At 36.4% G+C, this 71,358-nt stretch overlaps 4 protein-coding genes and 7 pseudogenes across 8 annotated transcripts; 8 read left to right on the forward strand and 3 right to left on the reverse strand.

The window, feature by feature from the left end:
- The first annotated feature begins 1,664 nt into the window (after positions 1-1,664).
- LOC137709395 (protein DETOXIFICATION 41-like) lies at positions 1,665-4,729 on the forward strand. 2 transcript variants are annotated; one of them, XM_068448487.2, is made up of 8 exons: positions 1,665-2,034; positions 2,281-2,825; positions 3,203-3,289; positions 3,413-3,469; positions 3,572-3,810; positions 3,909-4,027; positions 4,118-4,204; positions 4,303-4,729. In XM_068448487.2, exons 1-8 carry the CDS (start codon positions 1,720-1,722, stop codon positions 4,369-4,371), a joined length of 1,518 nt encoding a protein of 505 aa, XP_068304588.1. In that variant the 5' UTR covers positions 1,665-1,719; the 3' UTR covers positions 4,372-4,729. The 2 variants fall into 2 exon arrangements, with proteins under 2 accessions (XP_068304588.1, XP_088544898.1); XM_088688772.1 differs by lacking the exon at positions 3,413-3,469 and having other exon boundaries at positions 4,303-4,610.
- Positions 4,730-10,466: 5,737 nt separating this feature from the next.
- LOC137709102 (wall-associated receptor kinase-like 8 pseudogene) lies at positions 10,467-12,980 on the forward strand (annotated as a pseudogene).
- A 3,984-nt stretch (positions 12,981-16,964) lies between these two features.
- LOC137709101 (protein DETOXIFICATION 41-like) lies at positions 16,965-20,266 on the forward strand (annotated as a pseudogene). The gene is made up of 8 exons (XR_015958543.1): positions 16,965-17,345; positions 17,691-18,235; positions 18,481-18,542; positions 19,154-19,175; positions 19,340-19,633; positions 19,727-19,845; positions 19,936-20,022; positions 20,107-20,266. The product of XR_015958543.1 is annotated as a protein DETOXIFICATION 41-like (transcript).
- A 416-nt stretch (positions 20,267-20,682) lies between these two features.
- Positions 20,683-21,448, reverse strand: LOC137709100 (pentatricopeptide repeat-containing protein At3g09650, chloroplastic-like; annotated as a pseudogene).
- A 2,351-nt stretch (positions 21,449-23,799) lies between these two features.
- LOC137709099 (wall-associated receptor kinase-like 1) lies at positions 23,800-28,718 on the forward strand (annotated as a pseudogene).
- A 1,282-nt stretch (positions 28,719-30,000) lies between these two features.
- LOC137709098 (wall-associated receptor kinase-like 8 pseudogene) lies at positions 30,001-32,540 on the forward strand (annotated as a pseudogene). The gene is made up of 3 exons (XR_015958128.1): positions 30,001-30,854; positions 31,046-31,189; positions 31,333-32,540. The product of XR_015958128.1 is annotated as a wall-associated receptor kinase-like 8 pseudogene (transcript).
- A 5,392-nt stretch (positions 32,541-37,932) lies between these two features.
- On the forward strand, positions 37,933-40,229 carry LOC137709097 (wall-associated receptor kinase-like 1 pseudogene; annotated as a pseudogene).
- Positions 40,230-48,631: 8,402 nt separating this feature from the next.
- On the forward strand, positions 48,632-52,185 carry LOC137708525 (protein DETOXIFICATION 41). Its single transcript, XM_068447620.2, has 7 exons — positions 48,632-49,067; positions 49,389-49,933; positions 50,182-50,268; positions 50,438-50,733; positions 50,827-50,945; positions 51,036-51,122; positions 51,208-52,185. Exons 1-7 carry the CDS (start codon positions 48,756-48,758, stop codon positions 51,277-51,279), a joined length of 1,518 nt encoding a protein of 505 aa, XP_068303721.2. The 5' UTR covers positions 48,632-48,755; the 3' UTR covers positions 51,280-52,185.
- On the reverse strand, positions 51,516-54,844 carry LOC137709096 (pentatricopeptide repeat-containing protein At3g59040-like; annotated as a pseudogene).
- Positions 54,845-57,013: 2,169 nt separating this feature from the next.
- Positions 57,014-61,569, forward strand: LOC137707707 (protein NPG1). 2 transcript variants are annotated; one of them, XM_068446611.2, is made up of 6 exons: positions 57,014-57,368; positions 58,219-58,471; positions 58,622-58,874; positions 58,978-60,188; positions 60,520-60,667; positions 60,940-61,569. In XM_068446611.2, exons 2-6 carry the CDS (start codon positions 58,319-58,321, stop codon positions 61,257-61,259), a joined length of 2,085 nt encoding a protein of 694 aa, XP_068302712.1. In that variant the 5' UTR covers positions 57,014-57,368; positions 58,219-58,318; the 3' UTR covers positions 61,260-61,569. The 2 variants fall into 2 exon arrangements, with proteins under 2 accessions (XP_068302712.1, XP_088545303.1); XM_088689177.1 differs by having other exon boundaries at positions 57,121-57,368; positions 58,211-58,471.
- Positions 61,570-62,015: 446 nt separating this feature from the next.
- LOC137707708 (polyamine oxidase 2) lies at positions 62,016-65,608 on the reverse strand. The gene is made up of 10 exons (XM_068446612.2): positions 65,083-65,608; positions 64,810-64,937; positions 64,632-64,720; positions 64,399-64,512; positions 63,934-64,021; positions 63,682-63,767; positions 63,477-63,579; positions 63,216-63,313; positions 62,691-63,120; positions 62,016-62,586 (listed from the first exon to the last, which is right to left on the reverse strand). Exons 1-10 carry the CDS (start codon positions 65,120-65,122, stop codon positions 62,281-62,283), a joined length of 1,482 nt encoding a protein of 493 aa, XP_068302713.1. The 5' UTR covers positions 65,123-65,608; the 3' UTR covers positions 62,016-62,280.
- Between the last annotated feature and the right edge of the window lie 5,750 nt (positions 65,609-71,358).

A 71,358-nucleotide genomic window follows, 5' to 3' on the forward strand; every position in this document is an offset into this window, starting at 1 on the left:
CCAAAATAGTTGGATCTAAAGCTTTGACTATTCTGAACACTTCTCTAGAAGGCCACAAACCCATCTAAGATCATCTTGGGCTCCAAAAACTCAGTTTAAGCCTATAAATGTCATTTTTCAACAACGCGCACTGCTTCTTTATTTGATCGCCAGAAAATAACCAATTGGTAGAAAAATCCCAAATTTTGACACGAAGATAGCAACAGACACACGAACATCCTCCAATTTGAATCACTCCAAAATTCGTCCATTTGGTCATGTTTTGCTGCAGAGGAAGTCAAATGTCTTATGTTGAAAATATAAAATAAAATATCAAAATTCTACCAAAATAATTAATAAACTAATACTAAGAATAAGGTAAAATATATAATATAATATTGACTCATCATTAGGCCAAAGAAAATGAGAGCCAAGTTAGGCCAAACAATGGACCACAATTTGAAGCACCAAAGACAAATAATTAGCAATATAATTCTTCAAAACAGTAGCCGTCCTTTTTTTTCTTTTTTCTTTTTGGTAAACCAATAGCCGTCCTTTGAAGAACTATACAGAATATAATATTACATCAGAAACCGATCACAATTTTTAATTAATACACCAAAATTTTACCTAAAAGTAATTAAGCTAACTTATATTTTTTTTCGATTTTTTAACCAAAATAATCTTTGAAATTGGCATAATTTCTCATTTGGTACTTAAGTTTTTTTTTTTTTTTTTTTTTTTTTTTTTTGAACAATCGATATTATCTACATCAAGGAGTGGGGGTGTAGGCTAAGCCTTACACTGAGTTAGCATAATAATGTGGTTTAAATTCACCTTTGGTGAGAATCGAACCTAAGACTTCACACTTACAAGTGAAGAGGAATAATACTAGATTAAAGATTTGAAATCAATAAAAGTAATCTTGAATTTGCCCACCATCAATTATTTTGGTCATTCTATAAAAAAATCCACTAAAATAAAGATAAATAACAAAAGTATCCTAAATTTTTGTCAAGTCACTCTTGGATGTTATTTTATTGAGGTTATTTTTATTATTTTGATTCTTATTTAACAGAATCTTTTACACAAGAACTAAAATAATTGAAGATTGAAAAATTCAATAACTACTTCTATCGATTTCAAATTTTAGGTATTAAAATAAAGAGTTGTGTCAATATTAAAAATCATTTTGATTAAAAGTTTTTTTATTTTTTATTTTAATTTTTTTTATATTCAGCTGACCTATAGATACCCACGTGTTTTTTCAAACCAACCACAACAGAAGCAGATTCGTTAAACCTGTTGGAATGCATTCGCTCAGAAAAGACACTGAACTGGCCGCCACTAAGGTACAACTGAATAGATATTGAAAAGTACAACTTGCAGAGTTTCATATGAATAGACTGGCGTGATTTATGCATTGTGAATAGATTGGTGTGATTTAATATTTTAGTAGATTGAGTGCTGAATTTCTATTTATGTATTTCAAGAATGAAATTCTCTTTTTCTTGAATTATTGTATTCTTTCTTTTAATAATATTTTTTCTTTTCTTTTTTTGAAATAGACTGGCTGTAAATTATCTAACTTCCGTGAATGGTAGTTAAACCTAACAGTTTCAAGTATTTTTATTCACTTTGTTTGGTCAGGCATCATAGTACAAATATGTCCGCCCTAGCCTCTTCCGAGTGACACACACTTTTGAAATCCTCAAGTAGTGGTGGCACGGAAAACCAACCATGAGAACGGTGGAGGAGAATCAGCAGCCGCTGTTAGTTGGACTTGACACGCATTCTAGGCTTACTGACTCGTCATCCCGCGCAATTGAAGAGTTTCTAGAGCACCCGCCAGTGGCACTCCGATGGTGGCCTAGGCTGGTTGCTTGGGAGTCAAGACTCCTATGGATTTTATCTGGTTCATCCATCATTGTTTCCGTATTCAACTACATGCTCAGCTTTGTCACCCTTATTTTTTGTGGGCATTTGAGTGCGTTGGAGCTTGCCGGAGCCTCTATCGCTAGTGTGGGAATTCAGGGTCTTGCTTATGGGATTATGGTTTGTACCCCAACTAATGTGCCTATAATAAAAAATGTGAACCATTACTTACGCTCCAAAATAGTTATCATGCATTCCTTTTCGTTTTTTCACCTAAGGGTTCATGATAACTATTCTGAATTGTCACTCCTCCCTAAATTATTCATGTACGCAATGTCATCTTTATGTTTTCTTCCATTTTTCTATTTTGTTGGTTGACCTAATACTTTTTTGTTCTTGTTTCTTATTCTCGGTTCGGATTCAAAGTTGGGGATGGCAAGTGCTGTGCAAACTGTGTGTGGGCAAGCATATGGAGCCAAACAATTGCCAGCAATGGGAATCATATGCCAAAGAGCAATAATCTTGCACTTGGGAGCAGCAATCCTCCTCTCATTTGTGTATTGGTGGTCAGGTCCTATCCTCGTAGCGATCGGCCAATCAGAAGAAATAGCCGAGCAAGGCCAAATCTTTGCAAGAGGAATTATTCCTCAGCTTTTTGCATTTGCCATAAACTGCCCCCAGCAGAGGTTCCTTCAAGCTCAAAACATAGTCAACCCCTTGGCTTACATGTCTGTTGGAGTTTTCATCCTTCATATTCTTCTCAATTGGGTGGTGGTTTTTGTTGTGGATTATGGCCTAATTGGGGCTGCTCTTACACTGAGCTTCTCTTGGTGGCTTCTTGTCATTATATACGGGCTTTACATTCTTCTGAGTCCCAAGTGCAAAGAGACTTGGACTGGCTTCTCTTGGAAAGCCTTCAAAGGAATGTGGCCTTATTTTAAGTTGACTGTTGCCTCTGCTACCATGCTCTGGTAGGTGAAAAATAGTTCAAAATTGCAAAAGCGACCACTTTGGCTTTCTTAGACCACGTTAGTCAAGATCCTTACTTACGTCGAAGCTTATGTGTCAATTACCCGGCAAATAAGGCGGTTTGCTAATGTGGTTTTAAAAAATGTAGTGTCTATATCATTACTCGTGTGTAAATTTTGACCAAAGCTATTTAGACACACAAAGTTAACTACTTTGCTAACACACTCTCTAACATAGGTTGATCCTTGATATAACAGTACGGCCTACCTCTACTAGAGAGTGTCTAAAATAGCATTACCAAAAAATTAAACCCTTAGTCCCCCATCTTTTCTAAGACTATCACATGCTAATATCTTTTTCCTTTTGTGAATGAATGTAGTTTGGAGATATGGTACAACCAAGGGCTAACACTAATATCAGGGCTCCTCCCCAATCCTACAATCTCCCTAGACTCCATTTCTATTTGGTAAGTATGGATTTGTTAATGCATTTAATCTTTTCATTACCAGTTTACTCCATGAGTTATTTAACCATGATTGCTATTATTATATCCAACTTTTACATGTCCTTATGTGATGAACAATTCCAGCATGAACTACTGGAACTTCAGTCTGCAATTTATGTTAGGCCTAAGCGCAGCGGCCAGGTTTGTGACAAAAAAAAATGCTTATAAGAAATCAAATTATTCCTTTACATGCTCTATTATTGGAAGTGATCTAATCATAATAAGATGACTTGGCTTATGCAGTGTCCGAGTCAGTAATGAATTAGGGGCTGGTAATCCAAAGGTGGCAAAATTTTCAGTGTTTGTAGTGAACGGAACGAGCATCCTGATTAGTATAATCTTCAGTGCGATTATATTAATATTCCGAGTTGGACTTAGCAAGCTATTTACAAGTGATGCTGATGTTGTTGAGGCGGTGTTGGATTTAACTCCATTGCTGGTTGTTTCCGTTTTCTTGAATGGGATTCAACCCATACTTTCAGGTATTGATATACGATAGAAGCTGCAGTGCAGACGGGCAAACCAGGTTTTCATACAAATGTTTACAACCATTTCTAATTTCAAATGCGTGGAATTTCAGGTGTGGCAATTGGTAGTGGATGGCAAGATGTCGTGGCTTACGTCAATCTCGTTTGTTACTATATAATTGGTTTTCCAGTTGGATGTCTTCTTGGCTTCAAAGCAAGTATGGGAGTCGCGGTAAGTTCACTCGCTCCCACTCTCATTCCGTACAGTTGTTTCTTTGTGAGGAATACTGATAGAAAGTGATGCGTTTTGGCCTTTTTTCAGGGGATTTGGTGGGGGATGCTTATCGGAGTTTTTTTACAAACAGTAGTTCTAATTGTTCTCACCGCTAGAACAAATTGGGATGCCGAGGTGAAATAACTTTGATGAAAGTAACTCGTGAACTTATATAGTAGGCATGAACCGCGTTTGGCCACGTTACCAATGGATTTTATCATGGTTTTCTGTAGGTTCTAAAGGCTGCTGATCGCTTGGACAAGTCTGCAAATGAAGGAAACTCAGACTTGGTCTCCGCATAAGCCCAAGGCCATGAAAGTGTTCAAACTTCATTTAAGCAGGTTTTCGTTTAGTGAATTGGAATGCAATTCTAAAGGGAAAAAGTTGTAGTGAAACAGTAACCATGTCAATTACTGTCTAGCCTTTCGACACTGTGATTTGTGAAGGCAACAGCTAGAGATGGGAAGTGGGATGTTGCTTGTGCATCAACAGGATTTTGTATGCAATGGTGTACCGGTCTTCATTTGATGTCCAACCACAATTTTTCTACTTAAAATACTTTGTTGTATATGTTCTTACAGTTGTAATTTGTTACCTCATCTGTAATGTTTTTTTAGCTTTTCTTGGTTATATACATAAAAATAAATCCTTAATTTTGAATTTGTTTCCTCGAGTTTGATTTGATTTTAAAACTACAATTTTATCCAGACTCACCTAAATGATGAAGGTCTTTCAAGTATCCTCAACCTACATGACAAGGTCGTTTACGAGATTTTCAAAATTTATGAAAGTACTTCTCCTTAAGATAGTTTTTCAAAAAAAAAAAGTAGGACAATGTATTAATATTAGAAAACAATAACTTAAATCAAAACAAAGTTTAGGACTCATTGATTCTAAGTTTACAAATGCTATTAAATAATAAGAAAAAGAACTACAAGCATAAATAATCAAAAGCGGTTCAATCTTAAACAACTAAAAAGGAAAAAAAAAAAAAAAAAAAAAAAAAAAAACTTCAACGCTCTAATTTTAAAGTTGCACTTGAAATTGAAAGAAAAAAAAAAATCATTTTATGGTGTTATTATTGCTACTCCAAATATCTCATTGTGCACTCCAAATTTTTATATTTTGAAAGAAAACAAATTTACACTTATAAAAACTGCATGATGAGATTTAGGGTGCAAATAAAAATAATTTTTTTTAATATATTTATGATCATGGGCGATCGCACCTTTCACTCCTCGTAAAACTGCCTCTGCTTCCTGATGTAATCAAACAACAAAAAGCATTGTTTTTAGCATATTCATCGACAAAATTTAGAAGTCCTAGCAGAGGATGACGAAATTTGGTGTCAACTTCGACTTTTTGTTAGGGAAATATTGATTTCTGGATACCATGCATTTTACTTTTCATGCACACTCCTGACCTTCAAATCAATTGAAACAAATAAAATTAGGGGGTATAAAAGGAGAATTAGGGTGTGCATAAATAGCATAAGGCATTAATGAATACCCATTACAGGAGAGTATGTCTCCTCATAATCAATTCCAGGTCTTTGCGAAAAACCTTGTGCAACGAGTCGTGCTTTATATCTTGCTATCTCGTTGTTCTCATTGCATTTCCTTGTGAATACCCATTTGTAACCCACGAGGTTTACACCAAGCGAGGTTTGGACTGTTGGTCCAAAAACATTTCGCCTTTCCAAGGAATTTAATTCTGCCTGAATTGCATCTTTCCACTTAGGCCAATCTTGTCTCTGTTTGCATTCATCAACAGAGTGGGACACAAGATCATCACTTGATATGATTTCATTGGCTACTACGAATACAAACATGTCGTCGATGATTATTTCATTATGATCCCACAATTCATTAGTACAAGCATAATTTATGGAGATTTCTTTACTTTCATGTACCTCTATGTCTTCAAGTACATGTGTCTTATCAATGACATTTTCTTTTTGTGAAAGTACAGAATCATAAATTGTGGACGTGTCATTCATTTTTTCTTCTTGAATGATTTCATTTGGATTCAGTTGTGCCCTCGACTTTCTCTTTCGAGGGGCTGAATCTTTTGAACCTAGGGGTCTACCACGCTTCAAGCGGGCACCAAATGAATCATTCGCTGACACTTTATTTTTTCCAACAGGGACATCAATTCTTGCAGGTGCATTTGCAGCTGGTACATGTGATTTTGTCACTTTCATAGCATCATTAAATGCATCTAGCATTTGATTAGCAATACTTTGAAGATGAACAATCTTTTTCACTTCATTTTCACATTGAGTGCTATGTGGATCAAAATGAGATAAGGTGGGAACAACCCATGTCAGCTCTTTCCGTGTTTCTAGAACGGTATTTTCTCCCCCTGACGACGGAAAGACTGTCTCATCAAAGTGATAATCAGCAAAACGAGTTGTAAACATATCACCTGTCAAGGGTTCCAAATATCAAATGACAGATGGTGAATCAAAGCCCACGTAAATTTCCAGTTTGCGTTGAGATCCCATTTTAGTTTGTTGTGGTGCTGCAATAAGTACATAAACAGCACAACCAAAAACTCGTAAATGTGAAATTTTTGGCTGATACCCAAACACAGTTGTACTGAGGAGTATTGGTGGTTGGCTATAGGTCTCAATCGAACCAATGATGTAGCATGTAAGATGGCATTACCCCATGCAGAAACTGGCAATTTTGTTTTCATGAGCAAAGTGCGAGCTATTAACTGAAGCCGCTTGATCAATGCTTCTGCTAAACCATTTTGAGTATGAACATGAGGAACAGGGTGTTCAACATCAATGCCCAATGTCATGCACTAATCATCAAAGGTTTGAGACGTAAATTCACCAACGTTATCAAGTCAGATTGACTTAATGGGGTAATCTAAGAACTGTGCTCACAACTTAATTTTCTGAGCAAGAAGTCTCGCAAAAGCTACATTCCAAGTTGATAAGAGATAAACATGTGACCATCGGGTAGATGCATTAACCAAAACCATAAAATATCGAAATGGTCCACAAGATGGTTGAATGGGCCCACAAATATCCCCTTGAATTCTTAGCAGAAATGATGGGGATTTAGCATCAACATTTAGTTGTGATGGTCTAATTATCAACATCCCTTGAGAACAAGCCTTGCAAGGGTTTTCATTTGAGATAGCAATGTGTCTGCTCAATAATGGATGTCCATTAGAGTTGGTAATGATCCTATACATCATGGTAGATCCTGGATGACCCAGACGGTCATGCCAAAGCATGTAAACTTTTGAATCAATGAACTTTTGGTTCATGACAGTATGTGATTCAACTGTCTTTATGTATGTATGATACAATTCACTCGACAAACCACACAACGTCTCCAATATACACTTTTGGGTATCATTGGAGGTAATGTATAGATACTCCACATTTTATGCACTTTTCGTTTCAATGTGGTATCCATTTAAACGTATGTCTTTAAAACTTAACAAATTTCAAGTATATCGAGTAACGTACAATGCATTCTGTATGAACAATAGTGTTTCATTTGGTAACATAATCTGGGCTTTCCCTGAGCCTTCAATCACATCTGATTGCCCTAATATTGTTGTTACCCTTACTTTTGTAAGCATCAATCTTGAGAAATACTTTCGATCTCAAAGTATTGTATACGTGGTTGTGTTGTCTGCAAGACAAATATCTCCGTTATTTCTCATGTTTTGAGAATGACCATAGTTTTTATCCATGCTCTCTGAGTAAGGGAATCATAGTTAAAAGCAAGTTATAATAGGAAATTTAAACACCACTTTTATTGAATTTGAAATGCTAGTTTTGAACTACAAGTTCATTCCATCAAACATAACTAATTTAGTCGGACTGGTGTACTTCATTCCCCTTTTCCACAATAAAATCTAAGACATCTAGGTGGGTTGTGTTCAACTGCCCTAATAAGTCACAAAGTGGATCAGGTATATCCATTGGTTTAGCCTGGTCAAAAAAATTGGTCTCGACACCCTTATCCTTGATGGAGGCTTGATATAGATCCACCAGATGTTTTGGGGTACAATAAGTACGCGCCCAGTGTCATTGCCACCACATTTATGGTAGGCTCCTTCAGAGTTTCTAGGAGCATTGTTCATATAAGCTTTGCCACCACATTTTTGAAGCTTGGGCCTAAATTATGCCTTGGAACCTAGTTGTGAAACTGGACACCATGATTCTTGCCTTTCTCGTTCTACCATCCTCACCTATGGCCACGTCCTCGTTTATGATTATTGCCATCAGAGGATATGGCGTTCACTTCGAGGGAATCATCATTCACTTCTGGGAATGGTGCAGATCCAGTAGGTCGGGAATGATGATTTTTCAGCATGAGCTCATTGTTTTGTTTAGCAACCAGGAGCACAGAGATCAGCTGGTTATATTCAGTGAAACCTCACACTCTATACTACCGCTGCAAGAGCACGTTAGAAGCATGAAAGGTGCTGAAAGTCTTTTCTAACATATTTTTCTCAGTGATGGTTTCCCCACAGAGTTTCATCTAGGAACTAATTCTGAACGTCGCAGAATTGTACTCATCCACTGACTTGAAATCCTGGATCCTTAGGTGAGTCCACTCATAATAAGCTCTTGGAAGAATCACTGTTTTCTGGTGATCGAATTTGTTTCTTAATTCCTTCCAGAGAGCTAATGGATCTTCAATCATTAGGTACTCGCTTTTTAGTCCTTCATCAAGGTGACGACAGATAAAGATCATGGCATTCGCCCGATTTTGAGAAGATGCACTGTTCTCCTCCTTGATTGTTTTTGCAAGATTCCCTGCCTCCAGATGGATCTTGACATCCACTACCCAGGTAAAGTAGTTTTTCCCAGTAATGTCCAGGGCAACAAAATCAAGTTTTACAAAGCTTGCCATTTTCTTTTCTGAAAGAAAACTAAGATGTGTAAGAACTTGCAATAATATATAATCTAGGGATGTAGTGTTAGAACTTCTGGTTCTTACAAATTCTTCATTTTGATCTTCAGGACAAAATGATAAGCACTCGAAACTTGTGGCTTGAGATTTACACGATGAATGAGAAGAGCGATTGTATCGCACCATTCTCATAACATAAGATGGGCGATTATTCCACACCACTCTAGTTGGAAGAAAATTTAAATACGCAAAGCAGGGTGGGCAATTATACTGCTCCACCTTAAAATGCAATAAAATTAAACAGCAGGCAAATTTAAATATGCATGGTAGGGTGGGCGATTATACCGCTCCACCTAAAATTTGCAATAAAATTAGATCTGCACTCCAAGATAAGCGATGATACCGCACAACCTTGGATTGCAGTAAGATTAAATTTGCAGTTCAAGATGGGTGATTATACCGCACCATCTTGGATTGCAGTAAAATTAACATAAATAAACACTGAGTTAGTAATCAAGATCTACACCAAACAAGAAATCAAAGATATATGTAACTATTAGGTTGAGAACTAAAAGTAGGCATGGTGCAAACAGTTCTTCGCGAGGGTATATCCAACAGTTGAGGCAGAGGAAGAAGATGAACATTAAAATCCTTAGAGGAAACACTTTTTTTTTTCGTTCGGCGAAAAGGAATGATTTATTTCGGCGAAGAGAAATGAGAAATGGTTATATTTAGAGAGTCGTGCTGATAACGTGTTATAAATAGGTAAAAGTTAGAGAGATAACCTTTATTAGTGACATGAGAGAATCAGGTGTAATATATCACAATATAACTATAACACAAAGGGATGACAAATAAAAGAGGGAGAGATAGATAATGATGTTATTGATCCTTCTTGTTCTTTCTATGTATCTTGATAGTAGTCGGAGTGCTCTATTTATCAAGCAACTCCAGACAAACATTTTGAAATTTACATTACACATCTTTGAAAGTACGATCCTCCTTCATCTCCCAAGTCAATATCATTTTGTATGGGCATTGAAAATATGTGTGGGCATTCATAACACTGCCAATGTTTTCAATACTGCATTGAACATTGCCAATGTTTAAAAAAAAAAAAGATTATTTGAGAAAAGAAGAGAACAATCAACATAACCATTCTATTTCCATGCGAATTTCCTCGTGTTAAAGTGACTTGTTGAAAATTTGGCTTCAGATGGATTGGAGAGAAAGGAACAGGTCTAATATTCTAGAATGCTGGAGAATTTTCACAACACAAATTTCATTATACCAAGAATTGTTCCTTCAATCTTGTACGGCCTTCAGTGAAATCAGCAGGAAAGTGCAAAGAACTATATATCTGAGCCCAACCTTCAATGTTTCTTCTTTGACTTTGATCTTTCTGCGTAACGCGTAAAAGAATATATTATTAGTCGGACTCCTCCTTATAAAGCAGGGATGGGGAACTCGGATTTTTTTCCGTCACGTTCAAAGGCAGAGAGAGAGAGATGAAAATGGTGGTACAAATTTTTCAGATGGTTTTGCTTTTCTGGTAAATGAGTAGTGCATTAGCACAATCACCGCCTCTGGCAAAGTCTGGTTGCCAACTAGAGTGTGGGGGTGTTACGATTCTATACTCTTTTGGAATTGGACCCAACTGCTACCTTGATGAATGGTTTTCAATATCCTGCAATGATACTTATAATCCTTCCAAGCCCTTCTTAAATAGCACCAAACTTGAAGTTCTGAATGTATCAATGAAACTAGGCACAGTTCGTGTCAACTATCTTGCAAAGTCAACGTGTGGTGATATGAGCAGTGCCTATGTTATGAGCTTGGAAGGTGGCCCTTTTGTTTTCTCCCAATGCAACAATAGATTCACTGCTATCGGATGCAACAACTTGGCTCGAATGACAATGAACGGTTCTACCATTGACGGGTACTTATCTTTATGCCGAAGTGGTTCAACAGCAGGTAGTAGTAGTAGTACCTTCGGATCTTCAGATGTTCAATACATCTATAGAGAGCGTGGAAGCCAGGGAACACATAGAGGGATGGAAGTATGCATTCTTAGTAGATCAACAATGGTTTGAGAACGAAGGACCAAGAAAAGCCTCAAACATACAAAACATGGACTACATTCCTATGGTGCTGAAGTGGGGGATCGATAGACGGACATATGACTCGCTTGCAACAAATAAATCAACAACTTTAAACAATTCAACTCGGTGTGGAAATACCACCTCTTTTAGTAACCAGAACTCCGTGGTTCGATGTTTTTGCAAAGGGGGATACAGAGGAAATTCGTATCTTCCTGATGGATGCCAAGGTAAACCTCTCACAAATTCACTATCTTCTTAATTATTTTGTTTTTATTTTGAACTACAAATACTTTGGCATTTCAAGAAATGGCCTTAAGTACAAGGCAAATATTTTCACTATTTATTTCTAATTCATCTTTTATAATGTTCATTCTTCTGCCGTTTGGTTAATCAGTTTTTTGCACTTAATTCGTATCAGATATCGATGAATGTGCGGATCCACAAATGAACCCTTGTTTGCTAAAAAATCTTGGAAATACTTGTTTCTGTGGAAATTCTCTTAGGAGTTATGTAGCTTACATTTACAGTCCTCCTGAAAGGAAAAAATCTGCAGTGAAACCAATGGTTATAGGTACGCCTTTGTCCCCTCAGTTGGTCTGGTGCAACTTTTAGTGGACTCAAATGCAAAAAAACTTGAACATTTCACTAAGTTTTCCAAAGAGATTAACCAAAGATTTGGGTATTTTTTTGTAAAATGTATTGATTTGTGCAGGTGTTGGTGCAAGCTTGGGGCTATTACTCCTTCTTGCTGCTGTGTGGTGGTTATCCAAGGTAGTGAAGAAAAGAAATGACACTAAACGCCGAGAGAAGTTCTTCAAACAAAATGGTGGCTTATTGATCAAAGAACAATTGAGCTCCGGTGAAATCAATGTTGAGAAAATAAAAATATTTGATCCAAATGAGCTAAAGAAGGCCACAAATCATTTTAATGTGAACAGAATACTTGGTTAGGGAGGCCAAGGTACCATTTACAAAGGAATGTTGACAGATGGAAGACTTGTTGCAGTGAAAAAGTCGAAGGTGATTGATGAAGGGAAACCCAGGCCTTTCATTAACGAGATTGTCATTCTTTCACAACTTAACCACAGGAATGTGGTTAAGCTATTCGGGTGTTGTTTAGAGACAAAGATTCCTCTACTGGTGTATGAATATGTTCCCAATGGTACCCTTTTCGAGTATATCCACGAAGATAATGAAGAGTTTCCTCTTCCGTGGGATATGCGCTTGAGAATTGCCATTGAGGTCGCTGGAGCTCTTTTCTACCTGCACTCATCAGCTTCCATTCCCATTTATCATTGTGATATTAAATCCACAAACACACTTTTAGATGACAAGTACAGAGCAAAAGTAGCTGATTTTGGAACTTCAAGATCAATTTCCATCGATCAAACTCATGTAATAACACTAGTTCAAGGCACTTTTGGATACTTGGATCCATAGTACTTCCAGTCAAGCCAATTCACTAAAAAGAGCGATGTTTATAGCTTCGGAGTAGTCCTCGTTGAGCTCTTGACGAGTCAAAAACCAATTTCATTCACAAGATCGGAAGAAGGCAGAAGTCTAGCCACATACTTCATTCGTAAAATGGAAGAGAAACATCTGTTTGATATCGTTCATGTTCGGATTATGAAGAAAGAAAGTAAAGAACATATTGAGGCAGTTGCTTGCCTTGCAAGAAGATGCTTGGACTTGAATGGAAAGAGACATCCCACGATGAAGGAAGTTGCAATGGAGCTGGAAGGGATTCAAAAATCAGTTAAAGGTTCTAATGTGCAGCCAAATCATGAAGAAGTTGAATATGTTCCAAATGAAGTGACTGGTCCTTGGGATGATTTCTTTACATCAACAAGTTCAATTGTGGACAGTAGTACTGCTTCATCAACTGATCGGCATCTGTTATTGTCGTCCAAATTACTATGACCATGGACCGATCTTAGGCTGCGTTTGGTACAGCTTTTGGGAACATATTCTGAATTGCATCCAAAGCTTCTGTCTCCCAAAAGTGTCTACTTCGGCCTAAAGCTAAAGGACCACCATCTATTTTGAGCACATTGGTCCAACCTAGCTTTTAGCATATTTAAAAACAAAAAAGATTTTAACACTCATTTTTTAGCGACTCGCGCACCTCTGTTTAATCGTATCTATTAATTATGTTTCTTTTTGCACTTTTTTTATTTTATTTTATTTTTTTTGTATTTTTTAAACTTTAAGATGTTTAATTTGTACTTGTTTTTAACTTTTTTTGTATATACTTTTGTATTTTTCTGTGGCTATTCTGTCTATTTTGTACCTGTTTTTGTTGAGCAAATTCTTTGATTGATCTGAATGATCCCCTCTGATAAATTAGCTTATCTTATAAGTTTATATGTCCCTTAGGCATATGTTTTTCATTTTTATTTTTTCCAGTAGAGTAGTAACAAATGGAATAGAAAGGAACATAGAGATCCTTCCAAAAACTAGTTGGATTTGTAAGACCCATTCAATTTAGTAATGGTTCCTGAGACTCTATATTAATTTTTATTATATTCAAGGAGATTTTCTACAATAATCCTACAGTTATAATAAAAACATATGACGGTGTGATTATTGTATTTAAAAATTTCTTCTAAGTAGTCATGTGTAAATAAATTATTTTTAAAAATTTTTAACTTGGTTAAATTGTGACGAGCATTTAGTTTTGAGATACTATTAATTAGGCCTAATAAACGGATCGTGTCGTGTCACATTTACTATCTTAACGAATTCTTGACAAATCGTGCTATTTTACCCATTAAAATTAACAGGTAAATTGACTCAACCTGTTATGGTTGGTGGTTGGTAAAAGGATCTAGTACATACACTTCAGTAACAGAACTATTTTTGGTTGGTGGTTGTGTAAGAGGGCTACTAAACTAATTCTCCAAAATAGAAATTTAAATTTAGAAAAAACAAACTAAAGAAAGAAAAAAAGACCTGAAATGTTTGTTGGTGGTTGTGTAAGAGGGCTACTAAACTAATTCCCCAAAATAGAAATTTAGATTTAGAAAAAAACAAACTAGAGAAAGAAAAAAAGTCCTGAAATGTGGCCTACTAACGTAATGGCACTTGTCCTGACACACACTGATATCATCTGATGTGTCAATCAATTCAAGCTTGTATTTAATGGAATGTCGACCAAAAAAATAGGTAGTTTAGTTGCAGCTACACTTCTCTTGCTAAGATAACACGTACAAACTAGTGGGTGCCTAACATTTTGAATGGTAGGTAACTATACCTTCTTTTTTTTTAATCCGAAAGTCAATTTTCATTAAGGCAAAAACTAGTACAAAATTCAAAAAGGACCGGGTAAATAACTACCGAAAATGTAAAAGGTCCAAGAAAATAAGAGTAACAACTCAAGATATAATGGAAGACCCATATAAGCTTAGGTCCAAAGGCAGTCGAAAACAAAAAGCAAAAAATTCTAATCTCCAGCAGCAAAGACCACATCGTCACCACCATCACATCCTCGGATAAAGCCAAACTCCGGATCGAGAAGGTGTCTACCAGATCTAAATCCACTTCACGAACTCCTGCAAATATATACAAACAAAGTATCATATGGGTAGAGGGTGAGACTAAGGGTATGTAAATACCTAACACTTGACCTCAATTGGGATCCTGCATAGGTATGCGGGTTAGGGAAGGGGAAGTGAAGGAGGGTAGCAAATTTGGAATCCATTATTTTATCAGAGGCCGCCTATCCAAGTACATGGTGGGATGGGAATGTAGTATCACAACTAAAGAGAAGGGAGGACATAAAGTTAAAAGACAGTTTCTCCTCTTTCCCTTCTTATTTTTCCTACATAATGTGACAACGTATAAATATATTCACCTTACTCCTTCTAGTTTCAGGTGAAACACTTACATTCTCTCTCACCCTGCACCTTTCAGATAAACATATTCTTTTAAACTTAATATTTTCTGACGATTGAATGTTAATGCATAATGCAAATTTATAATAAAATTTATTGCACATGTAGCATATCGAGCGAGTGGTAGGATGAAATAGAACCTCATGATTAGAGCTTCTGACATGGGCAACCATTCAGCTGGGCCAAATAGCATGACTAGTGCTCTCTACCTAGGTTATACCGCTAGCTCGACTTCGCCAGGAGAGTTCAAATTCTCACACATTTTCTAAGGTGTAGTTATGTCTATTCGCATCCAAGCATGGTTATTTCGTATGTAATATCAAAATAACTTCGTAAACTTGTTCTAGAAGTTGGAATGTTAATTCAAATTGAATAGACATATATTCTGTAAATAGATTGGATTCCGATCGGATCAGGATGAATTATCAGATTTGTATGGTATTCAAATCATCGATACAATTGTAGAAAGAAATATGTTAAATTTTAAAAACCAAATCATAGGAAATTGGCCAAAGACCACTTTAAGATTTAAAGGATATCTTTGAAAAATAACAAGAGGCGTCGTCAACTGAAATGTGCCTCACTAACCTAATGACACTGGTCCTTTGAAAGAAAACCTAATGACAATGGTAGAGAATGACTCATATGGCGCAGGTGCAATTTATATGGCATGAGTTTGTCGTCACGGTAGCTTTTTGTGCTAATAAAATAAAAACATGTGAAAATGTTTGTTCATATATCTTTATTTTATTAGCACAGAACATAACGTGATAATGAACTCGTGTCTTGTAAGTCATTTTTGATACCAAGTACCTGACCAGCCACTAACAATTTTAGTTTATCTTTATATATAAAGCTAGCAGACCCCATTTGGGGTCACAACTTCACCAAAACATTTTGGACAAAAATGCTCCCAAAACAAAACAAAAAAAAATCAAACGCAACCAAAAATAATGCATCAAATAATGTAGGCGATTTTGGTAATTTTTTCATCATAAAATATAATATAAATATAAGTGGGAAGAGATAAATGAATAACAAAAAATGAAAGAATGAGTGAAAGTTGATGGTGCTTATGTGAAGGAGAAAGGAAAATATAATAAAAATAAGAAAAATCATCAATATTGTGTTCAAAACATCTTAAAATGTGCGTAGCTCCGATGATAAAAATAAAATAAAATAATGAAATAAAAAATATTGAAGCAATTTACGCATATAAATACATTTAAAATATATAAGTCGCACGTAGCTGTGATTCAAAAAATGCATTTTGCACACAGTTGTTTATTAAATATTATTTCTCTATTTTCAAATACTTAAGAGACATGTAGTGCCAATTATAAAATAAAAAATAAAATAAATAAAAAAATAATGTTCTCGCATGCACATAATAATTTGATTCAATTAGTTGTTAAATGATAATTTTTTTCTACTTGAACAAACGATGTTATCTACACTAAGGGGGAGGAAGTGGACTTAGTCTCATAATGGGTTAGAAATAATGTGATTCAATCAGTTGTTTATTAAATTTTTTTTTTCTAATCTTAATGTAAATTCAATAGAATGTAAATGGAAATTGAAAGATCGCTTTTATTAATGTGGATTTAGCTGTTTTGATTAGTTTATGAGGGGTTTCTTCTAGCATATTATTTACTTCAAATATTTGACTTTCTTTTTTGACAAAAAAAATTATGGAAGGAATTCTCGCATATAAATACATTTAAAACGTGTAAGTAATGCATAGCACGTCGTAATTCAAAACATATTTTCTGCACTCATGTGAGCATGTGCATGAAGGTTAATACATATATAATTGAAGACTGCCTTTGAATGTGGACATTTGACTTTATGTCAATTTCAAGAATATATAGGTAGTTGCAGCTAAACTTCCCCTGTACACCTAATATTTTGAATGGTAGTTAAATATAACATAGTTTCTCCTCTTTCCCTCCTTGTTTTTCCACACAGTGTAACAGCGTATAAATACATCATGCACACTCCTTCCACGTAAAGCACATACACACTATCTCACACAGTTTCACAACCATCAAATTTTGGTGGCTAAGCCGCTGAGATAACCATGGGGACGGCAGAAGAGTACCAACCGCTACTTAACGGGCTCGACTCACATTCCCGGATTTCTGACCTTTCGTCCACTGCCGTTGAAGAGTTCCTGGAGCACAAGCCCGTTGCAGTTCGGTGGTGGCTTAGGCTGGTGGCATGGGAATCAAGGCTCTTATGGATTTTATCCGGCTCATCTATCATCGTCTCCATATTCAACTACATGCTCAGCTTTACCACCCTCATGTTTTGTGGGCATTTGAGTGCCTTGGAGCTTGCTGGTGCCTCTATTGCCAGTGTTGGAATTCAGGGTCTTGCTTATGGTATTATGGTACGTACCCAAACTGCTAATGTACTCTGATAATTAACGACAACGGTTATTAGCACTCTAACATAATCATTCTGCACTCGTGCCAGATTCATTGAATGTCTATTTTAAAGTGCAAATAGCAGTTTTCATTTAGTGTCTTTTTTTTTCGCTGCTTCAGTTAGCATCAAGCGCTCACATTATACATGTAAAAAAACACAAAATGTTCAGTTTGGAGTATCTGAATCTAAACCGAGAGTGCCAAACTTGTTACGCTAAAAAGCCACGTAGCCCAATTTTCTCTCCATATTTTTCTTGTATGGTTGGACTAACACTTTTGTGTTCTTAATTCTTGGTTTGGAATCAAAGTTGGGAATGGCAAGTGCTGTGCAAACAGTGTGTGGGCAAGCATATGGAGCCAAACAATATCCAGCAATGGGAATCATATGCCAAAGAGCAATCATCCTGCACTTGGGAGCAGCAGTGCTCCCAACATTTTTGTGCTGGTGGTCAGGTCCAATCCTCTTAGCCATTGGCCAAAAAGAGGAAATAGCAGCGCAGGGACAAGTATTTGCCAGAGGAATAGTCCCACAGCTCTATGCATTTGCCATAAACTGCCCTCAGCAGAGGTTTCTCCAAGCACAAAACATTGTCAACCCTCTGGCCTATATGTCGGTCGGGGTTTTCCTCGTCCACATTCTGCTCAGTTGGGTGGTGGTTTATGTGGCGGATTATGGGCTGACGGGGGCGGCTCTCACTCTGAGTTTCTCATGGTGGCTTCTTGTTAACGTATATGGGATTTACATTTTTGTCAGCCCCAAGTGTAAGGAGACTTGGACTGGCTTCTCTGGGAAGGCCTTTAGGGGCATTTGGCCTTACTTTAAGTTGACTCTTGCATCCGCTATCATGCTCTGGTAAGTGTAAGATTTTTAGGAAATACACGCAGATACAACCGGTTGCAAAGTTTTAGTCACAATAGAACGGAGAGCGACAACTTATTGTCTTTTTAGCGTCCCCATGTTCTTCTTTTGATTAAAAATTTGTTTCCGGTTTTATTTGTATGTATTACTCTTTTCACCTTTTTTGTACTTTACGTCTCACTTATAAAACTCATTTTTACGTACAAATAACCGTTGGGTTTTGTCATGTATTGATGTAGTTTGGAGATTTGGTACAGCCAAGGGCTGGTGCTGATTGTTGGAACCCCCAGTCCCACATCGGACAGAGGGAGAAGAGAAGAGTGCTTTAAATAGAAATACCCCTCTCTAATTAACACCGAGGCATTTTGTGATAAAACCTCACACCTTATGGGTCTCACGTGCGGGGGAGTGTTGGAACCCCCAGTCCCACATCGGACAGAGGGAGAAGAGAAGAGTGCTTTAAATAGAAATACCCCTCTCTAATTAACACCGAGGCCTTTTGTGATAAAACCCCACACCTGAGGATTGTGCAGGTGGTTAAGTGGGGTGGTTAAGTGGGGGACAATATCGGTGTTGTTGGAGTGGGCCCTCGGCCCGTCGACCTGAAAATTTCGGACAGAGGGAGAAGAGAAGAGTGCTTTAAATAGAAATACCCCTCTCTAATTAACACCGAGGCCTTTTGTGATAAAACCCCACACCTGAGGATTGTGCAGGTGGTTAAGTGGGGTGGTTAAGTGGGGGACAATATCGGTGTTGTTGGAGTGGGCCCTCGGCCCGTCGACCTGAAAATTTCCATACTGATATCAGGACTCCATTTAAGTGGGGTGGTTAAGTGGGGGATATCAGGACTCCATTTAAGTGGGGTGGTTAAGTGGGGACAGTATCGGTGTTCCTGAAAATTTCCATACTGATATCAGGACTCCATTTCTATTTGGTAAGCGTTTTGCTAAATCAATTTATTTCAGAATGATATTTTATGCTCCGAATCACCATAATTTTTTTTTCTTTCTATTTCATCTTTTATTGGTCAATTTTGATCAGGTTTTTTAACAGACATTTTAATCTAATTTTACATTTTTTGATGTGATGCAATTCCAGCATGAACTACTTGAACTGGGACTTGCAATTTATGTTAGGGCTAGCCGCGGCAGCCAGTGTTCGAGTCAGTAATGAACTCGGTGCCGGCCACGCGAAGGTGGCCAAGTTTTCGGTGTTTGTAGTGAACGGGACGAGCATACTGATTAGCATAATCTTCACTGCGATTATATTGATATTCCGAGTCACTAAGCAAGCTTTTTACAAGCGACAACGAGGTTATAACTGCAGTATCGAATTTAACCCCATTGCTGGCCATCTCTGTTTTCTTGAATGGCATTCAACCTATACTCTCTGGTATTCATACATGATATATAGATGCAGTAGATGAACAACCTATAAGCAAAGTATTTAGCCGCCATTTATAATTTAGCTTGTGTGGAATTTCAGGGGTGGCGATCGGAAGTGGATGGCAAGCTGTTGTGGCGTATGTTAACCTGACATGTTAGTACATTATCGGTCTTCCAATCGGATGTGTTCTAGGCTTCAAAACCAGCACGGGAGTAGCAGTAAGTTGAATATCTCCTAACTCTTGCTAGTAAAGTGATTGATTTTCTTTGTGAGTGATGAAAAATGATGAATTTTTTTGTATATTTCAGGGTAGTTGGTGGGGTTTGGTCATTGGAGTTTTTCTACAAACAGTAACTCTAATTGTTCTCACTGCAAGAACAAACTGGACTGCTGAGGTAATTTAAATTTCGAAATCTAATCTTAATTGCAAATATGAAGTGCATTTGACTAAGTTCTCGCCAATGGCCATGCTTTTGTAGGTTGAAAAAGCAGCTGAACGATTGAAGAGATCTGCAAGTGCGGAAAGATTAGACTTGGTGACCGATATATGAGGTGACCATGAAGGTTTCCGAACTTCATTTCACCTGCGCTTCATGTAGGAAATCCTTTGTTTTGATATCGCATGGTTGACAAGAATTAGCCTTGATGTTTGTTTTGTTTCTTCCCCTGCACACAGCTCATCAGACTGAAAGCAAAAGTCACTGTTTGATAGAATGAGCAGTAAAAATTTCTACCGGACATTTTAGTGTAGAAGCTGCAACACTTGAATCACAAAATTGTGCTTGTGGTTATACACAAGTGCGAATTCCAAAAAAAAATGCACATTAACTAGGCTGCTGCAACATCAAACGGTTAGATTTTGTTCTCCCTCCATCTCATCTCAAAGAGCAAGACGATCAAGGGTGGCCGGAATACTGATCCAATATAGTTCACAAGCAGCAAAATATACTCACTTAAGCTGGTGTGAAGTAATTCCGCTCACACAAAGTAACTCTTAACTTATATTCTTGGCTTAACCGTCAAGCCACTATACCACAAAATAGAATATCGCAACTTTACAAATCTGCAACTGCAAGTAAGTCCTCGAGGTTTTTCTCGTTATCAGAGTGTAAATAAAGCAGTTCATGTTTTCGCTCATCATTTGATGAAGTGACTTGTGAAGAACACTCTAATTCATCATCATACATTTCATCGTCCTCTTCTTCATACTCATCGTCACTATCATTCTCATCAACAGGCACCAAAGACTTACTAGTTCCTTGTTCATTGCTAACTCTGATCCAAATTTCCTAGAAGCTGGTTAGCCACCTTCTGTTCCTCTGCTGTTTTTGCCAGAGAAAAGGGTATTTTTTTGCTTTCTGATCAGGCGGAAGCCTACAGGATTCCATTTCCTGGTACCAAACAACAGCACTGCCGAAATCTCTGTTCTTTCCATACGCATCCATGATTGTCGTCAAGACTGTTCAATTTGGTTAATACCAGATGCCAGCATTTCCTCATATTTCTCCATCATCTTCTCGATAATATTTGTCTTATAATACCCTTTGATTAAGGTCCCATAAGTGATGACATTGGGTTTAAATGCATCTTGTATTATTCTTATGAAGAATTTCTCAGCACCCTCCATGTCAGATGCATTCACATATGCTGATAGCATCCTCGTGTAAGAGCAAAGATAAGGGTTAAGCCTGAATAAAAAACAAAGAAAAACAGAGGGGTCACTATCGAGATCAGAGAGTAAATTTTTAGGGATAGGGCTACTTCTACCCTCCAACGAAGGCATATCTTTAATTATCTGTAAATGGACCACTGTTTTTGACATACGATACAGTAGAACCATAAATTGCAAACAAGACCTAGGTATTTCGCTCGACAAACACATGCCAAGGTCATTGGTGAAGGGAGAGAAGTGAGAGGAACGACCTGATGGATGTCGATCGAATCCAATCCAACATTGACTGGTTTGTAGAATTCTGCTCGTGATAGAGCTAGACAAGAAAGGAAGACGACATAAATATTTTACAGAGTTGAAACTTTTTCTTATCCAGTTTTGTTTATTTGGCCTATCCCATAAAGTGCACATGGTGATCAGTATTCATTTACTGCCACTAGTTAGCACAACAATCCTTTCGGAAAAAGCAAAAGAAAGAAAAACAATGTAAAATGATAAGCATAAGAAGGAAAATACAGGATTTTTACGTCTCCTTGATCAATAATCTTTGCCAATTTTAGTAATTTTTATGTGTGATTGGCAACCATGTAAAATCATTGTTAAACCTCGGTGATAACAAAACGCATATTCTCATTTAGGTAAGCTTTTTTTTTTTTTTTTTTTTTCCTTTCAAAATAGACCAGGAAATTATTGCTGCAAGGCCGCACATTCTTCTATTTGGATCATATATCAACCAATGATGCTTAAAAAGTAGTAAAAAAAACAGACCAAGGAAACTATTTTCTTTCTTCAAAACAGACCGGCAAAATATTGCTGCAACCCTATTTTATAATTGTAAAGCATACTCAAATAGGAAGGTTTAGCATGCTTTACCGAGCTACATGGCTAATTAAGTAATTATTCATGTACTTTACCAAAATTTACCTGGTTATACATCTTGGAGACTTCCTTGTATTATTTTCAAATGATATCCAGCTATTATAAGTGATCGTCGATTGTGGAACACCTCTCTCAGACATCACTGCAAACATCTTACGAGTTTTGTCATAGCTCCCCGCCTTCCTATACATATAAATCATCATGTGGAACATGCTTTGGTCTGGCTTTAAAGGTGATTTTTCCTCATTTAAAAGAGTCTCAAATATTTCTTCAGCTTCCTTGAACTTACATCCCTGTAATTCAAGGTACTATATGAGGCAGGTAGAAAGACTCCAACGAAAGCATGCATAATGCTCAAAGGGCGGCAACATTGAAAATATTGAAGATGCCGGCATCATCAAAATGTTGTCAGCACTAAACTGAAAATTAAGATTTAATCGAAGTTGTTAGGACAGTGACAAGTTCGGCTCAACAAATATCTTTAGTTTATTTGATGTGTCACGGCAGACGGTTCAGGCCCAGAAGACAGCATCCTTCTAAATATTGCTTCAGCATTGTTATATTGCCGTCCTTTTTCACATGCTTCCATAAGAGCAGTATGAGATATTACACTAAGAGGATGACAATGAGGATACCGACCAAGAGGATTCTTCTACAACCACCCGAAAACCTTTCCGGAGTACAGAGCAACCACCAGAAAACCTTCCCAGGGTACAGAGCAACCACATCATTGAATCACCATTCTCGAGATGTCGAGTGTCACCCCAGTTGAAAGAGATGCATTATCTATTGACCTCGGGCTCCTACAACCAATTCACCGGAATTGACAATAGCACCGATTACTTAAGCAATGAAGGGGATATTGAAGATGATAGGGAAACATAGTAGTATATAGACAGCGATTAAAGGTTCACTGCTGTAATATTATTATATACTAAATAAAGTATTCAATCAACTTTATTTGAGTTCACAATGACCATTTATATTCATGTTTAAAAAGAAATTTAAATCATCCGATGAAAATTCGATAATTTTGTCGGGTTAAGATCTGTCGCTCGACAGAAGTTTAAGAACTTCGTCGGATAAACGTTTATTTTATTATTTAGGATTTAGGGTTTAGCATTTAGAGTTTAGGGTTAGGTTCGTTGGGCAAAGTTGAAATTTTTTTTGTCAGGCAAGGATTTAAGACATTTTCAAATATTCAATTACTTCGAGGATTGTCTCAGGAAGCAAAATTAATTTGAACAATCCCACTGTCAATGTAATTTATATATACTATGTAACAACTTGTTTTAAAATTTACGGAACAAAAAGAATATTTTTGTATTTTCACAAAATTTGGAAGTATTTTCATTTTTAAAATGGTTTTTGGGTGTGCTCAAGGGGCCCACCCCCTGATTTTTGTCCCCGAGCCTTTCATCTCTCTCTTCTCTCAGTTCTCTCTTCTCTCTCATTTCCCTCACCCCTGGCCCTGGACCTCTCCCTCCCCGTGCACTACCTCTATGATCTCTCCCTCTCTTCTCGATTTCATCACTCACAAGCAACAAAACCCCAAACCAACATCACTGGACGTAGGAATCTCAGGAAAACTCAAGCAAACCTTCACGGAACCCCAACAGTGATGGTGTCACTGTTCATCATCTTCTCCGACGTGTTTCGTGTTTTTCCGACGTTGGTAAGCTTCTAGAAACCCTTGGGTTGTGTTTTAGGGTTAGATCGAAGGTTGTTTTAAGTGTTCTATACGTGTGAATCGCAGAAAATAGCTCGGAGTAGCTTTTCCAAATTTTTCGGCAAGCGCCGCCCCTTTCGAGGCAATTTCCGGCGAAACCACGGCGGCTTGGCCGGGGTGAAAGGTATCAATCTCTTCATCTCACTGAGTACTACAACTTTCCTTTTTGTTTCATCCAATTTAGTTTAGTATTGAAGAGGTTATATTCATTTGAATCTTACCCAGTTTCCGGCGACCTACACGGATTTAGAGGCATTTTATGGTCAAACCACGACGATTTGGACGTCGTGCAAGGTACCATTCTCTTCGTCTCTTCGAGAGCTATGATTTTAGTTTTTGAATCACTCGATTTCGTTGAGTATTGACAAAGTTATGAGAGTTTAAAGTTTGTTCAGTTTTCCGGCCGAATTCCGGCCTTCCCCTTGCTTTGGGTCCGGCGACCCATGTTTTGAACTCAGGCCGGGCTTTCAAGCCCAAAGCCTCTTCAAACCAAACCCTTTGGGCCGTGTAAAACGTGGCGTTTGGCCCGTTGCCAATAAGGCCCAAACCCTTATCCTTTTATTTGGTTTAAACCCCAAAACCCTTGTGGATAGGCCTTTGGGCCATTCAACGTAACCCATCCCTTAGGGCAGCCCAACCCGTGTCCCTTTAACCTTTTATCCCAGCCTTTGGGCCGTCCTACCAAGCCCGGCAGCAAGCCCAAGCCCTAAACCTATTTCCCCTAAAACGCATTTACCCTAAACCCTTAGGGCCCAACCCGGATCCAACCCTAAGCCCAAATCCGGTTAACAGACCTGATCCGTTGACTTTGACTTTGACCGGTCAAAGGTCAACGTTGACTTTGCGGGTTTTTGTCCGTCATCCTCCTAGGCTAATTTCGACGTCCTGGACCCGTTTTTGAAGTCAGTTTTTCCAAATTCAATCATTTGAGTAGAGTTTGACTAAATGTACCATTTATGTGCTTAGGGGCAATTAACTGTGGTGTTTCCATCTTCACTAGTTGCGTGACTACTATGAGTGAACCCCTTCTAAAAATACATGTTTTGATAGTAGAAATGCATACATGAAAAACATGATTTGATCACTATGTTTTATGAGATAATATGCTTATTGAGGTTAGTTTGAATTATTACTATTTTTCCTATAACCTGTGTTCTTATAGAATATCTGATGGATAACGATATGATATTTAGAACATGTTTAGAACACCTCTTTATAGTATAGATGATGAATGACTTTATACTATGAAGTTGCTTTTAAATATATGTATGTTCATTGGTTTTGTACTTACCTAGTGGTCATTTCCGCTACGGGACGTAGGGATAGATCCGGTCCGTCCTGGAAGACAGTTTTGGTGTTGGCATAGGGCCTGAAGTGTGTTTCCTCTGGCTATTTAGCACAGGGACGGGGAGCCGGCATGGGGCCTGGAGTGTATTTTCCTCTGATTGTCTGCTCAGAGACGGGGAGCCAGCATGGGGCCTGGGGGTTATTGGACATTCACTAGTGATTATTGTATATACAAGTTATGATTTTAGACATTGCACGACATGCTGGGTTTCGGAAAACCTATGTTTATCATGATATATGTGTTTTCATAAAACCTGGGGTTAGTACGTTGATAACTGTTTTATTATATATATATATATCAACTTAGTCCACTCATATTTGTTTTGCATCCCCTTCAGGACTTAGAATTGAGGCATACAATCTCGGCGTCCAGGCACTTCCACATTGGCATCTTCGAGTCCTCTTGGTGTAGGATCCATTCTTTTATTCATTCAATTTTATATTATTTCTTTTAGTGTTCTAGATTAGATGTGTGCTCTGAACACGTTCCTTAATTACATATTCATTATTCTTTTATATTTATAAGTCTTATCTGCCCTTTGTTTTCAGCATTTGCACTCAATAAATGACTTTCGTCACCCTCGGGTATCGGCTAGCACGTACATAGTTGTCCATCACGATTTAACGGCTATATCAACTTTTGGTGATTTTTTTTTTTTTTTTTTTTTTTCCAAGGATGCTAATTGAGGTTTAAAACACATATTGAATATACCTGATGTTCATATTCGATGATCATTTAACCATTTGAAAATAAATTTTAAAATTATGGAATAACAGAATTTTTAAGTTTGACCAAGGAATATAGTATATTTTGTTCTAAATTTTTAGAGGCTGAAAATATCAAATTTTCAGATAATAGTTTATTAGATTGATTGATGCTTCCTCCAATCTTTTTTGATGAATTTTCTTATTCTTTGACTGATATTTTGCAATTTGAATTTTGACTTATACATATATAATATATTTATAAATTAGCATGCTTCAGTCTTTCACCGTCAAGTCACCTAATTTTTCAATCGTCAAGTACTAAATGCAACAACAAAAATATATAAAAAAAATAAATAAAAAATTGAGAAAAGAAGAGAAAAATCAACATTACCATTCAATTTCCACGCTAATTTCCTCGTGTTAATGTGACTTGTTCAAAATTTGACATACCAAGTAGGAGGTGCTGGAAATCCAAAACCTTTCTTGAGCCGTACCAAGTAGGAGGTGCTGGAAATTTCTGTTGAGGACAGAAACACATTCAAGGTCACAAACCCGATCGCCTTCTCAAATTGCAACAACAAGCTAATCAACCGCCAGACGGCCAACTTGGAGGGAAGCCCTTTTGCGTATTCCATTGATAACATGTTCACTGCAGTAGGTTGTGATGTTACGACCAACATCACCTTAAACTCAGACGGCTACTCTATTTCAAGTGGATGTAAGTCCGATTGTAACATTTCGATCAATAAGAGTTACGGTACCGGGCATAATGAATGCAATGGGGTGGACTGCTGCCAAACTACCATCCCTTCATTTCTCTCCGCCTTCAATACCAGTTTCCAACCTGATGATAATCAAAGATGGAGTTCATGCAATTCCGCATTCTTGGTAGACCGCAAATGGTTTCAGTGGTATGTCAACAATTCAACAAACATTTCTACCATCAACGACAGGGACAATATTCCTGTGGTGCTGGAATGGAACTTGTTTCATTCCACAGCTGATGTGTTTGGAACCGTTATGGAAGTAAATGCGACGACAGTGAGTTCTGACACAACCCGGCCTTATTGCCAATCCTACAATGACACTGTTTCCATATATAATGAATCCTTAAGGCTTGAATGTACTTGCAGAGGGGGCTACGAAGGAAATCCTTTTCTTCTCAATGCATGTCAAGGTAAAACTCTAATACAACAGTTTCAATGCTTTACGGAATAATTTCTAATTTTTTTCAATACGAATTAATCCAGACATTAATGAACGTGTGCTCAACAGGACGTGTAGCAGGAACCAAGTTTGTGTGAATACAGTTGGGGATTGGGGATGCTATTCCCGCAAAGAATAGCAAATCGTAGGTCAAAATCATCTTAATAGGTATGTCCCTGCACTACACGTTCTATGCTATATGTAACAATGCATAATCTAGCATTACCAAGATGAATTGGAATTTTGAAAAGCAATTCATAACCAACCATGTAACACATTCCAACAAATGAAAAAGTTAAATATCTCTGGTTATATTTGTACTATCCTTTCTTATTTTCTAAAGTTATTGAGGTATCGGCAGTGGTCTCGAATTCCTGTTATTGCTCGTTGGTGCATGGTGGTTGCACAAATTCATACAGAAAAGAAAAGCCATTAAACGCAAGGAGAAGTTCTTTGAACAAAATGGTGGTATACTGTTGGAGCAACAATTGGCTTCTGGTGAAGTAAATGTTGAGAAAATTAAGTTGTTCAATTCAAAGGAGTTGGAGCAAGCGACTTACCATTTTAATGTGGATAGAATCCTTGGCCAGGGAGGCCAAGGTACTGTTTACAAAGGAATGTTGACAGATGGACGCATCGTAGCTGTAAAGAAGTCTAAATTAGTTGATGGAGGCGAAGTTGCACAGTTCATTAGTGAAATTGTCATTCTTTCGCAAATTAACCGCAGGAATGTGGTTAAATTGTTAGGGTGCTGTTTACAGACAGAAGTTCCTCTCTTAGTTTATGAATTCATACAGAAATGAATGATTTATCAATATCTGCATGAAGAAACCGAGGAGTTTTTACTTACATGGGAAATGCGCTTAAGGATTGCCACCGAAGCTCTTTCCTACTTACATACAGCAACAGGTTTTCCAATTTACCACAGGGATATCAAGTCTACAAACATACTCTTAAATGATAAATAAGAGCAAAAGTTGCAAATTTCAGGACTTCGAGATCAGTTTCCATTGACCAAATGCACCTCACCACAATAGTAGTTGTCACCTTCGGGTACTTGGAACCGGAGTACTTCCAATTGAGCCAGTTGACGGATAAGAGCGATGTGTATAGCTTCGGAGTTGTCCTTCTTGATCTATTGACCGGAGAAAAGCCTGTTTCTCTAACAAGGTCACCTGAAATCAGAGGCCTGGTTACATACATATTTCAATTTTTCGATGGAAGAGAATCGTCCGTTTGATATTCTTGATTCCCGAGTTAAGGAGGAGGGTGTAACGGATGACATTCTGTCAGTTGCTAACCTCACATACAGATGCCTGGATATGAGTGGAAAGAGACAGCCGACGATGAAAGAAATGGCAATGGAGTTCGAGAGGATTCAGAAATCAGTCAAGGCTTCTTATAGCCTGCAACAAGACTACGACGAGGTCGAATATCTTAGAAAAGAAGGAACTTGTCCTTGGGATATTACTTCGAGATCAACAGGGTCGGGTTTGGATGGAGGTACTGCTTCATCGAAAGATTCACTACTGTTATTAGCATATATGTAAACTGGAGATTTCCCTGATCTAGGTTTGGAAACGAGAATTTTTTCTTTATTTTTTTCTCTGGTTTTGACCAGCTTTTTAGTGGTGTCTGTCTGTTGTGATTTTGCTTGATGTTTTTGTAGTAAAAATATTGATGTGTTTGACAGTTGTATGTTTGTCTCAGCAAACTGTTATTAGCAGTTTAAAAATGTCGTCTTGCATCGTTCGTATATATTTTATGTCTCGTATTTTTATTTTTTTAGAAAAAGACTAGAGAATTATCGTTTTGGACTACCAATAACGGCAAGGCTTCTAAATCTTAATCAGCTTTTGTGTTGTCCACTTCTGTGGCGTTAATTTTCTGTTTTATTCCCGCCACCCACTAGTCAAAAGAGGGTGATATTTGGCAGTCTATTTCCAACTTGGATGTCTAATTAGAACTGTCAAGGGACACTTGGCTGATAACCTTCACTGTCCAAAGATGGTCTGCGCTGAAATGTTTGAATCAACCCTGGAAAGAAAAGGAAAATTATACAATTAAAAAAATTTTAAAAAAAATTAATAGAAAGAAAGTTTGGAAATATAGGAAAAGAAAAGAAAAGTCCGGTAAAACTTTCTTAAGTAGCACCAAAAAATGACGTACTAAGGGTAATGTTAAGAAACCAAATTTTTTTAAGTGGTGATTGATAATTGCATTATTATTATTTTTCTTTTTTTAAAAAACGATATTATCTAAACTAAAGGTGTGGGGAAGTAGGCAAAATCTCACAATCGGTTGGCAATAATGTAGTTCAAATTCAACTCTAACGAGAATCAAACTTAAAACATCTCACTTACAAGTGAAGAAAAATAACATTATACCGTAGTACCAAGAATAACATTAAACCATAACACTAAGTAGTAATTGGATTATCACCTAAGTATTAATTAATATACTTATTTCTTATTGGTGACACATCATTTAATTGTCAAATTTAGTTTATAAATCCTTAAGGTAAATTAGTCAACGGCACATGACAAATTTGCTATTATAGTAATCCAATCACAAATACTTGGGATTAGATCATTGGTTTGAGTAACAGTTATCAATTAGATTTGTCAATCATGGTTACTAGAATCCAATCCCGACCTTCAATGTTTATTCTTTGACTTTGATCTTTCTGCACAACGCATCGAGGAAAATTCAGCACAGAATTTTCACATGGGCAAAAAGAATATATTACTAGTCGTACCCCTCCTTATAAAGCACGGATGGGGAATTCGGATTTTCTCCGTCACGTTCAAGGGCAGAGAAAGAGAGAGAGAGATGAAAATGGTGGTACAAATTTTTCAGATGGTTTTGTTGTGGCAAATGAGTAGCGCATTGGCACAATCACCGCCTCTAGCAAAGTCTGGTTGCCAAGCACAGTGTGGGGGTGTTACGATTCCATACCCCTTTGGAATTGGACCCAACTGCTACCTTGATGAATGGTTTTCGATATCCTGCAATGATACTTATAATCCTTCCAAGCCTTTCTTAAATAGCAGCAAACTTGAAGTTCTGGATGTATGTCGTGTCAACTATCCTGCAATGTCAACGTGTGGTGATATGACCAGTGCCTATGTGATGAGCTTGGAAGGAGGCCCTTTTGTTTTCTCCCAATCCAACAATAGATTCACTGCTGTCGGATGCAACAACTTGGCTCTGATGACAATGGTCAACAGTTCGACCATTGGCGGGTGCTTATCTTTCTGCCGAAATGGTTAGTAGTAGTACCTGCAATGGGATTGACTGCTGCCAGACAACAATCCCTTCGGATCTTCAGGTATTCAATACAACTATAGAGAGCGTGGAAACCGGGGAACGCACAGAGGGATGCAAGTATGCATTCTTAATAGACCGACAATGGTTTGAGAACGAAGGACTAAGAAAAGCCTCAGACATACAAAACATGGACTACTTTCCTGTGGTGCTGGAGTGGAGGATAGATAGACGGACATTTGATAGACGGACATTTGACTCGCTTGCAACGAATAAATCAATAGCTTTCAACAATTCAACTGTGTGTGAAAGTGGAAGTTTCATCAATTCCACCTCTTTTAGTAACAAGAATTCAATGTTTCGATGTTCTTGCAAAAGGGGATACGAAGGAAATCCGTATCTTCCTGATGGATGCCAAGGTAAACCTCTCACAAATTCACAATTTTTTAATTATTTTGTTTTTATTTTGAACTACAATTGGTTCGGCATTTCAAGCAATAGCCTCAAATACAAGGCAAATATTTTCACTATATATTTCTAATTCATCTTTTATAATGTTCATTCTTCTGCCATCTGGTTAATCAATCCTTTTGCACTTAATTCATATTAGATATCGATGAATGTGTGGATCCACAGAAGAGCCCTTGTTTGCTAGAAAATCTTGGATATACTTTTATTTGTAATAATACTATTGGGAGTTATGAATGTTACTATTTCGGTCCTCCTGAAAAGAAGAAATCTACAGTGAAACCAGGTACGCCTCTGTCCCCTCAATTGGCCTGGAACAACTTTCAGTGGATTCAAATGCGAAAAAAATTGAACAGTTCACTAAATTTTCCAGAGAGATTAGCCAAAGATTTGGGTACTTTTTTGTATAAAATGTATTGATTTGTGCAGGTATTGGTGCAAGCTTGGGGCTATTACTTCTTCTTGCTGCTGCGTGGTGGTTATACAAGGTAGTGAAGAAAAGAAATGATACTAAACGCCGAGAGAAGTTCTTCAAACAAAACGGTGCCTTATTGATCAAAGAACAATTGAGCTCCGGTGAAGTCAATGTTGAGAAAATAAAAATATTTGATCCAAGGGAGCTAGAGAAGGCCACAGATCATTTTAATGTGAACAGAATACTTGGTCAGGGAGGCCAAGGTACTGTTTACAAAGGAATGTTGACAGATGGAAGAATTGTCGCTGTGAAAAAGTCGAAGGTAATTGATGAAGGGAATCTTAGGCCTTTCATTAATGAGATTATCGTTCTTTCACAACTTAACCACAGGAATGTGGTTAAGCTATTCGGGTGTTGTTTGGAGACAATGGTTCCTCTACTGGTGTATGAATATGTTCCCAATGGTACCCTCTTCGAGTACATCCATGAAGATAATGAAGAGTTTCCTCTTACGTGGGATATGCGCTTAAGAATTGCCATTGAGGTCGCTGGAGCTCTTTTCTACCTGCACTCATCAGCTTCCATTCCCATTTATCATCGTGATATTAAATCCACAAGCATACTTTTAGATGACAAGTACAGAGCAAAAGTAGTTGATTTTGGAACTTCAAGATCAATTTCCATCGATCAAACTCATGTAACAACACTAGTACAAGGCACTTTTGGATACTTGGATCCGGAGTACTTCCAATCAAGCCAATTCACAGAAAAGAGCGATGTTTATAGCTTCGAAGTAGTCCTCGTTGAGCTCCTGACAAGTCAAAAACCAATTTCATTCACAAGATCGGAAGAAGGCAGAAGTCTAGCTACATACTTCATTCTTAAAATGGAAGAGAAACGTCTGTTTGATATCGTTGATGTTCGGATTATGAAGGAGGGAAGTAAAGAACAGATTAAGGCAGTTGCTTGCCTTGCAAGAAGATGCTTAGACTTGAATGGAAAGAGACGTCCCACGATGAAAGAAGTTGCAATGGAGCTGGAAGGGATTCAAAAATTAGTTAAAGGTTCTAATGTGCAGCAAAATCATGAAGAAGTTAAATATGTTCCAAATGAAGTGACTGGTCCTTGGGATGTTGTTTCTACATCAACAAGTTCAGTCGTGGACAGTAGTATTGCTTCATTAACTGATCGACTTCTGCTATCGTTGTCCAAATTTCAATGACCATGGACCGATTTTAGGCTGCGTTTGGTACAACTTTTGGGAACTGATTCTGAATTGCATCCGAAGCTTCTGTCTCCCAAAAGTGTCTACTTCAGCCTAAAGCTAAGGGACCACCAATCTGTTTTGAGCAAACTGGTCCAACCTACATTTAGCATATTGGAAAAGGGAGATGACTTTGACACACATTTTTTAGCGGCTCACGTACCTCTGTTTAATCATATCTATTAATTATGTTTCTTTCTGCACGTTTTTAATTTTTTTCTTGTATTTTTTAAACTCTAAGATGTTTAATTTGTACTTGTTTTTAACTTTTTCTGTATATGGTTCTATATTTACCTGTGGCTATTTTGTCTATTTTGTACCTGTTTTTGTTGAGCAAATTCTTTGATTGATCAGAATGATCCCCTCTGATAAATTCGCTTATCTTATAAGTTTATATATGTCCCTTCAACATATGTTTTTCATTTTTTTTTCACTAGACTAGTTACAAATGGAATAGAAAGGAACATAGAGATCCTTCCAAAAACTAGTTGGATTTGTAAGACCCATTCAATTTAGTAATGGTTCCTGAGACTCTATATTAATTTTTATTATATTCAAGGAGATTTTCTAAGATAATCCTACAGTTATAATAAAAACATGTGACAGTGTGGCTATCGCATTTAAAAATTTCTTCTAAGTAGTCATGTGTAAAATTATTTTTAAAATTTTTTAACTTTGTTAAATTGTGACGAGCGTTTAGTTTGAGATACTATTTATTAGGCCTAATAAACGGATCATGTCGTGTTACACTTGCTATCTTAACGAATTCTTGACAAATCGTGTCATTTTACCCGTTAAAATTAACAAGTAAATTGACTCGACCTGTTATGGTTGGTGGTTGGTAAAAGGATCTAGTACATACACTTCAGTAACAGAACTATTTTTGGTTGGTGGTTGTGTAAGAGGGCTACTAAACTAATTCCCCAAAATAGAAATTTAAATTTAAAAAAAAAGAAAAAACTAACTAAAGAAAGAAAAAAAGACCTGAAATGTTGGTTGGTGGTTAGACCTGGCATTCGTGTCGTGTTGCCCGTGTTCGTGTCGTTTTCGTGTCATACCCGATATCTTAACGGGTCGTGTCGTGTAACACCCGTTAAAATAAACGGGTAAAATGACGCGACCCGAAATCGACCCGATAATATTAACGGGTAATATGACCCGACCCATTACCTGTTAAGAAAAATATATTTTAAACTAATAAATAATTAAATAAAAAAACATAATACTTTTTTGCGTGAAAAAAAGGTTGCACGCCCAAACTAATAGTTATTATTAACTTTATTAATTTTTCCCTCAAATAAAAAACATTATTTATGAGGATTTGGGTCACTAGAGAAAGGGATTAGATTTATTATTTAGGGCTGCTGGGCATTTGTATTTGGGCAGTGGGCTGGCAGCCTGGGCCCTGGGCTCTCAAAGTCAGTGGGCTGGCTTTGTTAGTGGCTTTTATTTATTTATTTTTCTTTTTTGTTTGAAGTCTTTAATAGTTTTTTAATTAATGTAGAAGTATAAAAAATATAGAAAAAATATATAAACGCTCGTAATAACAAGCTTTACAACTTTCGTGAAGAGCTTAACTTTGAAATTCGCCACTATAATCATATAAATCATAGATTAAAATTTAACCGTTGATTGTTGTTTACATTTACGCTTCATTTTTCTCATCAAACTTCGTTTTTTCAGATTTTTTTTTTTTTTTTTTGAAAACATGATCTATTAGAGGATGCCAAAAGATGAACGGTTTGGATCGTTGATATTATGTTCAGAGTTTTTATGGTTAGTGAAAATATTGCTTGATGTTTATAAAGTTTCTACAAACTATATGACATCGACTCATATTTCAATTAACCGTAAATATCGAAACATGATATTAAAGATCTAAACCGCTCATCTTCTTACATCCGCCAGATGATCATGTTTTCAAAAAAGAAAATTTAAAAAATGAAATTCAGTAACAAGAATAAGGCGTAAATGACAATCAACGGTTAAATATAAATTTAAGGTTTATGGATTATAGTGTTGGATTTCGAAGCTGACCCCTTCATGAAAGTTGTAAAGCTTGTCATTATGAGTGATTGTATATATTTTTTACATTTTTTACACTTCTACAATAATTATTATTAACTTTATTAATTTTTCCCTCAAATAAAAAACATTATTTATGAGGATTTGGGTCACTAGAGAAAGGGATTAGATTTATTATTTAGGGCTGCTGGGCATTTGCATTTGGGCAGTGGGCTGGCAGCCTGGGCCTTGGGCTCTCAAAGTCAGTGGGCTGGCTTTGTTAGTGGCTTTTATTTATTTATTTATTTTTTTTTGTTTGAAGTCTTTAATAGTTTTTTAATTAATGTAGAAGTATAAAAAATATAGAAAAAATATATAAATGCTCGTAATAACAAGCTTTACAACTTTTGTGAAGAGCTTAACTTTGAAATTCGCCACTATAATCATATAAATCATAGATTAAAATTTAACCGTTGATTGTTGTTTACATTTACGCTTCATTTTTCTCATCAAATTTTGTTTTTTCAGATTTTTTTTTTTTGAAAACATGATCTATTAGAGGATGCCAAAAGATGAACAGTTTGGATCGTTGATATTATGTTCAGAGTGTTATGGTTAGTGAAAATATTGCTTGATGTTTATAAAGTTTCTACAAATTATATGACATCGACTCATATTTCAATTAACCGTAAATATCGAAACATGATATTAAAGATCTAAACCGCTCATCTTCTTACATTAAAAAATGAAATTCAGTAACAAGGATAAGGCGTAAATGACAATCAACGGTTAAATATAAATTTAAGGTTTCTGGATTATAGTGTTGGATTTCGAAGCTGACCCCTTCATGAAAGTTGTAAAGCTTGTCATTATGAGTGATTGTATATTTTTTTTACATTTTTTACACTTCTACAATAATTATTATTAACTTTATTAATTTTTCCCTCAAATAAAAAACATTATTTATGAGGATTTGGGGCACTAGAGAAAGGGATTAGATTTATTATTTAGGGCTACTGGGCATTTGCATTTGGGCAGTGGGCTGGCAGCCTGGGCCCTGGGCTCTCAAAGTCAGTGGGCTGGCTTTGTTAGTGGCTTTTATTTATTTATTTATTTTTTTTGTTTGAAGTCTTTAATAGTTTTTTAATTAATGTAGAAGTATAAAAAATATAGAAAAAATATATAAACGCTCGTAATAACAAGCTTTACAACTTTCGTGAAGAGCTTAACTTTGAAATTCGCCACTATAATCATATAAATCATAGATTAAAATTTAACCGTTGATTGTTGTTTACATTTACGCTTCATTTTTCTCATCAAATTTTGTTTTTTCAGATTTTTTTTTTTTTGAAAACATGATCTATTAGAGGATGCCAAAAGATGAACGGTTTGGATCGTTGATATTATGTTCAGAGTTTTATGGTTAGTGAAAATATTGCTTGATGTTTATAAAGTTTCTACAAACTATATGACATCGACTCATATTTCAATTAACCGTAAATATCGAAACATGATATTAAAGATCTAAACCGCTCATCTTCTTACATCCGCCAGATGATCATGTTTTCAAAAAAGAAAATTTTAAAAATGAAATTCAGTAACAAGAATAAGGCGTAAATGACAATCAACGGTTAAATATAAATTTAAGGTTTATGGATTATAGTGTTGGATTTCGAAGCTGACCCCTTCATGAAAGTTGTAAAGCTTGTCATTATGAGTGATTGTATATTTTTTTTACATTTTTTACACTTCTACAATAATTATTATTAACTTTATTAATTTTTCCCTCAAATAAAAAACATTATTTATGAGGATTTGGAGGATTTTAAAAATCTAAACGATAATGTAAGTGTAACCATTATATACTGGTAGAGGAATAATGATGAATCACAAGTGTTTATATATTCTTTGACATATTTCATACTTGTATGTATGTCTTCTTAGTTTATTTTAATTTTGGACAACAACATATTAAATAAAATTTATTATCCTAAACTTTTCAAGGGTATTGACTATTGAGGTGGGCCTGGCTCACGGTTTCCTTCTGGTAGCATGGTTTAAGGCTTTAAGCCTTTTAGGGAAGCATATTTGATTTTATAAGTTGGACTCTCTATCTCTCTCCCTAAAATCAAATGTGCATGGTTTTATAAAATCAAATGAAGCAGCATGACTCCTAAGTCCTAACCCTTTGGCCTTTGCTTGACAACCTATGGGTCAGAATTTCCTCCTTCAAGGAAGGAGAGCTCCCATATGATATCCTAGTATTGATAATAAGGAACTCTCATAATAAAAATAAATAATGACAAAATTTTTGTTTTTTTTAACTTATATAGAATAATAATACAAAACTATATATTTAATATAGAATATATTGTACATATAATATATTAATAGGGCTATTGTATTTTATAATAAATCTTTTAGTAATTAAACTTTAAAATTATCAAAATCATTTTTTTCTTAACGGGTCGAAACAGGTTACCCACGTGTTACCCGCGTGTATACCCGTTAACAACCCGTTATTAACGGGTTCTTAACGGGTCACCCGATAATGACCCGATAAGTTATCGTGTTGACCCGAAACCCGTTATTTTCGTGTCGTTTTCGTGTCGTGTCATCGTGTCGTGTCAGAAACTGCCGGGTCTATTGGTGGTTGTGTAAGAGGGCTACTAAACTAATTCCCCAAAATAGAAATTTAAATTTATAAAAAAACAAACTAAAGAAAGAAAAAAAAGACTTGAAATGCGGGCTACTAACGTAATGGCACTTGTCCTTTCGAAGAAAACCTAATGACACACACTGATATCATCTGATGTGTCAATCAATTCAAGCTTGTATTTAATGGAATGTCGACCAAAAAAATAGGTAGTTTAGTTGCAGCTAAACTTCTCTTGCTAAGATAGCACGTACAAACTAGTGGGTGCCTAACATTTTGAATGGTAAGGTAACTATACCCTTTTTTTTTAATCAGAAAGTCAATTTTCATTAAGGCAAAAACTAGTACAAAGTTCAAAAAGGACAGGGTAAATAACTACAAAAAATGTAAAAGGTCCAAGAAAACGAGAGTAACAACTCAAGATATAATGAAAGACCCATATAAGCTTAGGTCTGAAGGCTAGAAAACAAAAAGCAAAAAACTCTAATCTTTAGCGGAAGAGACCACATCGTCACCACCATCACATCCTCGAATAAAGCAAAACTCCGAATTGAGAAGGTGTCTACCAGATGTAAATCCACTTGACGAACTCCTGCAAATATATACAAACAAAGTATCATATGGGTAGAGGGTGAGACTAAGGGTATGTAAATACCCAACACTTAACCTCAATTAGGATCCTGCATAGGTATGCCGGTTGGGGGAGGGGAAGTGAAGGAGGGTAGTAGATTTGGAATCCATTTTTTGATTGGAGCCCGCCTATCTGAGGACATGGTAGGATGGGAATGTAGTATCACAGCTAAGGAGAAGGGAGGACATAAAGTTAAAAGACAGTTTCTCCTCTTTCCCTTCTTATTTTTCCTACATAATGTGACAATGTATAAATATATTCACCCTCCTCCTTCTAGTTTCAGGTGAAACATTTACATTCTCTCTCACCCTGCAACTTTCAGATAAACATATTCTTTTAAACTTAATATTCTCTGACTATTAAATGTTAACGCATAATGAAAATTTATAATAAAATTTATTGCACATGTAGCATATCGAGCGAGTGGTAGGATGAAATAGAACCTCATGATTAGAGCTTCTGACAAGGGCAACCAATCAGCTAGGCCAAATAGACAAGGATTGTCTGCCCTCCCACTTCCAGTGCCCTCCCGTGTCCTTCTGTTTTGTGTGGTCACAGTTAAGCCATGTCAACATTTTATATTGTTTTTTTATAGAGATAATAAAACAAAAATGAATAGTAATATAAAATGTTACGTGGTTTAACCGTGACCACACAAACAGAAGGGCACCAAAAGTGGAAGGGCAGACAATTCTTGTCTGAGCCAAATAGCATGACTAGCGCTCTCTACCTAGGTTATACCGCTAGCTCGACTTCGTCTGGAGAGTTCAAATTCTCACACATTTTCTAATGTGTAGTTATGTCTATTCGCATCCAAGCATGGTTATTTCGTATATAATATCAAAATAAATTCATAAACATGTTCTAGAAGTTGGAATGTCAATTCAAATTGAATAGACATATATTCCGTAAATAAATTGGATTCCGATCGGATCAGATTGAATTATCAGATTCGTATGGTATTCAAATCATCGATACAATCATAGAAAGAAATATGTTAAATTTTAAAAACCAAATCATAGGAAATTGGCCAAGGACCACTTTAAGATTTAAAGGATATCTTTGAAAAATAACAAGAGGCGCCATCAACTTTAAGATTTAAAGGATATCTTTTGCGAGTATATCCGTGAAGATAATGAAAAGAGTTTCCTCTTACGTGGGATATGCGCTTAAGAATTGCCATTGAGGTCGCTAGAGCTCTTTTCTACCTGCACTCATCAGCTTCCATTCCCATTTATCATCGTGATATTAAATCCACAAACATACTTTTAGATGACAAGTACAGAGCAAAAGTAGCTGATTTTGGAACTTCAAGATCAATTTTCATCGATCAAACTCATGTAACAACACTAGTTCAAGGCACTTTTGGATACTTGGATCTGGAGTACTTCCAATCAAGCCAATTCACTGAAAAGAGCGATGTTTATAGCTTCGGGGTAGTCCTCGTTGAGCTCTTGACAAGTCAAAACCCAATTTCATTCACAAGATCGGAAGAAGGCAAAAGTCTAGCCACATACTTCATTCTTAAAATGGAAGAGAAACGTCTGTTTGATATCGTTGATGTTCGGATTATGAAGGAGGGAAGTAAAGAACAGATTCAGGCAGTTGCTTGCCTTGCAAGAAGATGCTTGGACTTGAATGGAAAGAGACGTCTCACGATGAAAGAAGTTGCAATGGAGCTAGAAGGGATTCAAAAATCAGTTAAAGGTTCTAATGTGCAACAAAATCATGAAGAAGTTGAATATGTTCTCTGTGGCTATTCTGTCTATTTTGTACCTGTTTTTGTTAAGCAAATTCTTTAATTGATCAGAATGATACCCTCTGATAAATTAGCTTACCTTATACATTTATATATGTCCCTTATGCATATGTTTTTCATTTTTTTTTCCAGCAGAGGAGTTACAAATGGAACAGAAAGGAACATAGAAATCCTTCCAAAAACTAGTTGGATTTGCACGACCCAAGTCAGCGTCGTTGGTCTTCCCGGAGTCGGCGTCGTGCTTCTCCAGAGTTGGCTTCGTGATCAAGCTTTTTCTCAAGCTTCCCATGTGTGTATCTTTCCATACGGACTGGTGGTGAATACTAACAATAACTTTGATGGTGGTACATTTTTCCTGATTTTTTCTGCAACATTTAAAGAATAGAAGATGATGATGTGTGCAGATAGCAGAGAGAGAGAGACTTGAATTCTTCATGGTCTTTAACTCATTGTAAACAATCTGGGAGAGGACCAAAGAAGAAGGATCCGGTGGGTTTGGGTCTGGAGGGGATCCTCTCCCCCTTGCATGAAAACCTAATGACAATGGTAGAGAATGACTCATATAGCACATGTGCAATTTATATGGCATGAGTTATATATCACGCTAACTTCTTATGCTAATAAAATAAAAATATGTGAATGTGTTGTTTATATATCTTTATTTCATTAACACAGAACGTCACATGATAATGAACTCGTGTTTTCTAAGTCATTTTCGATACTAAGTATACGACCAGTCTCTAACAATTTTAGTTTGTTTATATATCTATTCTATATATTAAGAAAACCCTCGTGGTCAACTTTTTGCCATTTTTCTTTTTTCAATTTTACCCTCATTTTTTAGACACTCTTGACAAAAAGGATGGTAAAATAGTAATTTTGTACCTTTTGACAAAATGACAATCATATCCCTATTTTTTCTATTTTACTCTCACTTTTGATTAGACTTGACAATTTGTTACACAACCCATTAACACGACACGTAAATGACACGAAAATAACGGGTTTCGGGTCAACACGATAACTCATCGAGTCATTATCGAGTCACACGATAACTCATCGAGTCATTATCGGGTCACACGATAATAACCCGTTAATAACGGGTCCTTAACAGGTTTACACAAGAGTGACACGCGGGTAACCTCTTTCAACACGATAAGAAAAATGCTATTTTGATGATTTTAATTCTTTAAACTACTAAAAAAAACTTACTATAAAATGCAATAGATATAATGAATATGTATATATTGTTTCTTAATTATTATTCTATATAAATTTTAAAAATTTAAGTTTTATTTATTTATTTATTTTTATAGTATATTATAGGCAAAGATTGAGATTAACAATCATAAAACAAATTAAAATTAAAAATATCAAGTAATTTAAAAATACCAAACACATAAAAATATTATAATAATTAATTTCCCGCCTCATATTTCAAGAGTTTCATCCATTTCCTGCCTAATATTTAACCCAAAGAAACTCTAAGTGTTAGTTAATGTATCGTTTTGATGGGATACACATCCTACGAAACTAATTTCAACGATCCAACCGTCAAACTTGTTTATATATGCTTTGAAATCGCACACGCCAAAAATTGCAAAAAACAAAAATTCAGAGATAAAGTAACGAGACAAAAAATTTCGACGGTTATAAACGAAAAATCACGATTTAACGGTTATTTTAACTCTGATTTTGAAGATTTTTTACAGCTACACTCCTTGACCCTATATGAATATAATGAATGAATTCGATCTTCAATTTAAAGTATTTACACTAGTGGATACCACAAAATCTTACGTTATACTTGATGAAAGTATAAATAAACTCTTAAGTATTAATGAATCTATTGTTTTGATGGGATACGCATCCTACAAAACTAATTTCAACGATCCAACCGTCAAACTTGTTTATATATGTTTCGAGATCGCATACGCCAAATATTGCAAAAAAACAAACATGTAGAGATCAAGAAACAAGACAACTTTTCAACGGTTATAAACAAAAAATTACGATTTAACGGTTATTTTAACTCTAGTTTTGATGATTTTTTACAGCTACACTGGTTGACCCTATATGAATACAATGAATGATTCGATCTTCAATATAAAATATTTACACTAGTTGATATCACAAAATCTTATGTTATACTTGATGAAAATATAAATAAACTCTTAAGTGTTAGTGGATCTATCGTTTTGATAGGATACGCATCCTACGAAACTAATTTCAACGATCCAACCGTCAAACATGTTTATATATGTTTCGAGATCGCATACGCCCAAAATTGCAAAAAACAAACATTCAGAGATCAAGTAATGAGACAAAACTTTTCGACGGTTATTTTAACTCCGATTTTGAAGATTTTTTACATCTACACTCCTTGGCCCTATATGAATACAATGAATGTATTTGATCTTCAAGTTAAAATATTAACAGTAGTGGATACCACAAAATCTTACATTATACTTGATGAAAGCATAAATAAACTCTTAAGTATTAGTGAATCTATCGTTTTGATGGGATACGCAACCTATGAAACTAATTTCAACGATCCAACCGTCACACATGTTTATATATGCTTCGAGATCGTCTACGCCAAAACTTGCAAAAAACAAATATTCAGGGATCAAGTAACGAGACAAAACTTTCAACAGTTACAAATGAAAAATCACGATTTAACGGTTATTTTAACTCTGATTTTGATGATTTTTTACAGCTACAATCCTTGACCCTATATGAATACAATAAATGAACTCGATCTTCAATTTAAAATATTTACACTAGTGGAAACCACAAAATCTTACGTTATACTTGATGAAAGTACAAATAAACTCTTAAGTGTTAGTGAATCTATCGTTTTGATGGGATACGCATCCTACGAAACTAATTTCAACGATCCAATGTCAAACTTGTTTATATATGCTTCGAGATCGCATACGCCAAAAATTGCAAAAAACAAACATTCAGAGATCAAATAACGAGACAAAACTTTTCGACGGTTATAAACGAAAAATCAGGATTTAACGGTTATTTTAACTCTGATTTTGATGATTTTTTACAGCTACAATCCTTGACCCTATATGAATACCATAAACGAATTCGATCTTCAATTTACAATATTTACACTAGTGGATACCACAAAATCTTACGTTATACTTGATGAAAGTATAAATAAACTCTTAAGTGTTAGTGAATCTATCGTTTTGATGGGATACGCATCCTACGAAACTAATTTCAACGATCCAACCGCCAAACTTGTTTATATATGCTTCGAGATCGCATACGCCAAAAATTGCAAAAAACAAACATTCAGAGATCAAATAACGAGACAAAACTTTTCGACAGTTATAAACGAAAAATCAGGATTTAACGGTTATTTTAACTCTGATTTTGATGATTTTTTACAGCTACAATCCTTGACCCTATATGAATACCATAAACGAATTCGATCTTCAATTTAAAATATTTACACTAGTGGATACCACAAAATCTTACGTTATACTTGATGAAAGTATAAATAAACTCTTAAGTGTTAGTGAATCTATCGTTTTGATGGGATACGCATCCTACGAAACTAATTTCTACAATCCAACCGCCAAACTTGTTTATATATGCTTTGAGATCGCATACGCCAAAAATTGCAAAAAACAAACATTCAAAGATTAAGTATCGAGACAAAACTTTTCGACTGTTATAAAAGAAACATCACGATTTTACGGTTATTTTAACTCTGATTTTGATGATTTTTTACAGCTACACTCCTTGACCCTATATCAATACAATGAATGAATTCGATCTTCAATTTAAAATATTTACACTAGTGGATACCACAAAATCTTACGTTATACTTGATGAAAGTATAAATAAACCCTTAAGTGTTAGTGAATCTATCGTTTTGATGGGATACGCATCCTACGAAACTAATTTCAACGATCCAACCGTCACACTTATTTATATATGCTTCGAGATCGCATATGCCAAAAATTGCAAAAAACAAACATTCAGAGATCAAGTAACGAGACAAAACTTTTCAACGTTTATAAACGAAAAATCACGATTTAACGGTTATTTGAACTCTGATTTTGATGATTTTTTACAGCTACACTTCTTGACCATATATGAATACAATGAATGAATTCGATCTTTAATTTAAAATATTTACACTTGTGGATATCACAAAATCTTATGTTATACTTGATGAAAGTATAAATAAACTCTTAAGTGTTAGTGAATCTATCGTTTAGATGGGATACGCATCCTACGAAACTAATTTCAACAATCCAACCGTCAAACTTGTTTATATATGCTTCGAGATCGCATACACCAAAAATTGCAAAAAACAAACATTCAGAGATCAAGTAACGAGACAAAACTTTTCGACGGTTATAAACGAAAAATCACGATTTAACGGTTATTTCAACTCTGATTTTGATAATTTTTTACAGTACACTCCTTGACCCTATATGAATACAGTGAATGAATTCGATATTCAATTTAAAATATTTACACTAGTGGATACCACAAAATCTTACGTTATACTTGATGAAAGTATAAATAAACTCTGAAGTGTTAGTGAATCTATCGTTTTGATGGGATACGCATTCTATGAAACTAATTTCAACGATCCAACTGTTAAACTTGTTTATATATGCTTCGAGATCGCATACGCCAAAAATTGCAAAAGACAAACATTCAGAGATAAAGCAACAAGATAAAACTTTTCGACGGTTAAAAACGAAAAATCACGATTTAATGGTTATTTTAACTCTGATTTTGATGATTTTTTACAGTTACACTCCTTGACCCTATATGATTACAATGAATGAATTCGATCTTCAATTTAAAATATTTACACTAGTGGATACCACAAAATCTTACGTTATACTTGATGAAAGTATAAATAAACTCTTAAGTGTTAGTGAATCTATCGTTTTGATGGGATACGCATACTACGAAACTAATTTCAACGATCCAACCGTCAAACTTATTTATATATGCTTCGAGATCGCTTACACCAAAAATTGCAAAAAACAAACATTCAGAGATCAAGTAACTTAACGAGACAAAATTTTTCGACTGTTATAAACAAAAAATTACGATTTAACGGTTATTTTAACTCTAATTTTGATGATTTTTTACAGCTACACTTCTTGACCCTATATAAATACAATGAATGAATTCGATCTTCAATTTAAAATATTTACACTAGTGGATATCACAAAATCTTAAGTTATACTTGATGAAAGTATAAATAAACTCTAAAGTGTGAGTGAATCTATCGTTTTGATGGGATACACATCCTATGAAACTAATTTCAACGATCCAACCGTCAAACTTGTTTATATATGGTTCGAGATCGCATACGCCAAAAATTGCAAAAAACAAATATTCAGAAATCAAGTAACGAGACAAAAATTTTCGACGGTTATAAACAAAAAATCACAATTTAACGGCTATTTTAACTCTGATTTTGATGATTTTTTACAGCTACACTCCTTGACCCTATATGAATACAATGAATGAATTCGATCTTCAATTTAAAATATTTACACTAGTGGATACCACAAAATCTTATATTATACTTGATGAAAGTATAAATAAACTCTTAAATGTTAGTGAATCTATCGTTTTGATGGGATACGCATCCTATGAAACTAATTTCAATAATCCAACCGTCAAACTTGTTTATATATGCTTCGAGATCCCATAGGCCAAAAATTGCAAAAAACAAACATTCAAAGATTAAGTAACGAGACAAAACTTTTCGACGGTTTTAAGCGAAAAATTACTATTTAACGGTTATTTTAACTTTGATTTTGATGATTTTTTATAGCTACACTCCTTGACCCTATATGAATACAATGAATAAATTCGATCTTCAATTTAAAATATTTACACTAGTGGATATCACAAAATTTTATGTTATACTTGATGAATGCATAAATAAACTCTGAAGTGTTAGTGAATCTATCGTTGTGATGGTATACGCATCATACGAAACTAATTTCAACGATCCAACCGTCAAAATTGTTTACATATGCTTCGAGATCGCATACGCCAAATATTTCAAAAAAAGCAAACATTCAGAGATCAAGTAACAAGACAAAACTTTTCGACGGTTATAAACAAAAAATTACGATTTAACAGTTATTTTAACTCTGATTTTGATGATTTTTTACAGCTACACTCCTTGACCCTATATGAATACAATGAATGATTCGATCTTCAATTTAAAATATTTACACTAGTGGATATCACAAAATCTTATGTTATACTTGATGAAAGTATAAATAAACTCTTAAGTGTTAGTGAATCTATCGTTTTGATGGGATACGCATCCTATGAAACTAATTTCAACGATCCAACCGTCAAATTTGTTTATATATGATTCGAGATCGCATAAGCCAAAAATTGCAAAAAAAAACATTCAGAGATCAAGTAATGAGAGAAAACTTTTCGACGGTTATAAACAAAAAATTACGATTTAACAGTTATTTTAACTCCGATTTTGATGATGTTTTACAGCTACACTCCTTGACTCTATATGAATACAATGAATGAATTCGATCTTCAATTTAAAATATTTACACTAGTGGATACCACAAAATCTTATGTTATACTTGATGAAAGTATAAATAAACTCTTAAGTGTTAGTAAATCTATCGTTTTGATGGGATACGCATCTTACGAAACTAATTTTAACAATCCAACCGTCAAACTTGTTTATATATGCTTCGAGATCGCATACACCAAAAATTGCAAAAAACAAACATTCAAAGATTAAGTAAAGAGACAAAACTTTTTGATGGTTATAAATGAAAAATCACGATTTAACGGTTATTTAACTCTGATTTTGATGATTTTTTAGAGTTACACTCCTTGACCTTATATGAATACATGAATGAATTCGATCTTCAATTTAAAATATTTACATTAGTGGATACCAAAAAATCTTATGTTATACTTAATGAAAGTATATATAAACTCTAAGTGTTAGTTAATGTATCGTTTTGATGGGATACGCATCCTATGAAACTAATTTCAATGATCCAATTGTCAAACTTGTTTATACATGATTCGAGATCGCATACGCCAAAAATTGCAAAAAACAAACATTCAGAGATCAAGTAACAAGACAAAACTTTTCGACGGTTATAAACAAAAAATCACGATTTAACGGCTATTTTAACTCTGATTTTGATGATTTTTTTACAGCTACACTCCTTGATCCTATATGAATACAATGAACTAATTTGGTCATCAATTTAAAATATTTACAGAAGTAGATACGACAAAATCTTATGTCATGATGATTTATGAAAATTGAGGATTTTGTAACAGGATTACCATGTAAGCTTTGAGTTCCTTTGGGAATGTTGCATGATCGTTTAGATTTTTAAAACGCTCCAAATCTCATGTACAATGTTATTTATTTTAGTGAAAAAGTAATACAATTAATAATAATTATTGTAGAAGTGTGAAAAAATCGCTCGTAATGAAAAACTTTACAACTTTCATTAAGGTGTTAACTCCGAAATTTAGTATGTATATACTAATTTAGTATTATGTTTTACATTTTTTTGGGTCAAATTATATTTTTCATTTTCATTTTTATTGATTTAAAATATATTTTTCTTAACGGGTAACATGTCGGGTCATATTACCTGAAAATATTAACGGGTTGATTTCGGGTCTGGTCATATTACCCGTTTACTGTAACGGGTATTACACGACACGACCCGTTAAGCTATCGCGTATGACACGAAAACGACACGAACACGAGAAACACGACACGAATGCCAGGTCTACTTTTGATACCCAATATTTACATGAAGAGGGCAAAATGATAATTATGTAATATTAAGAAAAATATGCCCTTACTAAGAGATCTCATCATCATTGTCTCATATTTTTTTAAAAAAAATTAAAAACTAATCACACTCCTTAATCAAAAATAAAAAATAAAATGAAATTATTCAGACATAAAGGGGGCGTTTGTTTGCCCTCACTAAGTTGGACTGGACTGGACTGGACTAGCTATTAGTCCAATACTGTGTTTGTTCCATGCTGGGACTAACATTAATGAGACTAAAGGGGACTAGCATGGACAAAACCCTTCACTAAGAGGTCTTAGCGAGACCCCCCAATAACCATGAGACTAGCTAAGACTATCTTCTCTTTCTCGTCCTCGTCATGCTCAACGACCACTCTCGACAGACTCCTCGTCATCTCTGGTCACCTAGATCAATCATTAACTTTCCGACTCTTTTTCAGATCCATTTCACAACCAACTTTCATACAAAATATACCAAATTGAAGCTGGGAGTGACAAGATTACGATTTTACTTGAATCGAGGCCAAAATGTGGTTGAATGTGGCTGGAAAATGGCCTGGAAGTCTCGGCCTGTTTGGGCTTCTTCAAATCCATGACAGATTCGAGCATTCAAAGCTAAGATCTCGGTCCAGGGATGGTGATGAATTTTTTGGCGGTGCTAACTTCATCCAATTTAACGAGGAAATGGTAGGAAAAAATGAAGAAAAAGATAAGATCATAATAAAATATTAATAATTTATATATTAAATAATATAATATTATAATTTGTTATTATCCAGCTTCTTAGTCCAATATTGCACCAAACGCTTCACTAAGTTAGTCCAGTTTAGTCTAGTCTAAGCCAGTCCAGCTTAGTCCTTGAAGCTAATCCAGTCCGAGATAGTCCAGCGCAACAAACGCCCCCAAAGTGTCCCCATATGCTAATATATAAATAATTGAACACTGCCTTTGAATGTCGATATTTGACTTTATGTCAATTCCAAGAAAAAAAAAGTGTACAGATATATTGACTTGGGTAGTTGCAGCCAAACTTCTCCTGTACACCTAATATTATATCCATATATATATATTGACTTAGGTAGTTGCAACTAAACTTCTCTTGTACACGTAATATTTTTTAATGGTAGTTGAATATAACCTAGTTTCCCCTTTTTCCCTTCTTATTTTTCCACACAAAGTAACAGCGTAAAAATACATGGTGCACACTCCTTCCGCGTAAACCACGCACAGTATCTCACACAGTTTCACAAGCATCAAATAGTGGTGTCTCAGCCGCTGAGATAACCATGGAGACGGCGGAAGAGTACCAACCGCTACTTAACAGACTCGACTCACATTCCCGGATTCCTGACCTCTCGTCCACTGCCGTTGAAGAGTTCCTGGAGCACAAGCCCGTTGCAGTTCGGTGGTGGCTTAGGCTGGTGGCATGGGAGTCAAGGCTCCTATGGATTTTATCCGGCTCATCTATCATCGTCTCCATATTCAACTACATGCTCAGCTTTACCACTCTCATGTTTTGTGGGCATTTGAGTGCCTTGGAGCTTGCTGGTGCCTCTATTGCCAGTGTCGGAATTCAGGGTCTTGCTTATGGTATTATGGTACGTACGCAAACTACTAAAGTACTCTGATCATTCTGCAGCCGTCCAGACGCATTCAATGTCTTTTTTTTTAAGTACAAATAGCAGTTTTCATTCAATATTTTTTGTTTTTATTTCACAGCTTTTCAGTTTAGCACCTAGCGTTCACATTGTACACGTAAGAAAAACACAAAATGTTCAATTTTGGAGTATCTGAATCTAAACCGAGTGCGCCAAACCTGTTACGCTAAAAAAGCCATGTAGCCCAATTTTCTCTCCGTATTTTTCTTGTATGGTTGGACTAACACTTTTGTGTTCTTAATTCTTGGTTTGGAATCAAAGTTGGGAATGGCAAGTGCTGTGCAAACGGTGTGTGGGCAAGCATATGGAGCCAAACAGTATCCAGCAATGGGAATCATATGCCAAAGAGCAATCATCCTGCACTTGGGAGCAGCAGTGCTCCTAACATTTTTGTACTGGTGGTCTGGTCCAATCCTCTTAGCCATTGGCCAAACAGAGGAAATAGCAGCGCAGGGACAAGTATTTGCCAGAGGAATAGTCCCACAGCTCTATGCATTTGCCATAAACTGCCCTCAGCAGAGGTTTCTCCAAGCACAAAACATTGTCAACCCTCTGGCCTATATGTCGGTCGGGGTTTTCCTCGTCCACATTCTGCTCAGTTGGGTGGTGGTTTATGTGGCGGATTATGGGCTGACGGGGGCGGCTCTCACTCTGAGTTTCTCATGGTGGCTTCTTGTCATCGTGTATGGGATTTACATTCTTGTCAGCCCCAAGTGTAAGGAGACTTGGACTGGCTTCTCTTGGAAGGCCTTTAGGGGCATTTGGCCTTACTTTAAGTTGACTCTTGCCTCCGCTGTCATGCTCTGGTAAGTGTGAGATTTTTAGGAAATACACGCAGATACAACCGGTTGCAAAGTTTTGGTCACAACAGAACCGAGAACAACGACTTATTGTCTTTTTAGCGTCCCCAAGTTCTTATTTTGATTAAAAATTTGTTACCAATTTTATTTGTACGTATTACTATTTTCCCCTTTTTTTTTCGTTACGTCTCACTTATAAAACTAATTTTTACTTACAAATAACCGTTGGGTTTTGTTGCCATGCATTGATGTAGTTTGGAGATTTGGTACAGCCAAGGGCTGGTGCTGATATCAGGGCTTCTTGCCAATCCTACAATCGCACTGGACTCCATTACTATTTGGTAAGCCTTTTGCTAAAGCAATTTATTTCATAATTATATTTTATGCTCCCAAGCACCATAAATATTTTTTTCTTTTATCCATTTCATCTTTTATTGGTCAATTTTGATCATGTTGTTTAACAGAAATTTTAATCTAATTTTACATTTTTTGGATGTGATGCAATTCCAGCATGAGCTACTTGACCTGGGACTTGCAATTTATGTTAGGGCTAGCCGCGGCAGCCAGTGTTCGAGTCAGTAATGAGCTCGGTGCCGGCCACGCGAAGGTGGCCAAGTTTTCGGTGTTTGTAGTGAACGGGACAAGCGTACTGATTAGCATAATCTTCACTGTGATTATATTGATATTCCGAGTCGCACTAAGCAAGCTTTTTACGAGCGACGAGGAGGTTACCACGGCGGTATCGAATTTAACCCCATTGCTGGCCATCTCTGTTTTCTTGAATGGCATTCAACCTATACTCTCAGGTATTCATACATGATATATAGATGCAGTGGATGAACAACCTAGAAACTAAGGATTTAGCCGTCGTTTATAATTTAGCTTGTGTTGAATTTCAGGGGTGGCGATCGGAAGTGGATGGCAAGCTGTTGTGGCGTATGTTAACCTGGCATGTTACTATATTATCGGTCTTCCAATCGGATGTGTTCTTGGCTTCAAAACTAGCATGGGAGTAGCAGTAAGTTGAATATCTCCTCACTCTTGCTAGCAAAAGTGATTGATTTGCTTTGTGAGTGATGGCAAATGATGAATTTTTGGTACTTTTCAGGGTATTTGGTGGGGTTTGATCATTGGAGTTTTTCTACAAACAGCAACTCTAATTGTTCTCACTGCGAGAACAAACTGGACTGCTGAGGTAATTTAAATTTCGAAATCTAATCTTAAATTGCAAATATGAAGTGCATTTGACTAAGTTCTCACCAGTGGCCATGCTTTTGTAGGTTGAAAAAGCAGCTGAACGATTGAAGAGATCTGCAAGTGCACAAAGATTAGACTTGGTGACCGATATATGAGGCGGCCATGAAGGTTTCCGAACTTCATTTCACCTGCGCTTCATGTAGGAAATCCTTTGTTTTGATATCGCATGGTTGACGAGAATTAGCCTAGATGTTTGTTTTGTTACTTGCTTCTTCCCCTGCACACAGCTCATCAGATTACCAGACATTTTAGTGTAGAAGCTGCAATGCTTGAATCACAAAATTGTGCTTGTGGTTATATACAAGTGCGAATTCCGAAAAATGCACATTAACTAGGCTGCTGCAACATCAAACAGTTCCATTTTGTTCTCCGTCCATCTCATGTCAAAGAGCAGGACGATCAAGGGTGGCTGGAATACTCATCCAATATAGTTCACAAGCAGCAAAATATACTCACTCAAGCTGGTGTGAAGTAATTCCGCTCCCACAAAGTAACTCTTAACTTATATTCTTGGCTTAACTGTCAAGCCACCATACCACAAAATAGAATATCGCAACTTTACGAATCTGCAACTGCAAGTCCTCGAGGTTTTTCTCGTTATCAGAGTGTAAATAAATCAGTTCATGTTTTCGCTCGTCATTTGATGAAGTGACTTGTGAAGAACACTCTAATTCATCATCATACTTTTCATCATCCTCTTTGTCATACTCATCGTCACTATCATTCTCATCAACGGGCACCAAAGACTTACTAGCTCCTTGTTCATTGCTACTCTGATCCAAATTTCCTACAAGCTGGTTAGCCACCTTCTGTTCCTCTGCTGTTTTTGCCAGAGACAAAAGGATATTTTTTTTGCTTTCTGATCAGGCGGAAGCCTACAGGATTCCATTTCCTGGTACCAAACAACAGCACTACCGAAATCTTTGTTCTTTCCATACGCATCCATGATTGTTGTCAAGATTGTTTGATTTGGTTTAATACCAGATGCCAGCATTTCCTCATATTTCTCCATCATCTTCTCGATATTATTTGTCTTAGCATACCCTTTGATTAACGTCCCATAAGTGACGATATTGGGTTTAAATGCATCTTGTATTAATTTCTCAGCACCCTCCATGTCAGATGCATTCACGTATGCTGATAGCATCCTCGTATAAGAGCAAAGAACAGGGTTAAACCTGAAGAAAAAACAAAGAAAAACAGAGGGTTCACTATCCAGATCAGAGAGTAAATTTTTAGGGATAGGGCTATTTCTACCCTCCAACAAAGGCATATCTTTAATTATCTATAAATGGACAACTGTTTTTGACATACGATACTTGACATTATGCCACCTAATAATTCATGTTCTATCAGACAGTAGAACCATAAATTGCATGCAAGACCTAGGTATTTCGTTCGACAAACACATGTCAAGGTAATTGGTAAAGGGAGAGAAGTGAGAGGAACGACCCAATGGATGCCAACCAAATCCAATCCAACATTGACTGGTTGGTGGGATTTACAATCTGATCTAATAATGATCAGTTTTTGGAAACTCAAGTACGTTCATATACATGCTCAGACACGTAAACAGACAAAATTCACTATAAAACAATGTTTGGATGGACAAAAAAAGGCAACACATGTCAAATAAATTATACAAGAAAAGTCCTGCTTGAAAATGATACTTATTTAAATATCTTATCAAGTATGAAATACTGAATCATCCAAGACTTCTAGATCCTAGATTCTTAGGATAAGTGAACCCAACAACTAACAGGTCCAACCTAAGACGTCAATGTAATCAGTTATTTTTAAACTCATTCTGCTCGTGATAGAGCTAGACAAGAAAGAGAGACGACGTAAATATTTTACAGAGTTGAAACTTTTTCTTATCCAGTTTTGTTTATTAGGCCTATCCCATAAAGTGCACATGGTGCTCAGTATTCATTTACTGCCACTAGTTAGCACAACAATCCTTTCGGAAAAAGCAAAAAAAAGAAAAACAATGTAAAATGATAAGCATGAGAAAGAGGAAAGTACAGGATTTTTACGTCTCCTTGATCAATAATTTTTGCCAATTTTAGTAATTTTCATGTGTGATTGACATGGTTTTACGTCTCCTTGATCAATAATTTTAGTAATTTTCATGTGTGATTGGCAACCATGTATAATCATTGTTAAACCTCGGTGATAACAAAACGCATATTCTCATTTAGGTAAGCTTTGTTTTCTTTTTTTTTTTTTTTTTTTTTTAATCAAAATAGACCAGGAAATTATTGCTGCAAGACCACACATTCTTCTATTTGGATCATATATTAACCAATGATGCTTAAAAAGTAGTAAAAAAAACAGACCAAGGAAACTATTTTCTTTCTTCAAAACAGACCAGCAAAATATTGCTGCAACCCTATTTTGTAATTGTAAAGCATACTCAAATAGGAAGGTTTAGCATGCCTTACCGAGCTACATGGCTAATTAAGTAATTATTCATGTACTTTACCAAAATTTACCTGGTTATACATCTTGGAGACTTCCTTGTATTATTTTCAAATGATATCAAGCTATTATAAGTGATCGTCGATTGTGGAACACCTCTCTAAGACATCACTGCAAACATCTTACAAGCCTTATCATAGCTCCCCGCCTTCTTATACATAGAAATCATCATGTGGAACATCTTTTGGTCTGGCTTTAAAGGTGATTTTTCCTCATTTAAAAGAGTCTCAAATATTTCTTCAGCTTCCTTGAACTTAGACCCCTGTAATTCAAGGTACTATATGAGGCAGGTAGAAAGACTCCAATGAAAGCATGCATAATGCTCAAAGGGCAGCAACATTGAAAATATTGAAGATGCCGGCATCATCAAAATGTTGTCAGCACTAAACTGAAAATTAAGATTTAGTCGAAGTTGTTAGGACAGTCACAAGTTTGGCTAAACAAGGTATTTACCTCAACAAATATCTTTAGTATTATTTGATATGTCACAGCAGACGGTTCAGGCCTAGAAGACAGCATCCTTCTAAATATTGCTTCAGCATTGTTATATCACTGTCCTTTTCCATATGCTTCCATAAGAGCAGTATGAGATATTACCCTTGGTGTATGGCGGCCCTTCTCATTCATCAACCTTAAAAGCTTCTCAGCCCTTGTGTAGTGCTCTTACTTTCCACAAGCTGTCATAAGCATCAGGAAATCCATTTTGCTGAAGTCCCACCAGTTTTGTGTCTGGAGCCATTCCAGAATCTAGAAGTCAAAGGAACATAAGCAACAAGTGATTTAATCATCAAATAAAATCCAGCATTTAAAGAAATGCGCTCAGAAACCGAATAATTGCACAACAAAAAGAGCATCTTTACACACCTGGCTGACAAGGTTCCATTTTTTCAGTTGCTTAAATCTAACCAAAGTTCCAAGGACAACATCCTTGGGAATAGTCTTGTCTTTGAGCTTTTCACTTTTGAGCACAGAAACTGCAGAACCTGTCTTTTCAATTTCATTCATAAGTCTCCTCCAGTTCTTCTGCTCGGCTTCATCAGCAGCATCTTTGAAAGCTTCTACTTTCTTCCTTTTCTGCAAGAACCTTCTTGGTGCCAGCATACCCATACAAATGACACGGGAACCTATAGAATTTGTGCATTCTTTCAATTTACTGAAGACAAAAAGTCCACAGTTATTACTGAATATCACAATGAACACATATATCATCAAATATCTCTCGGACTAGTAATTTCTAAGAAAAACATGAGTGTCCCGGGTTGCCGGCAATCTGAATGTACAAAGTCGATATGCATCCACTTGCGCAAACAAGCCAAAGGCCGGAGCGCAAAGAAGTAAATTACTTAACACTGCAATTAGGAAGATATAAAATAATGTAAAACTCCTATATCTATAGTATATGCTTGTACTTCGACTTTGAGTGTAATGGCAACCCAATTTCACTCAATGAATTATATGACTCCCTACTTTGATTCCAAAGACATACAGAACCACCATTCTCACCTTCAACCCCAAGAAATGCAGCAGCACCAAATGCAAATATGCAAGATAGGAAAACTATAACAAGAAGAAAAAAAACATACTTCATATCCATATCTTTCAGTATTTTGAATCAAAATTGAAAATTTAATGAACCACGGTTCCCTGTTTGGCTGCCCAGATAATTTCATAGCTAAAGCCTAAAGCATGCAACTTTCAAAGTAAAAACTAAAAACTACAACCCAGAGACCCAAATTCTCCATGTTATCCCCCAAATTACACAATCAACCCAACAGGACACTAAAGATTCAAACTTTAGAACCTGAAACAAAACACAAATGCTCAAATGTAAGATGGGGTTCTGAGGGTTTTGCAGTGGTTTAACAAACGGGGGTGAAGGAAGAGAAACAAACCTCCAATTATCCAGAGGAGCTGATGAAATGAAAGGCTTCAAGAAAAGGGTTTGAGGCATTTCTTATCTGGGTGCCTCTCAGAAGCGTTTGAACCAAAGCTGAGTGTCAATGGAGTTGAAGGGGCTTTTGTCATGGTGTGGGAGCGGAAGACTCTCATTTTTATTTGACAAAAAACTTAAGTTACTCGCTCAAAAAGGAACCAGAGTGGACTAGGTGGACACGTGGGAATAATAAGTTGAAACAAATTTAGACTTCATAATTTAAGATATTTGACCGTTTAAAGAACATTCTAAATAACTACTTAACGTTTTGAAAATTAGATATATGTTAAGTCTTTAGAGTGTAATTAATGACATGAACAAATATATTGATGGGCATGTTCAAATTTTTATTGACACGTCGTCTATGAAGCTTTGATTCCTCAAACAGATCGTTTTTCGCAAAGTTATCCTTAAATTTCCTTGGCTAAAAGGATAGCTTTGAGGATTTAGAGCTCCATAGATGCCACGATAGTAAAATTCCAACATGCCCTTTAATTTATTTGTCTACGCCATCACTTGATGCGAGTGATATCATCAAGGCTGAAAACTAGTTAAGGGTTAGTGGGGGAATGTGCCACCAATAAGTTTTTGGATTGGGATATAATGTGGCCTAAGTAGGAATTAAAGTCCCACTTAAGTCGTAGTTGATTTTAATCGCTCAATACGATGTCGAACTAGACTATGACGAATAATAATCAACTCACAATCACCACCAAGTCTATCACTCATTCTTCATTAACAACCACTAGGAGGCGGATATAACAGAAAGAAAAAGAGAAAAAACGGTTTAGTTGCAAAGTTGGTTCTTGTAACTCATGAAGAGGAACAAGAAGAAGAAAATAAAAAGTCTATATGTTTTAGGGAACGTAGTTTTGATAAGAAAAGTTCTAAGTTAGCCATTTTAAAACGCAAATTAACCTTCTCTACTGCCATACATCATTTTAATTTGAACTCCTAACCCTATATATATATAGGGTTTATATTTGTTCACTATAACAATATTAACCTAAAGATGCTATTAAAATGACACAAAAAGTAGGGATGTTAAGCACACAAAATGTATGAGTTAACCAAGTGCTCGATGAAATGCCTCACTTAAAAAATTAAAAAGAAAATGGGCACTCTTGGATTGCATAAAGACCTGCATTCGCCACTTCTTAGTCGTGCCTCGATGAACTTTCTAGCTTCATCCTTGGATGTCATCACTTTAGGTTGGCAACATAACATTAATGTAGGTGTAATTTTAAAAATATTAGATATGTATTTGGAATATTTCTTAAAATTAAGACTAATATGAAATTAAGTTATTAGTACTTAATATTTAAATTTATATTTAGATCAGAATATTACTTGAATTATTTAAAAAAAAAACAATATATATATATATATATTAATTAAGAGTTAAATAAAGGGATCTAGGGAACCGTTCACCTTTTTTTTTATTTTTTGGAAACTGAACCGTTCACCTTTGACACCAATTTTAAATTAAAGATTTACCCCCAAGAACGAAATAAAATAATGAGGACTGAAGAAGGTAGAGAAGAACGTTTTTTTATGTCTCGCAGCAGCTCCGAATAACCCCATTAAATTCTCTCACACACGCACACACATCGCTTTCTCAACCTCACAAACGCCCTGAATTTTCTCACTTACCAAACACCCCGCTTCCGCTGATTCTCCCCTCACCGGTCGCGTTCCGTCGCGGGAATTCAATATCCAGCTCCGTCGTTTTTCAGCGAACCGTGATCTGAATCTGGTACGACAGGCAAGGTGAGCAATTAGTACGAACTGGGGATTTTTAAAGGTGTTTGGTTGGTGAGAAAATTGAGAGAGAAAACGAAAGAAAATGGAATGGCAGTGTAATGAAATTGTGAAAGGTCGTGTTTTGCAAACGGGGTTCTTTTGGAATTTCAACTCAATGGATACTGATTGAAAATGTTGCTTTTTGGGTCCTGGATTATGAAAGCTTGTAAATTTTTATTTTTGATAAATTTTCATTTCAAATTATTGTGTTTCTTAGCAACCGAATAATAGTTTGACTTAAAATTCTCCTTTTCCAGCTTAATTGTATTGCATTGGATCTGTAGATTGGTAATTGTCCCTTGGCATTGTTCTTTACGTAAAACTCTAGTTTATCTAGGTATCAGTAATGTAGTACTTACCATCTGTTTGGCTCCTGAGAAAATTTGGGAAATGGAATAGCTTCGAGTTATATGCATTTGGGCTTAGCTGAGATGAAATGTGTTATAGGTTAGATAGGGAAAACCTGAGACTCAAATTTTTTTTTTTGGCTTCCAATACCCTCCCCGCAAAGTTTTCTTATGATTCTCTGTTTAACTAGAACAATTTCCCCCACATTTCCTGTTATTTTTCATGTTATTGTTTTTTGGGAAGGAATGCTAGCATGGTCTAATGGTGTGAAGGTTATGCATTGTAAGGTTTTGTTTCAATTAAGTGAAAGTTTACAGCTCGTGACTTTTTTTGTTATACAAGTCCATGTAGATGTATACATGTACGTAGTGCACATGCACCGAATGTGTCAGGGTAGCTGGATTTGTTACACAAATTGTTATGTTTTATACTTAGTTTAACTTAACCGTTTGACTTGTAAGAACTGCAGCGTTATATGTTTGTCAGCTAAGTGTTGAATGGATCAGAGACCCGGAAAAAAGTGATATTTGTGAAACAGGGTGAGGCAGCAGATAGTCAGGAGCCGATCAATGGAGTCTGGCGAGTACGAGGAAGGCATGGTGGTTGAATTCTCTGCAAATGGGAATTCCATGAAAGCAACAGAGGTTCAGGCCAAGCTTGATGAAGGAAACATTCAGGAGGCAGAATCTTCGTTACGAGAAGGGCTATCACTCAATTTCGAGGTTAGTTTATGCCATCATCTATAGGTGTCAAAATCTTTTCCATAATTTAACCTCTTTCTGTGCAACTATTAGCACAAATCAGAGTAGTGCTTTCATGATTGATTATGACCTACCCAAGATGGAAAGACACTCATTTCTGATAATCTACAGGAAGCAAGAGCCCTTCTTGGAAAGCTGGAGTATCAAAGAGGTAACCTAGAAGGTGCACTTCGTGTGTTTGATGGCATTGATCTTCAAGATGCCATAGGGCGATTGCAACCTAATCTTGCTGAGAAAACACCTTCTAAGAAGGGCCGAACTCGTTCTGACTCACAGCATACAGTCTCACAGCATGCTGCTACTCTCATTCTTGATGCCATATACTTAAAAGCCAAGTCTCTACAAAAGCTTGGGAGATTAAAAGGTTTGGTACTGCTCCAGTAACTTTATGCGACGGTTTTCATTCTCTTTTACATTTTAAGTTTGAATTAAAGTAAATTGGAACCTCCTTGTTTATGTGTTTGTAGAAGCTGCTAATGAATGCAACAATGTGCTTGATGCTGTGGAAAAAATATTCCATCAGGGCATACCTGATGCACAAGTAGATAGTAGATTACAAGAGACAGTCAGCCAAGCTGTGGAGCTTCTTCCTGAGCTTTGGAAGCAATCTGGCCACCCTCAAGAAGCAATATCTGCTTATAGACGTGCCCTACTTAGTCAATGGAACCTTGACAATGACCGCTGTGCAAGAATTCAGAAAGGATTTGCTGTGTTTTTGCTGTACAGTGGAGTAGAGGCTGGTCCACCCAGTTTAGGTGCTCAGGTTGAAGGCTCATATGTCCCTAAAAATAACCTGGAGGAGGCTATTCTGCTTTTGATGATCCTTTTGAGAAAATTATCCCTAGATAAAACCAAATGGGATCCATCATTGATGGAACATCTAACATTTGCTTTATCCTTATGCAACCAAACTTTTGTTTTAGCAAAGCGACTTGAAGAAATCATGCCTGGAGTATATCACCGTGTTGATCATTGGAATTCTTTAGCCCTTTGTTATAGTGGAGCAGGACAGAACGAAGAGGCGTTGAACCTATTAAGGAAGTCTTTGCACAAACATGAACGGCCAGATGAACTCATGGCATTGTTATTAGCCGCCAAAATCTGCAGTGAGGATTCCCATGTTGCAGCTGAGGGAGTGGGATATGCACAAAGGGCTATTAGCAATGCTCAGGGATTGGATGAACATTTAAGGGGTGTGGGACTTCGCTTGTTGGGTCTTTCTTTGGGGAAGCAAGCTAAAGTTTCTTCTTCTGACTTTGAGAGGTCTCGTCTTCAGTCTGAAGCACTGAAATCACTAAATGAGGCGATTACTTTGGAGCCGAACAATTCAGATTTGGCCTTCGAGTTGGGAGTTCACTACGCAGAGCACCGGAATCTGAATACTGCTTTGCGCTATGCAAAACAGTTCATTGATCAAACAGGGGGCTCCCTGATAAAGGGTTGGAGGTTGCTTGCTCTTGTTTTGTCTGCTCAACAGCGATTTTCAGAAGCTCATGTGGTCACTGATGCTGCTTTGGATGAGACCACAAAATGGGAACAAGGGCCACTTCTCAGGCTTAAAGCAAAGCTAAAAATTTCCCAATCATTACCCATGGATGCAATTGAAACTTATCGTAACCTTCTTGCTTTGGTTCAAGCCCAAAGGAAATCTTTTGGACCTCTCAGAATGAGTCCTCAGGTGAAACCTCTGACTTCTGCTTATGTTCTTAACTTTGTCTCAAAATAGAGTCTATCGGATTGCTACTAAATAGAGGAGTCCTCCCTAAGCTATTATTTGTAGTGGTGGGAAAGTGAAGTGGTATCATACTATGATTCAGCAATTTTGCGGGGAGAAGTTTAGAAATTTGATCTGATTGATTCATGTAGTTAATTTTTACAAATCAGACATTTAATCTGATTGATTCACATAGTTCATTTCTGATGCAATACTTTGTCTTTTCTAAAATTACATTTTAAAGATTTTATTCTCAACAAGTTCCTTCTATGTTTTTGTTCGCCTTTTTTGATAGGCTGAGGATGATAAAGTCAGTGAATTTGAAGTTTGGCATGGATTGTCAGACTTGTACTCTAGCCTTTCGTATTGGAAGGATGCAGAAATATGTTTGAGTAAAGCCAGAGAGCTGAAGCAGCACTCTGCAGAAACGCTGCACATAGAAGGCAAGAACTAAACTCATCTATTACATTTAACGAGATTTCCAAGGCATTTCTATTCTACTTCTTAGAAAGTGATATGCATGAAAATTTCTAACATGTCTTTCAAGGGTGAGTTTTAATCATGAAGGAACTAAATAGCGTAACAAAACTTTCAAACACTTCCAACACTAGGGGACCTAACGTGGCATAGAAGCCATATACCTCTATAGCAATTAGCAACGTAATGTGATCATTTGATGTGCATTATGTTGACTGTTAAGTTACATTATGTGTAGGTGTCATCTTTGAAGGACAGGGGCAAATTCAAGAAGCTCTAGCCACTTATATCGATGGTCTTCTGGTGGAACCCTGTTATGTTCCTTGCAAGATTTTGATTGCCGCTCTTCTGTCAAAGATGGGATCAACGGCATTGCCTGTGGCAAGGAGCTTACTCTCGGATGCATTAAGGATTGATCCTAGCAATCGAAAGGCTTGGTATTACTTGGGAATGATTCACAGAGATGATGGACGAATAGGGGATGCCATAGACTGCTTCCAGGCAGCTTCCATGCTTGAAGAATCGGATCCAGTTGAAGGCTTCAGCTCTGTTCTCTGATGTCTCCCTCCGAAAGAGCCACTCGGGGAACTTGGAATCTGCTGACTTCAACTCATTCATCTGTTGAAGGGAAACTATTTTTTTGAGCATATTACACAAGAAACGAAAGCAAGGGAAGTAGAAGCTCATTTAATTTTTGTGGATTGCAGAGAAGTGAAAATATAGGAGATTTATTTTCTTTTATTCTTTGTTTAATTTTATTTTTTGGAGGGCAGGTTTTTAGCAATACTTCTGCTCAGCTGTGTAAATGTATGTGGTTTAACCGAGGAAAGTACATATATCTAAACGAAATTCACATTCGTTTCCTTCATTTGTATCAGGTCTATCTTCTCATTCTCTCAGTCTGTTTCAAGTGTAAATAGCACTCTTAACACTTGAACCCTCTTCTACTCAGAAATGGTTTTACGTAACTGCACGCCACCATGTAGCGTTACAAATTCACTTCACGAAACACACTGTCAAATACTATATTCTAATCCAAGTTTATGAAATACCAACTATGTCATTTAACTATATTGAAATACCAACTATGTCATTTAACTATATTGTAGCACGCAGATTAATAACTCATTTCGGTGGTGCCACAACCACAGCCGGAAATCATATACCCTCTACGCCACTAGTCCTAAGTTTGCCATCATCATCTCCATCTCCATCTCCATTATCGCTTGTATACAAAACACGAAACACAAAGTTTAAAATGCTCATTTCAAGATGTTTCGCACTCTAAATTGAGGCATTTTAGACACTCGGGTATACATTGTATCACAATTTATTTATTATTCCATTAGCTATATTTGTTTAGGATAGATTGAACAATAATTCAGGGATCCCCAATGATTGCAAATACAGACATGCCACTCAGATGAGAGCAACGAACACAAACACCAGTGCTTGATCCACAGGGAAAACGGTAATTTTCCACGACCTTTCCCGGACAGCCAATCGAAATGGCAAATGTGTGTGAGCCCATATGAAGTGAACATATCTAAAATACTTCCGGAGGATGGTGGCCGGGAAGTTACAGGCGGGAGATCAGAAGCGGAATGGATATGGCCTCCTCACCCATGACTGGCTCGAATAAATCCAACTCCCCATAACGCTCAAGAACGCGCATTCTGCAGTCTTCAGCAGCCATTACTCCAGTTGCGAATGCACCATGCACTGAGCCTGGGAAGTCAACACTTGTTGCCTCCCCAGCAAAAAATAGGGTATCTACTGGGACCCTTAGCTTCTCGTACAGATCATGTGGTTTTCCAACTATGTCGTAGCTATAGGACCCGAGTGTGTTAACATCACTGCCCCAATGAGAAACAAGATACTGAATCTGCAAAGTTGAAAAGGCATCAATTAAGTTAGGGTTCAAATATGAAACAGACTCAATTGCATTTCAAAATGTCTTGACAGAGTTTGAAAGAAAAAAAGAATTACCGGAGTAGAAGCATCAGGAAGGATCTTCTTGAGTTGCGTAAAAGCAAAATTAGCAGCCTCTTCATCAGACATTTTCTCTATGTCTTTAGCCAGCTGCCCTGCAGGCATATAAACAAGCACAGAGTGACCAGTTGCCTTGTGAAGATTTAGAAAGTAGCTGCAGCAATAAGATGTGTCAGCAACCACTCCTAAAAACTCCACGTTTGGCCAAAACACCTTTTCGAAGTGCAATACAATTTTATTCTCTATTCCCACTCCGAGGTCTTCAATGGCTGCTTCCTTCCAATCAGGTAGCTTCGGCTCAAACGTTATGCTCTTTGCTTTAAGCACACCAAGAGGAACAGCAACAACAGCAGCATCCGCAACAAATGTTCTTCCATCCTCTACTGTCACCTTCACCCCATTATATCGCCTTGTTATTTTTGTGACCCTGAGAACAGGAATGTACGTACAATGCTTGTTAATTTAGCTACAAGCAGATAGCCAAACATATAATAAAACAAGAATAAAAAGATATATGCATACCTGTGGCTCAAGCGTATGTCAAGACCTTTGGCTAGGGTATTAATAACAGGGAGGTAACCCCTGACCATGAGACCATGGCCACCAGGGAGCAGTTCTTCCTATAGAAGAGAGACAAAATTTCTAATTAAATCGGCATTCAAGGTTATAAACTTGTTAATGCAAGGATCAGGATTACTGTACACATACAACAAATTATAGTCGAATTAAAAACTCGAAAAGGCAATGAGTATAGAAATGTAATCTGATGGATGAGAAGCTTGCCTGATCCCAGCATTTAAGTGAAATTGTATCAGCATCAGCTGCAAACCATCCTTCCATCCTGCACAAATACCACTGCAGTACCTTATGCGCAACTCCCTCCAACCTGTCCAACGTAAAACATAGCACTTTCCACAAACTATTTCTCGACCAACAAGACATAAACAACCGAAACAAAATAATTAAATATGGTATTAAATTATGGTACCTTAATTCCGGTTTCCTTTCAAAAACAATTGAGAAAGCACGGGTAATGGACATGTCCTCACTAAATTCCTGTCTTACCGCGTCTGTCTGCATCAAGGAAAAAAAGCATATCAAAGAATGGCCAAAATGGCAAGACACCATTTAAGGCTCAAGACAAAAGCAAAGCAAAGCAACTATAAGAGCACTTCAAAAACCCTAAGTCATAAACAATGCAACAGCTACAGAAACAATAACTATACATCAGATGACTTACCTCTTTCAAAATTTTCTCAAATGCTTCACCAACTTTCGTGACCAAATCTTGAGGAACTTGATTCCCATCCATATCAAAGAGTGCATAGCTGCAAAGAACACACGAATATATCCCTAATGTCAGACATCCCCCTACATATGAAGGCTGGGGAGGAAAAAATCAACTTCACATAAAGGCGAAAGCAACATGTTACCATCACAAATATTTAAACACACTTGAATGTATTAACCATATAAATTACATTGTTGACTGTTGGTAATACTTTAAATCATCGATGGCATACAAATGTAGGACAATAACACATTTTTTTGGAGTATGAATCGACATAACTGTTCAGATCCAAAAACAAAGAACCAAGCACGGTAAAACTAAAGCAATGCTCACCGACAACCCAAAATTGAACATTTAAAATTCAAATCATTTCTATACAACCACTCATTTCAGTTAAAGGAAGATATTAAGTACCTTTCCAAGTCATGGTCATATAAGACAGAGTTATCCTCACTCGTACGGTATAAGGGTAACCCCAGCCTCCCAATTAATGGTGCCAATGGATTCTCTTTGCATACTCCATGCAACCTGAAGCGTCAAAAAAACAAGATTTAGGCTTCTAATTCTAAATACAAGCAACCTGAATTCCAAATACCAGCAATTCGAGTTCCAAATCAAAGCAAGCAAATCACACATTGTTGGATTACCATGATGCACCCAAGTCAATAGGGAAACCAAACGAGTAATCGGTGCAAACTCGACCGCCCAGCCTGTCTCGAGACTCCAACAGCACAACCTGAATCAAAATTCAAAATTAAAAAAAAAAAACCCATAGCTGCAAATTTCAATGTGCAAAATCCTGATCTGGAATTTCCATCTGGGTACCTGAATTGATGCATCATGAAGAGCCCGAGCAGCTGAAATGCCCGCCATACCGCCACCTATCACTATTACAGATGGGGACGGCGCCGTCGCACTCGATGGCTGTCTCTTCTCACCATTTGAGCAAAGAGCTGCATTTTCAAAATATTACCAAACAAATTATACTTACATTCATAATTTTACAAATAATCCATAATTACGAAAAGCAGTAAAACCGTTAAAAGAAACGAACTTTCAAACCCCAAAAGAAAATTAAAAAGGGATTTGCAAACGGACCTCTGCGCAATTGGGGATTACTCTTGCTTCCAGACGCCATGGTGATTCAAATCCAAATTCGTATTGGAATTAAAATTAAAATTAAAATTAAAATTAAAATTGGGTAATAATAATAAGGGATCGAGGGCCTTCCTCTCGAATTTAAGAAGGGTAAGAGGCAATTGAGGGGAGTAATGGAGAATGAAGATCAAAAGACACGTAAAGAAGTGATTGGAATTGGAATTCAATGTCCTCTTTGTAAAACCCAGCTTTCCCAACCAGCTCATGCGACTTTCTTGTTACCTAACGATTTCTCAAACAGCCGCGATCAGAGATCGGCTTCCGATTTCCGGCGAGAGATCGAGCGCAATCGCGCACCAGAGTCGCCGGCTCTGGAGATATTGGGGTGTGAAAGTCGGGATTTTTGGCTACGGATTTGGGTGCAAACAGAAATTTAGGGGGCTTTGGTGAGAAATTGGTGGGAATGGAAAGGTGAATTCTGGAGAGAGAGATTTGATTCCCACCGTCCTGGTTGCTGCGTATATATAGACAGCCAGGCCAGCTAACAGGTGAAGAAGATGAAAGGTTCCTGTACCCGCGGGGGTAGCTGGATGTGTACTCGCTCCAGGATTTTGCCACGTGGAGACAATATTTTGGAATTTACCCGGACTGTGATTCCATATTTCGCGCAAAAAGGGCCTTTCCCGAGTAGGGGTAATCTGGTAATAACAAAAAGAAAGTGAGAGGTATTGTTGGTTTTGGCGTCGATTGGTCTTACCGTGTACGACCTTCAACCTTCAAATATTTTTTGTGATATTCACAAATTACTTTTTATTTTTTACATATTTATTTTTTATTCTTAACTGTTTGATCGAATGAATTTAAAGAATAAATTATATAATTTAAAAAAAGAAGTATGAAAAAGAAAAAAATAACATGTGAATAGCGTTAAAATATGATTTTTTTTTTCTTTTCATGTAGGTACTTTGTGGCCCATTTTAATTTTGTTTTCTATTCTTTATTTTTATTTTTTAAGTTAATGAAAATTATAAAAAAAATTCATGAAACATATGCCACGTATCACTTGTTATTGTTATTATAACACATCTAATTTATTGTTGTTGTTTTTTTTTTTTTAACAAACGATATTATATACACTAAAAGAGAGGCGGTGGGCTTAGCCTCACAATGTGCTAGTAATAATGTGGTTCAAATTCGCATTTGGTGAGAATCGAACCTAAGACCTCTCACTTACAATAAAGAGGAATACCACTAGACTGTAGTACTAAATGACTAATTTATTGTTGTTTGTTGTTGTTGTTATTATTAGGTTTTTTTTTTTTTTTTTTTTTTGGTAAAAAAATTAGGGTTATTTAGGTTGACAACATCCTTTTAAGTTTAAGGTGGTTTTCAAAATAGGTTACGAAATTCAATTTTCTCACATTGCGGCTAGGATTTTGAAATTAATCAATTTACACTTTTTGTTTCTTTGAATGTCTAAACTCTATTAAATTGACGGTTTTTGTTTTGTCAAGTTGGTGAAAATGAGAGTTATACCTTAGATTATCTCCGAAGGAGATATCAAATATGTCAAATAGGACTAAAAGACATTCAGGTACTAAAAGACATTCAGGTGCTCTCCACTGAATATGTCATATATGATGTGGCAGCTGAGTCGTTTTTTATTTTTTTTCGAACAAACGATATTATATATAATAAGGAGATGGGGTTGGCTTATCCTCACAATGAGTTAGCAATAATGTGGTTCAAATTCGTCTTTGGTGAGAATCGAACCTAAGACCTCTCACTTACAAGTGAAAGGGAGTCAAATATATTTAATTTAATTTAATTTTTTTAATGCATTGGTCCCATTGGAAACTAATACAATAAAAATTAGATTTAATTTTTTTTTAATATTTAATGTAACTATGGGCCAATACAACAATAAAATCAATATTTGACATATCTATTTAAAAAGAAGAAGATTTAACATTTGTATCCATCAAATAAAATTTTGACATATTATATTTGACATCTATTTTGGAGAAGCTTTTAGCCCGTATAAGACCATTTTCAAAGGAGATGTCCAATACGATAACTAGGACTAAAAATCATCAAGATTTTCTCTAAGGGATATGCCATAACTGACGTGGCAACTGAGCAATTTGACTTCTTACTTTCTAGTTGTCTTTTTATACAACAAACAAAGATAGAGTCAAATGCCTTAATTTATATTTTTAAAGCATAGGTCCCATTGACAATAGGATGAAAACTAAAATCAATTTCAATTATTTTTTAATAGTTAATGTAACCATGGAGCCCATATATTAATCAAATAAATATTTGACACATCTATTGGAAAATAAATTTTTTAACATCTATATTTAATTGACCAGATCAGTCATCGCATGAAATTTTAACAAATTATATTTGACATCTTCTTTGGAGATGGTCTAAGTGTGACAGCCCGTCCCGGACTTTTCGTACCATAGGGGTGAAATGACGGTTTTGCCCCTAGCATGTTTGTTTCGTTGTGTGGTCATTTTTAGGCTTTGGTTAGTGGAGTTTGGACCACACACACACCCTCACACTCTCCTCTATTCCCTCTGCCCTGTCCCGAGCACTCTCTCTCTCTCTCCCTTTCCTATTCTTTTTGTACGGATGACAACCAAAACCCTTGAAACCTTCATAGATCGAGGAAACAAATTACATATTCGTGCTCATGAGGTCCTTAAGAGTTCAACCATACCCATTTCAGGTAAGGATACCTTCGTTTTCACGTCGAACTCGGGATCCCCCGATTTGGTCACTGTTCATGCACACATTAATTCTTGTGTTTTTAGGAATTTCAAGCTTGTAGAAAGCTTGGTGAGGTCCTTAGGAGGCTCGGGGTGGTTTGTTTGAAGGTTTTGGACGTCGGGACCGTGAGTTACAAGTTTGGCCGGAGTTGGTGGTGTTTTCCCGACGAGATTTCGTGGGTTTTAGAGCTTGAAAATGGTATAGATTTGTTCCTCTTGTTGTAAGCTTCAATTTGGTACCAATTTTGTGAAATTTGGTTCAAAAACGAAGAAGATACAAGGTTTTAAAATTTCCCGGTTTTCCAGCGCCAGCGACGGCGCCGGAGTTTGGCCGGAGAAGACGACGGAATATTTCGTCAGTTTGGACGGAATATTCCTAACAACGTTAACGGAATCCGTCAGAGTTAACGGAATATTCCTGACGGCGTTAATTGACGCCGTCAGTGTGCCAGGCACGTGCCTACGCGTAGGCAGCGCGTGTGGCCGTGACTTGGCCGGCACGTGGGGGCGCGTGCGGCGTCGAAAATTTTTTCTAAAAATATGGGGATGTTCCTGAGGTTGAGTAGATCACGTTGGTGTATTCATACACCCCATTTGAGCATTGTTTGAGAAGTTATTTCGTGATGTTGGTTATGTGCTTTAAAATAAACGTTTTTATAGTTGTTTCGCATATAGGTGAGACTTATCCCGAGGACGAGCGTGGTCACTCGAGGCAAAGGGGTTACGACCCTTCTACATACCAGTGGGTGGGCTTTTGGTTTTCCGTATATGCCTATATACTTACGTTTTTCCCAGAAAGTGAATGGAAACGTTTATACATTTATATGCCATGCATTATGTTTGCCATTTGTTTATGCATTATTAGTAGCATATATATATTTGTATGTTGGTGCTACGAGCGCACAGGTAAGTGCCAAGTGAGTATGGTTTATGCTTATGTTCAGTAATAATTTGAGATGCATAGAGAGCTCATAACCTGTACCCCCGGTGTTAGTGCTCCCGCCCAGAGTTGGGCATAGTCCTTCACGTGATGTTCACCTCCCGCACCACACGCTCATCTTGGATCCAAGTTAGGTGCACAGTCTTGTCGTACAGACCACTTTAGGTGGTTCCGACTCGTAGGTGACCCGCGATTATTTGCCCAGCCTTCACGTGATCGTAGCACTTGAGCGTACTTATATTGCACCCAATCCTATCGTATAGGCCACTTTAGGTGGTTCCGACTCGTGTGCAGGTATAGTTAGTGAGATGGAGATTAAGCTCTAGATTCAGCCATACAGGTCACGTTAGGTGACTCTGGCTGACAGATTACATGGCATTGATTTGACATTTCCTGAGCACTTACATTCTATTTAGAGGCATTTGACATGGCATATTTCCGAGCATGATTTATATATATGTATATTATATTTTCTGGGAAGTATACAGGTTTTACGGTGACGGGTTAGAACTTTGTTTATGAAATGGTTTTTGAAAAGCTTTGTGTTTGCCCACTCACGCTTTCTGTTTTGTGCCCCTCCAGGTTTTAGTTGGCTAGCACTTTTGGTGGCTCCCCAGAGGATTTCCCCGGCATATCTGACAGATTATCACCAGTGTAGGACCATCTTTGGGTGTGTTTATGTAGTATTGTTTCTCCCGGACTGCATTAGGTCTTCGCGCTCTGAACTTTGTTTTCACACTTACGCTTGCACATGTATGTTCTTACGTTGTGTATAGCTAGTTTTTTTTTATACGTACTCTTATTATTATTTATTAGCTTCCGCACTGTGCACATGGTTACGTCACTTTCACGTGACGACCAGCATGCCCTGATCTTGGTCGGTGTGTGTCACAAAGGGTCTCAAGATCACAATGTTATCAATTTAATTAATTGTCTTACAATTAATGAGATTAAAGGCACAAATTGACAAGATTACAATACCTTGGATGCAAAATGAGAAAATTGAAATTTGTGGTCAATTTTAAAGATCACCCCAAATTTGAAGGATATAAAATATAGTTAACCCTTATTATCATAATCATCATCATCAGATCTCATCATAATCATCATCATCATCGTGATGTAGAGTCTCTTAAAGCATCTCATTTCTTAAGTGAAAAGCCATGCAATAAAATTTAAGATAAATAGAAAGAACTTAGTATTATAGTGTAGTGATATTTTTCTTCACTTCTACGTGAGATGTCTTCATTCGATTCTTGCCAAAAATGAATTTAAATCGCATTATTATGGCTCGTCAATTGTGAGGTTTAGACCCACTCATTATCATTTGTAAAATTAAAATTAAATAATAATAATAATAATAAATAATGCACTAATTATAAATAATAAAAATTAGTTTTGAATATTAATTGAATAAAAAAACATATAAGTTAAAAAGGAGAAATTTGATTTTTTTTCTTTTTGACATTTCCATTAGAAATACTCCTTGGCATTTCACTTGCTTGTAATATTCGTAATATATAATTATCTGAAGTTCATTTAAACTATCAACAGAAGATGGAGCACACTGAAGCCATTTTGGCTAAAAAGTAAACCGAGGATTGCTAGTCCTATCATTTGCTTTGTCGTACATCATACATCCTATATTCGTCATTTCCCTTACAATTATATTTACTTCTCTTAAATCTAATTCTTACTTATGAAAAAGTTGCAGATTGTTGTATTTTATAAGAGACAAAATACCGCTTTTGCAGGAGTAATGATATTTATATCATATTTTTATATCATATTTATATACTACCTTAAATAGCATCTGATGTCATATCCTGATCCAAGCCCTCACCATATCTCAGGCTCGACTCCACCGTGGTTAGATATTGTCCGCTTTAGGCGCCGACCACGCCCTCACGGTTTTGTTTTTGGGAACTCACACGAGAAATTTCCAATGGATCACCCATCCTGGGAATGCTCTCGTCTGAACTCGCTTAATTTCAGAGTTCCAATGGAACCAGAAGCCAGTGAGCTCTCAAAAGGTCTCGTGTTAGGTAGAGATGAGAATATACATATAAGGTTTACATGATCCACTCTCCTGAATGATGTGGGTTGTAGTGACGCAGTTGCATGATTTTTATTGGATTACATGAAATTTTCATGCCCATATCGTTGAAAAAGATGAAGTAAATAACCGATGCCGTGTGCCAAAGACGAACGTGATTACTAGTGTGACGTTTTCTGCTACCAAATACGACGAACGTGATGAGTGCAGCTGCTAGGGCTCAACTGCTGATGTCATGTAGAATTTCCAATTTACAAGCCAATGAATATGTCCAATCGGGCTTGCTGCGAAAAGTTTTAATTAATTTGTGTACATTTGAAATGAATTCATTAATATTATTCTAATTCTTGGTTTGGAATCTTAATTTTGTCGTAGTTATTGGCTACATGTGTGATGAAATACGAGTGAGCACGTATACGAGAATGGGGTTACTCACAAATGCTAATTAGGAACCCTTTTTTGTATCATATGGCTCCATGTTTTTTACATCTTCTATTAATATT

Source organism: Pyrus communis, chromosome 17, assembly GCF_041283825.1.
Source record: "Pyrus communis isolate YQ-2024b chromosome 17, ASM4128382v1, whole genome shotgun sequence".
Taxonomy (NCBI): Eukaryota; Viridiplantae; Streptophyta; class Magnoliopsida; order Rosales; family Rosaceae; genus Pyrus; species Pyrus communis.

Bases quoted from the DNA above. Each gene is read 5' to 3' on its own strand.
- LOC137709395 (XM_068448487.2), top strand. From the start codon at position 1,720: ATGAGAACGGTGGAGGAGAATCAGCAGCCGCTGTTAGTTGGACTTGAC. The intron at 2,826-3,202 runs GTAGGTGAAAAA...GAATGAATGTAG, and splicing joins GCCTCTGCTACCATGCTCTG to TTTGGAGATATGGTACAACC. The intron at 4,205-4,302 runs GTGAAATAACTT...GGTTTTCTGTAG, and splicing joins GAACAAATTGGGATGCCGAG to GTTCTAAAGGCTGCTGATCG.
- LOC137708525 (XM_068447620.2), top strand. From the start codon at position 48,756: ATGGAGACGGCGGAAGAGTACCAACCGCTACTTAACAGACTCGACTCA. The intron at 49,068-49,388 runs GTACGTACGCAA...TTGGAATCAAAG, and splicing joins GTCTTGCTTATGGTATTATG to TTGGGAATGGCAAGTGCTGT. The intron at 49,934-50,181 runs GTAAGTGTGAGA...GCATTGATGTAG, and splicing joins GCCTCCGCTGTCATGCTCTG to TTTGGAGATTTGGTACAGCC.
- LOC137707707 (XM_068446611.2), top strand. From the start codon at position 58,319: ATGGAGTCTGGCGAGTACGAGGAAGGCATGGTGGTTGAATTCTCTGCA. The intron at 58,875-58,977 runs GTTTGGTACTGC...ATGTGTTTGTAG, and splicing joins AAAGCTTGGGAGATTAAAAG to AAGCTGCTAATGAATGCAAC. The intron at 60,189-60,519 runs GTGAAACCTCTG...CTTTTTTGATAG, and splicing joins CTCTCAGAATGAGTCCTCAG to GCTGAGGATGATAAAGTCAG.
- LOC137707708 (XM_068446612.2), bottom strand. From the start codon at position 65,122: ATGGCGTCTGGAAGCAAGAGTAATCCCCAATTGCGCAGAG. The intron at 64,513-64,631 runs GTAATCCAACAA...TTGACGCTTCAG, and splicing joins ATTGACTTGGGTGCATCATG to GTTGCATGGAGTATGCAAAG. The intron at 63,314-63,476 runs GCAAGCTTCTCA...TCTCTTCTATAG, and splicing joins CACTTAAATGCTGGGATCAG to GAAGAACTGCTCCCTGGTGG.